The 59,286-nt window shown below is 39.4% G+C and overlaps 6 protein-coding genes across 9 annotated transcripts in view; 3 read left to right on the plus strand and 3 right to left on the minus strand.

Annotated features, from left to right (window-relative positions):
- Positions 1–812, plus strand: part of LOC308371778 (odorant receptor 131-2-like) — a gene marked incomplete at both ends in the record, with an annotated part of 963 nt that extends 151 nt beyond the window's left edge. The window contains one exon of the mRNA XM_080846767.1: positions 1–812. This exon is cut by the window's left edge and continues 151 nt beyond it. Coding sequence (XP_080702893.1) covers positions 1–812 — 812 coding nt within the window.
- An 8,139-nt stretch (positions 813–8,951) lies between these two features.
- LOC308371118 (delayed-rectifier potassium channel regulatory subunit KCNS2) lies at positions 8,952–11,013 on the plus strand (the record flags this gene model as incomplete). The annotated part of the gene is made up of 2 exons (XM_080845906.1): positions 8,952–9,917; positions 10,522–11,013. 2 exons carry the CDS (start codon positions 8,952–8,954, stop codon positions 11,011–11,013), a joined length of 1,458 nt encoding a protein of 485 aa, XP_080702032.1.
- Positions 11,014–14,504: 3,491 nt separating this feature from the next.
- Positions 14,505–30,189, minus strand: LOC308370884 (serine/threonine-protein kinase 4-like). The gene is made up of 11 exons (XM_080845617.1): positions 29,852–30,189; positions 27,612–27,692; positions 26,131–26,259; positions 25,864–25,978; positions 25,401–25,565; positions 25,098–25,265; positions 24,714–24,851; positions 24,100–24,228; positions 23,275–23,461; positions 18,644–18,798; positions 14,505–15,477 (listed from the first exon to the last, which is right to left on the minus strand). The coding sequence occupies exons 1-11, from the start codon at positions 29,893–29,895 to the stop codon at positions 15,322–15,324; spliced, it is 1,467 nt and encodes a 488-aa protein (XP_080701743.1). The 5' UTR covers positions 29,896–30,189; the 3' UTR covers positions 14,505–15,321.
- Positions 30,190–32,260: 2,071 nt separating this feature from the next.
- cox6c (cytochrome c oxidase subunit 6C) lies at positions 32,261–34,886 on the minus strand. 2 transcript variants are annotated; one of them, XM_080845695.1, is made up of 4 exons: positions 34,756–34,886; positions 33,696–33,810; positions 33,350–33,481; positions 32,261–32,393 (listed from the first exon to the last, which is right to left on the minus strand). In XM_080845695.1, exons 2-3 carry the CDS (start codon positions 33,798–33,800, stop codon positions 33,356–33,358), a joined length of 231 nt encoding a protein of 76 aa, XP_080701821.1. In that variant the 5' UTR covers positions 33,801–33,810; positions 34,756–34,886; the 3' UTR covers positions 32,261–32,393; positions 33,350–33,355. The 2 variants fall into 2 exon arrangements, with proteins under 2 accessions (XP_080701821.1, XP_080701822.1); XM_080845696.1 differs by having other exon boundaries at positions 34,763–34,857.
- Positions 34,887–36,032: 1,146 nt separating this feature from the next.
- tomm34 (translocase of outer mitochondrial membrane 34) lies at positions 36,033–42,442 on the plus strand. 3 transcript variants are annotated; one of them, XM_080846333.1, is made up of 8 exons: positions 36,033–36,403; positions 36,642–36,782; positions 37,042–37,141; positions 37,319–37,471; positions 37,555–37,724; positions 37,832–37,952; positions 40,037–40,163; positions 40,979–42,442. In XM_080846333.1, exons 2-8 carry the CDS (start codon positions 36,653–36,655, stop codon positions 41,078–41,080), a joined length of 903 nt encoding a protein of 300 aa, XP_080702459.1. In that variant the 5' UTR covers positions 36,033–36,403; positions 36,642–36,652; the 3' UTR covers positions 41,081–42,442. The 3 variants fall into 3 exon arrangements, with proteins under 3 accessions (XP_080702459.1, XP_080702457.1, XP_080702458.1); XM_080846331.1 differs by having other exon boundaries at positions 36,036–36,403; positions 37,805–37,952; XM_080846332.1 differs by having other exon boundaries at positions 36,055–36,118; positions 37,805–37,952.
- Positions 42,443–44,204: 1,762 nt separating this feature from the next.
- Positions 44,205–48,430, minus strand: ywhaba (tyrosine 3-monooxygenase/tryptophan 5-monooxygenase activation protein, beta polypeptide a). The gene is made up of 6 exons (XM_080846797.1): positions 48,312–48,430; positions 45,953–46,253; positions 45,672–45,795; positions 45,229–45,392; positions 44,874–44,969; positions 44,205–44,669 (listed from the first exon to the last, which is right to left on the minus strand). The coding sequence occupies exons 2-6, from the start codon at positions 46,244–46,246 to the stop codon at positions 44,613–44,615; spliced, it is 735 nt and encodes a 244-aa protein (XP_080702923.1). The 5' UTR covers positions 46,247–46,253; positions 48,312–48,430; the 3' UTR covers positions 44,205–44,612.
- Positions 48,431–59,286: the final 10,856 nt, after the last annotated feature.

A 59,286-nucleotide genomic window follows, 5' to 3' on the forward strand; every position in this document is an offset into this window, starting at 1 on the left:
TGTACATGAATCTAGTAGTGAATGATATGATCCTGATTTGTGTTTCTGTGACATTGTATGTTTTGACTTACGCCTATCCAAATTTTAATGCCGCCGTGTGTTATACTTGGAGTGTGATTGGTTCAACTACACACATGAACACACCAATAATCTTGGCAGGTATGGCTATTGAGCGTTATATTGCCATCTGCAAACCTCTCCATCATGCTCAGATCTGTACTGTACACAGGACTTACATTATCATTGCTCTCACCTGGGGAGTCGGCTTTGTACCTGCACTAGCTGATGTTATTATTGTCATTGCCACTCGGCCTATAGGCTTTTTCTCATCAATAATGTTTTGTATCTACCTTAACTTATACAACACTAAGTACCATGCAGAAAAAGTGAAGGTGGTGCAAGCTCTTTATATGTCATTTGTGTGGCTGACGCTGATCTATACCTACTTTATGATAGTACGAACTGCCAGAGCAGCTAAAGGGGACACTGCTTCAGCCAAAAAGGCACAGAACACTGTTTTATTACACGGAGCTCAGCTGCTTCTCTGTATGTTGTCCTATATCACTCCTTTACTTGATATTGTTTTAATCAGTTTTTTCCCAATCCATCGCTCAAAAATAACATTCCTAAGTTACCTGATCTCAAACATTATGCCAAGGTTGCTCAGTCCTCTAATTTATAGTGTTAGGGATCAGACATTTGCCAAACACATGTTGCAGTACTACTCCTGCAAAGTCATCATTGTTAAAGTCAAACTGAAGAGAAGGAGGCTGAAATGTTCGAGCAAGAGGGTGTGTTCATTTAAGGGTTAAAGTTGCATGTCATGAAACAAAATGCGGATGGAGTTCCGGTATGCGTTCAGAGTGGTATGAAACAAAATGCATATTTTTAATTCTCCAACCTGAAGCCTAAACTTAAACAAGATTATTTTTGTGCTTGTATATTGCATTTGGAATAATGTTGGGATGTGTATGAAAGCACATCGTATTATGAATATGCTTCTAGAAACAGCATGTGTGTGTTTCTACCCAGCTTACTATGCAGGTTTTATAGCATTATATTGTCAACCCAATGTGTTTTGCACCGTTGCAACGTTAAGTAATATCATATGATTGGGTGTAAAATATTGACATTATATCATTTACAAAAATAATATAAAAAACAAATCATATGAAAATGTCATATAATGGTGGTTATTTGATTCTCAATTGACGATATATTTCCAATATTGTGTGGTTGCCTGACAAATCATAGCAAATTCGTTTTTTATTTCAATATATTGGAGGGAGGGGGACATTTTGAGCATATTTTAATATAAGGGGGGCTAGGGGGAACCCCCCCCCCATATATATTAGAATTACGGATCAGCATGCAGACACAAACAATCCCAACAAATCATCACATACAAATGATTACTGTTCTCCATCTCCTCTACTATGGAGGACTGAAAGTGCCAAAATTCAATAAATAAATACACCATCAATAATTATTTAAATGTGTCATTAATTAATTAAAATGGGAATTAAATACATAAATGTGTTATTAAATGTGTCATTAATTAATTCAAATTGGAAATAAATACATAAATGTTTCATTAAATGTGTCATTAATTAATTAAATACAAATTCATTTTATGTCAAAAAAACACATTTAATTATTTCACTATTTAATTAATTATGTCATGGTCCTGTGTTGCAGCGCATCAATAATTTATTTTATCTGTCAAACTCACCCATCAAAGTCAGTGGGCGGATTCCTAAAACCTGATTGGTTACCCTGCACATCAAGTCAAGGCTTACCGATTCAAGATATTTGGATTGACGCAGGCCTCATTCCTAAACGCTGTGTCAAACAAAACTTTTTCTTAAACGCTAAAAATCCAGAGCGTGCGAGATGAAGAAAACGGAAAATCGATCCAGTAGTGGACCATGGATTAAATACCTCGAAAGCAATTTAGCCATCAACAGAAATGCGAAACAAAATTGAAAAGTCAGTAAGGAAAGCTAAAATGTATGGGGAAATACGAGGAGAGTTGGATTCAAAAGGACAGGGTTCAAAAGGACAACAGACCTAATAACAAACACATTACAAATAATAAAGAGGGCTTTCATCCATCAAAATGTGTTGGTTTGTCTGCTTTGTATACATTATCTCTTTCAATCTGGCTTGTTGTTTTTGTGTGATATTACACTTGATATTAACAGTTGACTAAGCAAGTTCTTGTAGCAGCTAGCTGCTAGCTGTCGTGAGGTACTATGCTAGTCAACTCCCATCATGAGCTGCATTGCCTGCTCGTAGAAAACCCGTAGTTGCATCATTAACTGAGACCGTGATGTAGTGCTGGTTTTGTATTGTGTGTACTGTAGAAGACTTGCCACTTGAAAAAAAAGAAGCTCTTGACTAAGCACGTTCGTGTAGTAACTAGCACTAGCTGCTGTAGGTTACTGCTACAGTTGTTAAGTAGCTAGTCAACTCCCGTCATGAACTGCATTGCCACTCGTCTGATCTACGTGAGAAAATATAGAAAGCCATGGCCAAGTAAACAGAACTTTTATATGTCGTGGAAAATTCTAAGAGTTCTCAAGAAACTTCTCAAGGCAAATAGGTGCGAATATGCTGAACGGTTTATTTCAGAACTACTGCTGAGCTGGTCCATGGAGCATCTCAAAAACTCTAGTCTAAAGTGATCAAGTAAACAGAACTTTAACTTTAGGTCGTATGGTACTACATGGTATTAAAAAGTTAAACAAAATTTAAGTTTTATCGAAATGAATTTGCGTTCTCGCTGGAAGAAGACCACTCGTGAATAACTCACAATTTTAACCAAAGTAACATGTCACAAGATTCCATAACGTTAAGTTTTGGTGCTGGAACCGGTGGAAAAATGTCTCTCTCCAGGCACTTCAGACTAAAGCGATGGATCAGACTAAATCAGCGTTAGCCCCGCCCACTGACTTTGATGGGTGAGTTTGACAGATAAAATAAATTATTGATGCGCTGCAACACAGCACCATGACATAATTAATTAAATAGTGAAATAATTAAATGTGTTTTTTTTTTTGTACATAAAATGAATTGGTATTTAATAAATGAATGACACATTTATTGAAACATTTATGTATTTAATTCCAATTTGAATTAATGACACATTTATTGAAACATTTATTTATTTAATTCCAATTTAAATTAATTAATGACACATTTAAATAATTATTGATGGTGTATTTATTTATTGAATTTTGGCACTTTCAGTCCTCCATACTCTCTCCTGAGTCTCAATGCACATAATGATATCATCTGTCACAAGCTTACAACTTCCATGCATAGCACTTGAGACCTTGAGAGCTCTCTCACTCATTAAGCACACTGCCCTCTGGTGGTGATCACGAGTCAGGGAGGCATGGTCAAATTCATAATCAGCATTTCTTTCCTTGGCAGAGTGCCAGACTTCTTATTAAACTTTGCTGGTTTGCATCCTTTCCCAGATCCCAAGATAATCCTCAGTGACAGTCTGCTAATAAAGGTTGTATTTTATTTTAGTCTCAAACTAGGGAGCTACCTAAAGGTGTTCAAAAACCTGGCAAACCCCAGTTTGTGATGATAAACGCTTGCTTGCATTCTAACTGGTATGATGATGGTGATATAGTTGTTATTGACGTGCTGTACATTTTCACATGGTAGTCTGACCCGGACCAGAGAACTACATAGTGCATAGGCTGGGTGGCTAGTAATGACAGGTGTGTTTATCTGTCCTTCACATGACCATATTTGTATGTATATTATACATACTGTTGCTTTGAGCTTCATCCAGTTTGCACATGGAGTTACTGGTCATTCTGGCCCCTTCAGTGTTAGTAACATGGCTTTAACTTGGCTGTAGCCTTCTGAGAGAGCACTGTTAGATGGTATTTCCTGCCTGTAGGGTATTTATAATGTCATTTAGGGATGTGGGTGCAAACCTTCACCATTACCTTTCGATACCCTGTCCAAATACAATTATCGTGAGAATGGTAGGTTTAATACTTATACCTGGAGGTGTTCTGCTCTGTGACCTCAATGCTAATGGAAAGCTGTGGGAACCAAATTGTTGACCCCTTGATTTCAATGCAAATAAACTGGCTAACAGTGAGGCCAACAACTTTATTATAGGAAGATTAAGAAAATCATTAAATCTGCAATTCAGTTTCAGAAGCCCAAATAGATAATACTTAAGTAAGTTATTCGAACTATAATTGAATGGCTATGGTAGACCCATAGCAAGATGTATTTTTCTTTTTCTTCCTCTTTTGCCTTGTTTGCAGAAGGCTAAAGCACAACACATTTTAAATATGTTTGGATAGCTACCTTTTAAAAGAGTGGATAATTATGGTAACTGAGATTTGTTTTCCCTCATGGGTGGTTGTTCAATACCATACCAACTATATCTATTAGAAATGTGCTCAATGTTAACATACATCCCTAAAGGTTTCTGTAGGCAAATTACATTGAACAACCTGGCCAGCATTACTGAGACATCCCCCTATGGTGGTGCTTAACAAGCCTCATCCTTCCACTAATCAGAAGGGTAGAAGCTCAAAAACAGGAATTTAGCCCTCATTTTTCTCCCCAGGTTTTCCAGTCGGGAAGTCCTGCATATTGTAGCTTCAAATTCAGTCACTATGAAGTTACACCAAAGATAGTGTTTCTCCTTCCTCAATGTTCACTCATAATGCCATGTGTTGCCATTATCTTTCCTATACACTAATTTGGGCCTTTAATTGTCTCCACCTGGTGGTAATGTTTAGTTCAAAGATGACAAGAAGGAATGTCTCATGTGAAAGACCACACTAGGGCAGCAGACTGAATGGAAGTGTTTCCCTGCTTTGAACACCAGGAGGCATTATTTACAAAAGGGAAGAGGGGAAGAGCCTGGATACTCTTAAACATCCTCTTATGCCATGAACCCTGCCAACAGAGGCCACGTCATATAAATGGAATCAGAATATCTTATTAATGACAATTTTAGAGCCTATTCACATTTTAGCCAATCAAAGACTTAACGTGTTTTTATAACGTTTATCTAGAGAATTGTAATGTAATATGTCTTTAATGGTTAACCATTCGTTGGCATGCTTTTCACGTTAAGTAGGCCTACCAACAACAGTTGTCCCCTATTCTGCCTCTTTCATCTTTACAAAAGTTTTATTGGAACCAATCAAACTGTTCTCTTACAATACAATCGTGCCCATATAAACTAGTCTGCCAAAAATGAAGAATGTCGAAACGATGACTCATCTTTAAGTTTATCATATGATGTGTAAGTATTTTTTTTCTGCAGTTAAATGCTTTAGCCGGTGTTGTGATACCAAACTATAATTTTCGGTTGAGACACAACTTACACACGATCCCTCGCGGACACGCACGTAAAATTCCGATGAACCCTTATTCTCTGAGCCACTAGTAGCAACTAAAGCGCGCATCCGGCGATATGCCGACCGCAAGCACATTAGTTGCCGTGCAGTGAAGTAATACCCAAAGTCGCTTCGTAGGGGGCAATTTTAAATGAAAAGATACAATGGCTTATAGATTCCTGGAGTCGTAAAAACATAGCCTGTGGGTTCTTACCCAAAACAACGCACGAAATGGCGGTAAACTTAAGGATTTCTTCGGGTCCTACAGCTCTTCTATAATTGAAGAACATTAGAATAGATGGACGTTTGAGAGGAAAAAGAAGTGGATAATTCAAGTTTTGAGAGTAAGTCCTTTCCATATACAATTTATTTTTTTAGTAAATCAATGATAACCGTTCATATAGGATGTAGTCTAAGGTATAGACTACAAACAATTTAGAGTCCATTCTAAGTTTGTTGACACTGAATCTGGGGGAATAAGTGTGTTAGATGTTAGGATATTAGAATAATAGAATATCAGAATAAGTGTGTCGAATATTGTTGGGCTTGGGATACATGCTTACAGATGACATTGCAAATGCATTTCCTAACATCACCCAGAGACACTGTAAATTGTGTGTATTTGATTTTTCAGACACGGTGGACCTGAGAGCTTTCATTCTCTTCAATTATAGATACATCTCGTCTTCTCGAACATATATAGGCAGGTCTCTGGAGAGGAGAGCATTTTGCAACATTTATGTGCGTCAAGGTTAGCAAAAGATAATGAAAGTGACGAAAATTGTACCTCATGTTTGTTAGTAATTCTCAGTGACATCAAAGACAGACATACACAGCCTAAACAAGAGAAAGTGATGTAAAATTGGTGAAAATGAAATACAAAGTGAACAACCTGCTAACTTATTACTTCAGAGTTTGTGTTCAAAATGGATGGTTTGTATGGCAGCAACATAGCACAGTACCAGTAGCTAGCATTTCATAGTTTTTCATTGCAAGGATACAAAGGACTTGCTGTCTATTTTAGGGAGCATCTACTTACAAAGCAGGTGCCCCTCACTGCGTATTTCAACAGCTGTGGCAAGAGTATGTAACCTACATGAAATTATTACTCAATAAGACGGCACTTAGCGTTTGCATCCAGTCTATAGATAGCTTCACTTTCAACATGAGGTTTCTTTTTCCCAGATGTGGTACCATTAGGAGAGTACTCCCCTTTCTGTCTATTATTGGATCCCTAGTTGCATGGGGAAGTTATGTTGCATTCAGAGGTTCGATAAGGCCTTACTAAAATATGAAATGTAATCAAAACTGTTGTGGACTCTCTACATAATGTAGATTGAGGTCTTTTTGATCTTGAGATTTTGTAAAAATACATTACATGTCAAAACTGAAAAGAATACTGTTAAATGTTGACTAAGGCATAATGATAGCCTACTGTGCTTCCCCTTAGGTATGTGATTGCACAAGCAAGCAATCACATATTGGTCTTCCTAAGTGTTATTAGTGTGCTTGCCCGAAGGGAAGCACACTATTGTTCTTCGTTTTTTACTATTTTTTTTATTCTAGTAGTTTTTCTTGCAGCTAACTACTCCTCGCCCGATTGAGATAGAGACGCCGTTCAAACACCAAAACGTCTGGCCCGATCCGGTGCAAGCTGCTATGACTTTTCGTGGCGGTACTCCTTGCCACTCCTTTTTTATTCCTCTTTTTCCATCACCTTTTTTCTCCATAGACTTGCATGGCAGAACTTTGAGGCATTATGACATCATAAAAGGCTCATTAAACTGGCTTGCACCTGTGATTCACTGACAACTCTCACTGACACCTGCGCACGGTTCCTCTTCTCTCTCTGTCCCTCTCCATTCAACTGTATAACTAGGAATATTAAGAGACACCTTCCATACCAGGGCTCTACTCACTCATGCATACTCACTCATGTTTACTCACTCGTGCATACTCACTCATGCATACTCACTCGTGCATACTCACTCATGCATACTTACTCATGCATACTCACTCATGTTTACTCACTCATGTTTACTCACTCATGCGTACTCACTCATGCGTACTCACTCATGTTTACTCACTCATGCATACTCACTCATGCATACTCACTCATGTTTACTCACTCGTGCATACTCACTCATGTTTACTCACTCATGCATACTCACTCATGCATACTCACTCATGCATACTCACTCGTGCATACTCACTCATGTTTACTCACTCATGCATACTCACTCATGCATACTCATTTGTGCATACTCATTTGTGCATGCTCATCCAGCAGGGAGAGCTGGAGAGCTGACACCTGCCCCAATTCCAAGGCACTTGTTCTCTTGGTCATGGCCGCAACAGAGCAAGCACACTCTCGCAGTTCGTTCACGAAACGCATTCTAGTTATTATTATTATGGTCATTTTTGGCACCTTTTCAACTCCTACAGTTTTCACAATGTCGATATCATTGCAGTCAAAACAGGCCCGTCCTAATGCTTTGTAGTGTGCTTGTACTCGGCTTATTGATACATCCACTGATATTGTTTTAGTTTTAATTTTTAATTGATTTAATTTCCATTGAAAATGAATGGGGAGAAGTCCTATCTGTTGGCGGTATAGTGGTTAGCAATCAGAGGGAGGTTGGTACAGCAGAGAAGTATAAAACTGTTGTTTGGAAGTTCTTTGAATTAACAGAAAATGGCAAATTTTCATTCCCTATTTTTATTGTGATAAAATAAACGTGCAACAATTGTGGGTGGTGGATGGATTTCTCAAGGATGTCTCTAACTTTGAGTCATATAATAGATAAGGCTAGTACACCAATGCGGCTAGCCAATTAAATGTTGTTGTTTTTTATTTTTTTTAATAAATGCAAACAAATATGACTAATTTGGTTGGACTTACTATTGATGAACTTTTTTTTATCTTGGGCAACTGTAGAATGCTGCTAACAATACAATTTAAATATGTATCATCGATATCATCCATACTTCACCATTGCATAAGACCAAGTGTTATCTTCATATCATATCAGAGACCAACCCAATCATTGTTCCATAGTCTTATAATTGATGGAAGACACCTGCCGCATGAATATTGAATTTTGAAAATTGACAGATTCATATTTCAATAGCAGTGTCTGTTTTACCAGCCTTTGTGTGACAGAATGTCAGTGGGTCATTGGTATTAGAAAATGATTGCCCTATTTATTGCCCATCCAACAGGTGATAGGAGAGTCAGACCTTTCTTTTGTAGGAAGAATTGTTATGTCATTGCATAGGTTATGGTATGCAAAGGTCGACTATGGTTTCATCGCAACCATTTTCTTACAGAAATACTCCTCTATTTGACTACCGGTAACTTAGATATATAACCATTGATATCTTTGACTTCACACATTTTTGGGAAGTAAGAATGTCCCCTAAAACCTATAACCAATATTTGTGTAGATCTCTTAATTCTGAAGTTCAAAGGGGAATTTCAATGGGTTTATTTTTGGCGACTTTCCTCATAATATTACATTTCATCATTTGAGGTGCTTCTATGTTGTTTTGTAGGGGACCATGGTGAAGGGCAACTTACCTAGCTGGGCTCAGGATCCAGGAGATATGCTGGTGGACATCAACGTTGGAGGACTGAAGCGCAGCATGTTCTCCAGCACGCTGCGCAAGTTCCCCGATACTCGTCTGGGGCGCTTATTGGACTGCGAGTCTGAGGAGGCTATCCTGCAGGTCTGTGACGACTACGACGAGCAGCTGAAGGAGTTCTACTTTGACCGCAACCCGGGTCTCTTCCCTTACATCCTGCACTTTTACCAGACAGGCAAGCTTCACATCATGGAGGGGGTGTGTGTTTTCTCCTTCTGCCAAGAGATTGAGTACTGGGGCATCAATGAGTTCTTCCTGGACACTTGCTGCAGCTACCGTTACCATGATCGCAAGCTGGAGAACCGACACAAGAACTGGGATGAGGACAGTGACGTTAGCAGTGTGGACACATCTGTTGATGAAATCTCAGACCTCAACAAAGACATCTTGCTATTCCAGGACATGAAATGTGGCAATGTCCGTCGGTGCTTATGGCTGACCCTGGAGAACCCTGGCTACTCCATCCCCAGCAAGCTCTTTAGCTTATTGTCCATCTCTGTAGTCCTGACCTCCATTGCAACCATGTGCATTAACAGCATCCCAGAGTACCAGGTCTACGACCAGAATGGGAAGCAAATAGAGGACCCCACCATGCAGACGATAGAGACCTTCAGCATCTGCTGGTTCACTTTCGAAGTGGTGAGCCGCATGCTTCTGGCACCAAACCGGCGGAAGTTCTTTAGGATGCCACTCAATATGATTGACATCATCTCAGTGTTGCCTATCTATGTCACTCTACTCTTTGACTTGGCGGTGGGCAGTGAATCCGAGCTAGGACACCTTGGAAAGGTGATGCAGGTGTTCCGACTTATGAGGATATTCCGAGTGCTGAAACTGGCCAGACACTCAACAGGCCTACGGTCACTGGGAGCAACACTAAGGGTGAGATAAGCTAGTATGTGCAGATGCCTAGCCTACACTGTAATATGTACAACGTTGTATCATATGACATTATTAATGCAATCCAAGCCTGGATCATCCTGAATGTGTAGTCATTTGATCCTGTAGAATTCCTCAGGGAGAAGAGCATTACATCAATCCTTCTCGGTACTCTCCTGCTCTCAGCACCACCACAGTAAGAGATCAGGGCTGCCATGGTGGCAGCCGGAGCTGCTTTGTCATGATACATCCTAGTTCTAATTTTTGCCGAACATCAAAGAATGTGAAATGTGAAGAGAGAAAAAAAACCTACTATAATATGCTTATCACAATTTATTTAATAATCAGTATACAAAACTACATTCTAATACAATTGACTCCACTGTAATCAAATTGTTTGGTATTTAACTATCACTTTCATTAATGTTATTGGGTTGGATGTTGAATGCTTGGTCCAGACTGAAATGCCTAAATATCTCAGGAATATCACCTTGACAATTACTTATTCACCACAAATACACAGTATAGCCTAGAGGGAAATAAAGACTACTAATAGACATTACTGAATTGAACCTTTACATTCGCTTCCCCTTGTCTCTCTGTGCAGCACAGCTACAGAGAGGTTGGCATCCTGCTGCTCTACCTGGGCGTGGGCGTGTCCGTGTTCTCGGGCATGGCCTACACAGCTGAGTATGAGGAGGATGTCGGGCTGGACACCATCCCAGCATGCTGGTGGTGGGGGACCGTTAGCATGACCACTGTGGGCTACGGTGACGTGGTGCCTGTCACGGTAGCGGGCAAGCTGGCCGCCTCCGGCTGCATCCTCGGCGGGACTCTGGTGGTGTCCCTGCCCATCACTCTCATCTTCAACAAGTTCTCCCACTTCTACCGCAAACAGAAAGCCCTGGAAGCGTCAGTGCGCAACAGCAACAAGAAGAAGAAGCTGAAGATGGACGTGGATCCTGGATCCGACGGGGACAGTCAGTATCTAGAGGAGGAAGATGACTACGATGCTGACGATGACGGTGGTGTGGTGAACTATAGTTACATTGAACACTTACCTCCTGTAGACAGAAAGAAAGAACTTTACCAGCTCTGAGTTGCAAATCTTATCTACACACAGCTTTTATCCTCAAATATTCAACACTTAAACATGGCATACAGTATGTTGATAATGAACATTCATTTTTTCAGTATAGCTTCCCTTAAGCATGATAGAATTTTAGGAGAGTATTCTCGCTTTCCCCTGGCTAAATGGCTGAACTACATGTCATGGTCTAGAAAGAATATGTTGATCCTGCATAAATGAAAACATTCAGGCTACAATATAGTTACATTTGGCAGTACCTGCATGCACAGCATGCTCAAAAATAACAGTGCAGGACCTCTGCTTGCTTTTATGACTGTGTCTGCCTTGATCCCTGGTCAATCAGACGTGGCTCTACACTTAAGCTTCACAGTTTGGATATGTCTTGAAGGGATTACTCCTCCTGGGAACAATTTACTCGATTCTTCTCTCTTCACACCCTGCACAAACTGCCCACCTCTAACACACAGAGTCCTCTGAGTCAATAACACAGTGCAGCGTTGCAATGTACATCCCACCACTAATGCTTTCAAACTGCACTCCAAGCTCACTTTCCGTAAGGTGTGCCTTTTGTGGATGCGCATTATATGTAATATAAGCTTCTTTTTCACAACATATTGTCCGTTAGGCCTATATCTACATGTCTTCCATCAACCATATTATGAATCGGAAGAAAGATTTTGTGAAGGTTACAGCTAAGTGTAAAAACAGAATCAAGGCTGCATTCTTTACTGAGGCATTAAAATGCCATTAAAAATAGAAGGCAAAATACATTCTGTAATAACTTATTGTAATGTTTTCACAGTAAAACATGTCAAATATTTTGAGCAGAATTGCATCATATGTTGCACATCGAGAGGTTTTAGTAAGATCTGAAATTCTGGTCACAGAGATTTGGCACTTAGAATTGTAGAACTCTCAAATTGTCTGCTAGTGCCAATCATTTTACTGTTATGTCAGACAGTTTGAAAACTGTCACAGTTTTTAAGAGATCCATGAAACAAGTCTAGTCTTAAGTGTAAGCACTAATAGATAACGCACATGATGAATGTTTTTATTGCAACTTTAAACGCCTCCATATGTCGGTAACATTCACTATTGTATAGCTTGCCCACCCCTAGCTAATAGTTTCTCAAAAAACATAAAAGAAAACCCAAACCTTTCTTCATGTCCGTGCTCAGGTTGGAATTTTCCATTAGACTAAGGGCACGTTTAAATTGATATCATCCTCCTATTTATACTGGACTTGACCCCACCCTTGGGTGCATAGTGCATGCAAACAAAAATAGCAACTGCTGTCGGCCAGACCTTTTACCTTGCAATAAGTCATTGTGATTGCATGGGCACCTTTCTCTATTAAAATAGGGCCAATGGTCTTTTGCATCACTGAACAGATAATGCATAAAGATCAATGTGTTTGTCGCTTATGCTAGATTCCACATGGTTTTTCTTCCTCCATACAACAGGTACTGTTTTCCAAAACAACCATTCACATTGCTACATGTCATAACAGTCCACACAATTCAGAATGCATGACATGGTTTACTGTATTTATGCTAGGTTAGAAATAGTGTAGCAACTGTGCTTGCTACCTGTGCCATTAACCCCTTATAGACTGCAGAAAGTGGTTTATATGAAATACTCTCCAAATTGTTCAGTTACGATATACCTTGCATAAAGCATCACAATGCTGTGTAGTGCCTACTTAAGGGATACAAGAAATGGTTGTAAACTGCTCCTCGACAACCCAACAGAAATAAAAAAATATTTCTTGCAACAACTTCAGTCTACATCTCTCCAGAGGCGGTGCAAATAACATTAATGGTTGTATAGAAATGCAACACTCTAGTCAAAGACAAGAAGTGCTGGGTTGCAACTGTTCAAACTGCATGGGACACCAATGAATTGGCAGAAGAAAAAAAAACATTTTCAATTTGCTTTTGCCATTCATTTATTATACGTTTGTCCCTAAATGGCCTAAGCAAACTTAAGTGTAATGTGAGAGTGGATCATTAGTTTGTTACATGGTCTGACAGGCTAGAAGAGCAATGGTTTCACTGGCAAGACCTAGGCTACTCATCGGTGTGTTCATTTCGAGGAAAACAAATTGTTTCATCGGAAAGTAGTCTGTACTGCAACATAAGAGGACAATAAAGAGGACTTGTGACTTTATGTCCCTTTTATTTTGGTAGCTATGTGCACTGCCCGCATTTAGAGTAGTGATCCTAATCTGTATCTGACAAGACGAGATTGGTGTGGGATGGGACAAAAGGCAGGATGAGGGGGGTTGAGGTGAAGGGAGTCTATGAAACAAACACCACTGCACCAGACAGTTCATTGGAGTCCAGCTCAAAGTCAGATATTGACCTTATTAAATATTCATCTGGGCTATTTGGATATAAGACGAAATCAAACCCCTGGGGGAACAAACTTTTTTTCCACTTTAAGAAATGCAACTGGAGACCAAGGCGATATTGGAGAGGGCTCCGGGAAAACACGTTCTTTCCCCATTCAGTTTTAACACAATTAAACATTCCACGGATAAACTGGGATCTGTTTAATTTTACAGACATTTTAAAACAGGCAAACTAAATGCAAAACAATGACCATTTCTTAAGATATTTTCTTTTGTAATTTAAGGCAGGATCAGTCAGAACTTAATTCCACAACCAAGGAAACTAATGATAGCAACAGCACATCATTCACATTATATGAAAAAAATAAATCTTTCCAGTGATGGCTACCTCAATCTACCAGCCAGGACTTGTATCAGGGGAAAACAACAGCCTATTTTCAGAGTCAAATCCTCAAATTACACAACCAGTGTGATGGGCCACGAATATATAGGGCTGGTTTCAAATAGTTCTCCACAAGGTCCTTATGGCAGTCGCATGGGGTACATTGGGAGGTAATCATTTCATAACATGTAACAATTCAATAGATACCAAACCCAATGCTTTAAGAGGTCAAAAACAGCACATAATAAGGCAATTGAAAATAAATACATGAATCTTCCCTTTAGAATCAGCAGGACATAATAATCGTGGATAGAATTGTACTCATTTGTTGTACATATGTATTCATATAACTATGAAATATCTATAAAATCACCTGAGACAATACAACCTGAGAGGCTATGTGCCAAACATGCAAATCCTGTTTGAAAATAAATGCCAGATATGTATTCCGTTCTCAAAGTGGAACGATATACAATTTCAGTATAAAAAAAATAAGTTCCTAAGGCTTTCAAAATCTTTTCTTGGTAGAAAAATAGCAAACTTTCAACTGTGCTGTTACTCCACTAGACATATATTTAAAATATGCACAGTGCAAAAAAATCAATGAAGTGCACTATTATTCACTGGTTCACACAGACCAAGAAGCAATATTGTATTAAGATTTGTTCCCTTGTAATGTATACAAAATTATTGTTTCCCTCACTTTTCAACACTGGCTTTGTAACTGATGTGTGATTCCTCTATTTGGGCTGCTATGTTCACAGGCTCTGACTTGGCAGATATACACTCCATAGGTTTGTGATGAGCGTACATGATATTGTTCTGAACTTCTTTGTAACTTGTAACTTGTGAATAACTGTTTAAGCTTTGGGCACAGCTCTTTACATCATTTGACCACAAGCATATGCACTTCACCAGAAAATCCATATGAATGCAACGTTTTTAGTCAGCCCTTTAACCAGGATGAGGCATGAACATGTCTGTTTTGTGAAGACTGCTTTCAAACCCTTCAAGAATCTAGCTTTTTTACAGTCAAGGAAAAGACATGGAAAAGCAGTGTCTCCAGCATAGTACAATCCATTTGCAATCCATCAGTCTAATTTGCTGCTACAGTGCTTGACTTATATAAGGTTTCAGTGCTCTGGACAGTTTCTCTGTGGTCAACTATGTATGCCTGAACAAAGCACTGAGATAGAATGGCTGCCAGGATACTACACAGAAAAATAAATGAAGCTGAAAAAAGACCTGCTCTATAATGGCAGATTACGGTAAAGGGATGCTTAGAACCATCAGTTCGTACCAGTCATTATGACAGAACTAGAAATAAACCTGACAAAACTAAGAAAATAAGTACAATTCAAGACAGTGTATGGCAGACAAAAATGCAACTTTGACCCTCCTGCTAGTGAAATAATACAGTACCATCCACAGACGCAATCTAGCAGTACCTACAGAGAATAAAAACATGAATTTCAAGTGCACTGAAATAACTTAACGAGCAAGTCTGCATGCCAGGCAGCGTGGAATGTGTTCGATCAAACTTCAGAAGTAATCACGGCCTTGAGTGGCTGGCTGTGGCAGCTCAGTTCTTCTGCCGCCGTTTCTTGGCCTCGATGGCATCCAAGATGGGCTGGCGCTTGGTCTGGTAGCGCTGCCGGATTTCCTCGATCTCCTGCTCCATCTGAGGGTCCAGAGATGCCAGCCTCCTCCTCAGCTCCTCAACGCTCCACGAGCGCATCTGCAGAAACACACACGACCACCATCAGGGCCAGAGTCCACTGCACACAATCCTAAAATGTCATGGTAGTTCTTCTGCACCACATTCAACAGCAAGTCATTTAACACAGCAACTGCATACACTGTGGCAGTAAGGATGCATTCTAGGCAGTGGATGCAAAAGACAACATTGTTTTGAATTGTCGACACAAGACTATGTAGACTTGATGGACCAAAACAGCTTGACCCAGGGCATAGGTCTCAGAACAGCTGTGTCACCAATCAACAATGTCACAGCAATTTCACACCATCAGCAACGACGAGCTCAGTAAACCTGGTTCATGGCCTTGTGTTTCATTGCATTTCCCTCTGTGGATTCCTTGCGGCTCCGACAAGCACAGTTTGTGGCTATTTATTGCCCTGATCGATGGGAGGAAAAAATAACAGTGGCCTTTGTATCCTTGTGCTAAGTGACGAGTCTTGACCCTTCAGGCTAAGAAGAAGGAGATTGAACAGTCATTCAGCAAGGGTGAGCGGAAAAAGGCATAGCCTGCACTAACCAGAGAAGTCAGGGAATTGATGCCAGGGAAGTGATGTCTGATATGGCCAAGAAAAACTTCAGGTCCAAGTTGAAAGGAACGGTTCCATTAAAGGGAAAAAAAAAGAACAGGTGCTTTTGGCATGGCTAGCTGTAATTTAGGACTTTCAATGGAATTCTTACCGACACTACTGGATTGCAGACACACAACTACCTCTACTGGGTTACATTTCCTTTATTGTTATACTATTTTCTTTGTCACAAATAAAGACAGGAGAGGAGAAATAGCAGACAACGTGCTAATAAGGATGTTGAGTTATATATAAATATAATTATACACGTCACAATTTATGGCCACTGTGATCAATGATCTGTGAGGTCATTTCTATGTTACACACCGTGTCCAGAAAAAAAGATAAGGCAAATGGTCTTACAAACCATGGATCATCTTACAGGGTCGTTGGAGGAGACAAAAATATATCAGGGAAGCCAATCTCATCTTCTATGCATTAAGGTTGTCTCAGCACACTACACATTCCCTGTAGAGATCATACTGTTATGCACTTTCAGAATAGTTTAACTGCTATAGTACGGTGAATTACTAAATGTTAATGTAGCTTTATTGCACAAAAAATAAAAAAGGCACTTACATTTCTGCAATAAGTTAAAAATTATAATTTGTGTGAATATTTACAAATGTGAAATGTTGTAATTTCACATAAACATTAATTATACTTTAAAAGACTCATAACTCATTTAAAAAACAAGCATATTCCATTTAAGAGTAAAATTATCTGTGAGTTTTGGTGTTGATGGTGAGTTTTAAATTAACTACACCATATTAAAATGAATAAATCTGAAATTATGTTATTGTCTGGAAAGAGGAGTTAGGACTGAAATAGGAACAAACTGAGTCAAGAGCAAGGGAAGTATACTCTAAAGACTCTCCACAGCTTTAAAGGCACTCGTCAGCAATGTCTGAATACTCTGTTTTACATCCACTCTGATCTATTAAAAAAATTATACATACAACTTGTTTGATGTTTGAAGATCAAACACTGTAGTAAGATTCAGTTCTTGGCACAGCTGAAAACCCTACAGTGAGTGCATTCATACTCCAGGCAGTCAATAAACCGTGTCAAGGGATTAGCTGTAGGAAATGGCTGCACCAGTTTTAAGCGTTACTAGGCTATTGCCACATAACTAAGTCAATCCATTAGTTGAACTAGTTAATTGAATGGCAAGGCATTGCAAAGGCTCACCGTACACGCCAAGAGGAGAAGCACTCGAAGAACTAAAACCACAAGCCCACCCTGCATAAACTAAATTCTATCAACTGTAAGGGCTCTTAAGCACTGCACTGTATATTCCCAAAGCAGTACATTTTATTTGTGGCTGAGGAGAGGCTTGTGGGCTACTGACGAGCGTTGCTTCTCAAAGCTCTTTCAGACAGACATCTAAAGATGTCAATACAGTTTGGAGACATTGCTTCACAAAGAGTGTCAAGTCGGGCTAGAAATAAAAGCAAATGACTGCTTGAAAGGGGCCTAAAAATAGGACACGCCACCATTCCCTTTCAGCAAGTCAGCAGACCAATTCTAACAACTGACACTTCAAATACTAAACATGTTCGCACCTCGGAAGATTCACTCCTGGCTCAGCCTTCGTGAAGTGGGATGCAGTTTATTCCTGCAATAATACGCTACTACATTTCTACAACAGGCTGTTTGCATAGCACCACAGATAGGAACTTTTGCAGAACTTCTTTCACCTTCGTAAAAAAACAGAATGAACAGAACGGAACAGAAAAACTCCCGGAGCCTGTGTGTTCATCTGATGTGGCAACTGTGCCTTCTTCAGTACTCTGTCACTGTGTATCATTGTTACGGTGAGCTTGAAAACAAACCTCTGTGACAAGACCACAGAAGAGAACAAAGTCACTGTCCTCAGGATGCCACAGACCATCACTCATTCACCTCCAAAAAGGCGGCGTATGTGTTACAAATATATAGTCTCCGCGCAAATACAGGTGATGTGGAATGACACAGGAATGTATTTCTTTCCTGAGGCATGCGGAAATCTGAAAGCCTGTCTGAATGAAAGGCCTTTTCTTTACAACCGATGGTAAGGTTACCACACCGTGACAAAGATAGAATTCTTTAGAAGTCTTTTGGTGGCTTATCCGAAGGCCATTCCGATATGACTTGATTAAACTCAGAGATAGTCAACTCACACTTACCTGGGTCTCTTACTTACTTTAATATTTTATGTTAATTTACTATAAATAAAAATGTTGGGTTTTTACACAATGCGATGTCAGGGCTATTACAAATCCAAAACACATGTAACTCCATGCCATCATTACATTCCCTCAACTTAAGTTTCATCTGTTTGCTGATTTTCCAGGACATAAAGAACTACGCTGACATGGCAGTGACTCAGACAACAGCACTAAAAGTAGTCTTCTCCTTGACATACTCATCTGCTCTGTACTCATGGGCATGTTTTTAAGGTGTGGCTTCAAGGGAAAGGTAAAAAAAGGGGGTTTGTGTGTCAGCCATGTTCCAGGTAAGTCTTGCTGAAATGAATGACTTGTCTGAGACTGGCCTTTAACGTAACTGGGACTGTTTGCAATGAACATTTCACTTACCACCTCCATGTCTACTTCTGCGGGGAGCTTGCTTTTATCTGCATTGTTGGCCACGTTTTGAGACTCCCCGTGGTTGTTGGACTCCTTCTCCTTCTCCTGCTTCTCAAAGTACTCCAGGAACGACGGCTTGGCTGGCTGCATGGTCTCCTCTCTCCCTGAATAACAAGCACACAAGGCAGAGATGTCATTACAGAAGAACAACTCCACAAAAACATTCACAAGTCTGATGATACCCTCGAACAGCCACGTGTGTGTATTCACCAACAGTTCTTGACATCTGCATTAAGCAGTTCCCTGACTGAAGCTTGACATAAGTGCTGTCTAAGAAGCACAGGCCTAAGATGTCTGACCACTTTTTATCGGTATTCTGCAGGTATAACCACAGGACGCATGATATGAATCATTGTATTTTTATGAGACAACACTTAATTTCTGTGGTCATTACAGTGCTCCATTAGGCAGGCCATGGCCTGAGTAATAGGTTTATGTGGCCTTTCTAATGGTTTCACTCTATAGCCGGATTAAATGGGCTTTGGCTTTGACGTTCCACTGCAGTAACCTTGACAGTTGGGAGGAACCTTAAGAACATGAACATGCATCTTGGAAGGTCAATCATACGTGTACCCACTTCATGCGCATGATCCATATGTGCAAAAAGACCCCATGTTGACACAAATAACACCTTAAACCCCCACTGAGCTAAGACCCTCTGCTTATTATTTATTCAAAGGCTCTTAAATTATTCAGAGACTTCTTTATTGTCTTGCCCACTCTTCCCTCTTTAGAGCAGATTTAGTGCACAACTAAGCAATGCACAAGAGGTTGGTTTTGCACTGTAACTACATAACATCAGTCTTCAAGTTATGAAACTATTAATACAACTTCACAAAAGAACAGATCAGGAGACTCCTGAGACATCTGTAATGCTGGCAAGAATAATGATTTCTATGGATTCTATACATCTCTATTCACCCCCTGTTTGACATGCTCTGTTAGAGCCCAGAGACTCTGATTGGTCAGCTTCGACAGCTGGTTGTGTTACGACTTGTGTCATCTTGTAACAAAGGAAAAGGGTTGAAATTCAAAGGAGCAGCTGAGAAAAGTTGTTTCTCTGAGAAAAGTTGTTTCTCTGGGTGAGAGTTACCTCTGCAAGACATTTTACATGCACAAAAAAGCTAAATAACACTCTAATGCAGGGGTCCCCAACCTTTTTTGCACCACGGACCGGTTTAATGTAGGACATTTTTTCACGGACCGGCTTCAAGGTGTCATTTTCCACCACTTGTTAGTCATGTCATCCATTCATATATTCATACCTGTGAGGCAAGCGCGAGTTCGATAGAATGGAGTCTACTCATATACAAAAGCTAACAGTAACGTGAAGTGGCGTTAACTTGCGACCAACACCATTGTATTACGAATGTTAATGCATGACAAATACAACTCACCATAACGCTGAATCAGTGTTTGGTCTCCATGTGCTGAAGCAGTTTTGAAGGCTTCATTAGCTTATTTGCTATCTTGTCGCCACAAATTATACAGAGCGGACTTGGTGCGTGAGAATCAACTGTTGCGATAAACCCGTAATTTAAGTATGACTCCTGGTATTGTCTGTTAAAATAAGCTTTCAGACGCTAATAATGAATACAGCGGACATTATATAAATTATTTATTCTTTCTGCGCGGCCCGGTAACAGATGCCTCACGGACCGGTACTGGGCCGCGGCCCGGTGGTTGGGGACCACTGCTCTAATGGAACGGGAATAACTGAAAAAGAATAATAGGTCCTCTTTAAATGTTGTCATGCTACATGTAGCCTATAGTCTCCGCCAGACGGCCAGACTATTTGCTTACCTCTGCAAAAGAAGAGAAGGTAGGGGTACACAACTGTAGTAATATACATGTACATGTTCTCCCTATGTGTATGTGATTTATGTATGTTTGTCTGTGAGTTGCACAAGTATATGTATAAGCTACTGAATGACCTAGATTTCCCTTGGGATTTATAAAGTATCCATCCATCTATCTATCTCTCTATTCATCTCTCTATCTATCTATCTATCTAATATAATGCCTCCAATCTGCTTGGCAATGAAATCCTTACTATACTACTACTACTATACTACCTTATACTACCTTTAAGTTTTGTGAAATGCATAGATTTCTCATTATCATGTTGTAATACATTTTAATTAACTTCTCATGCATTTCAATTTCCTGAAATTCTGATCAGCCTATGACTCATCATTATTTCCTGGCATCACACATTATTTTATAAGTTTAAATCCAACGCCTCAACTCTCCTTCTACTACCATGGATTCCACCCTGAGAGGACACCTTGTGGCAGACCAATTCGAGGAATAGTGCATTATTCACCAAAAACACAATTAAATCTGAAACTTAAGCAAGGCCAACCTCCCCACCACCTCCAGCACACATTACATAGGGGTACTTGGAAACTAGTAGGCTAAGTAATGCATGTTAAGTTTAAATGTCGAGCCAATGTTAAGTGCCAGTCTGGTGTGAGGCATACGAGAGGTGGTGAACCGAATCCATACAGATCTTAGCTTAATGACTTTGGTATGCTTCACAGTGGCCAGTATACGAGAGTGGATGGAATACCTTGTTGAGGTTATAGAGAAGGTTGACTATAATTCAAAGCCATTTAATATTCATTTATATTCTTATCGTTTTGAGAAGTACTTAAGGTACTGGACTTCCAGTAAGTATTAAAACATTAGTGATGTCATTGGGGTGGATATGACTAGGCTAATACCACTGGCTACCATTTCTATCCTGAGTGTCTCTTTCCGGAACCTGCCAATTCTAACTAACTGCCATTTAATTCTCCAAGTGCCATTAGTGAAAATCAATAACTTATTTTGGGCCACAGTCTGATGGACTGAATGCAGATCTGTCACCAAGAGGATGTGACTGGGAGGGAAATTTAATTTTAGAGGGGAAATGTGGTTCCAGGTGCAGGTTTCTTAAGAAACGTCAGCTTTACAGCAATTTGATGATCCATACAAATCTGATTCTCCCACCACATGGTATCTGAGGGCAAACCCAGCTTCTGTTTTGATTCTGATAGATAGGTTTCATTTAGGCTAGCCGACACCAAGGTGTCTGTGCTGCAACTGCAGAAGAACCCACTGAGGAGCACTAAACTGATTTACGATTGTGAATATGTGAAAATGCTATTTATCCATATAGTATATGCCACGTATATCAACATTAACAGTAACCACAAAATGACGCTCACAATCTGCAGGTGCAGATTCATCACGCAGATTTGCCTAGATACAAAAATGTATATGTTTACATAAAGCCCTAAAATGGAAGTAAAACAGTAACAGCAAAGCAATGAGATGGCTATTTTGCTGAATCAATACCTTTAAAATGGAAGAGCAACAGAGAATATAATGTTCTCATCAGGAAGGAAGGGTATATAAGAGCACCATTAATGCAGGAAGGAGCAAGCATGTAATTAAAAATCAATCTGAAGATAAAACTGCTCCTCAGAGTGGGCCTCCATTGATATCTTGATCTCACCATAATTTACACACTCTTAATGCTGCCTTAAAGATACTTTGTATAACGGTAGTTGGCTACAACAATGAGGTAATGTCAGCCATGTTTGGCATTCTGTAGGGCCAATACAGCTTCCTCTGCTAAGGCAATCACTGCACATTTTGATTTGGTGACTGATGATGACTGATTAGCATTATGATGTCAGCGACCCTAACCCTAGAACAATGGATGGGAGTGTGTAAATAAGCCAAACATGTTAACATTTAGGCTACTCCATTTTACAAATTTCTCCAGGGAGTGCTCTTCAATAAAGTAAAAGTTAGTAAAGAAAACGGAGGAAGGACCTACATGATTTTCCACTTAAAGGAAACTTTTTCTTAAGATTAAACATTACTAAGAGAGTCCCATCATAATTCTCCCTAAGAAAAGTCTAGATAGTGAGCAGAGCTTAGATGCAAATGCATAAAGCCACTTAATAGCATCACTATATTTTCAAAACACCAACAGTTCATTTGCATGTAAAATATAAAATGTATTACCATAAACTAGTTTTACAAGGGGAGAGAAAACCCACCACATTCTCTCACACCAAAACACCTTCCCCATGTAATGAAACAGTACTGACATCTAGTGGTTAACCCATGAACTGACCTATGTGCGCTGCACCACAACCTGGTCCAGTGGGGCCACAGGGCATGCTGGCACTCAATTTCAAAACTATTTCAACACATCATTTGTCCAAAAATGTCAATGGCGATATTCATATAAATAGGACAAAACTTGTTCATTCAAAAATACAGTTCATGCTACAGTATATGCAGGTAAGATTGTTGTCTGAACTCTCTGGATGTTCAAAGAATTAACTTTAATTATATGATATTAATTCACCCCTGGATATACTGCAGCATTTTATTCTTTCTCTCAAGTGTCACCAACTACAACAATTAAAAGACAGCCAAGCAAGAAAGGACTCAAATAACTTCAACCTCAATAGCCTTCAACATGACAATCACAAACCCCTCCAAAATGACTGTGAATGTTTCTCATAACACAGACATATTAAGTGTGGAGGCAACCTGATAATGTAAATTGCACTTACTTTTCATCGTTCCTGCATCTTCATCTTCATCATCAGAGTTGATGACCATTGTGCCCATTTGAGATACCATGGTGCCGCTGTCAATCATGGTGCCCGCCGAACTGCCCAGAGATCCAGCTGCCCGGATGGTGCCCAAGTCATTGGTGCCCGCTCGAACCATGGTGCCCTGGTCCACCTCGTCTTCGTCCTGGTTTGAAATATAACCACATGCAAACACAGTGAATTTTAAATGTATCAAAAAGACAGCAAGTGATAAAAGACACAAATATAAATGACAATGAAAAGATATCTGCCCAAATGACTGAGAACATTTGATGTCCTACCCATAACTAATGCTGGACACTCTGAACTTTAAAATTATATTCCATAATTGGGCATTATATATTAGATAATAGATATTGGCAAACTGTTTGGTTCCGTTTAAAAATAACTTGCATGGAGAAATTGTGAGGGGCTGATGTCGCATAGGTCTTTAATGGGGACCACCAAAGCATGATCTTTGAGTCTGGTTGTGATTTGATTTCAATACATATAATTTGGATTATTGCTCATTGGCTATGCTCCTAGTCCAGTTTTAATCCAATTACCAAAGGCTCAGGCCACAATGAAGGCAGTAAGAGTGGAAAGTATTAGCCAGGCAGAGACTACAAACCTACACAGCTGGGTGTGTGAAGCTCCTAACGAAGAAAATGAATGCAAACTCAGGGCTTACATTTAGGGAGCAGACGGCAGAGCACTGCTGTGATGAATCTCTCCCTAGCTTACAAGGTTCCTAAACTTTGTGCTCTTCCCTTTAAGTGGGGAGTGTGCGGCTGAACCCCATACCGAATTTTCCTCCTCTTCCTGATCCTGCTCCCTCTGCTGAGCCTCCTGTTTCTTCAGTTTAACCTCCACGGCGTCTGCGATCAGGGCTCGCAGGATGCTGCTGGGCTTAGGGCTCTTAACGAACGGGTGCTAGGGGATGGAGGAGGGAGAATATTAACACCATAAATACGCAGAGCCAAGACAAGCTGAAATACTGAGGGAAATTAGAGGTAGCAGAGAAAAATAAAAAGACAAACAAGTGGTGTTGAGGGAATCACTACCATGTAATATGAAAGCAATATAAAACAGACCCAATAGAGACATAAAAGAAATGATAAGAGAGTAAATTAAAGTGAAAGACAGGCTGCACAACTGTGTGGGTGTGTGTGTGTGTCTGTGTGTTCGGTGTCCGTGTGTGTCCGTGTGTGTCCTATGTGTCCTATGTGTCCTATGTGTCCGTGTGTGTCCGTGAGTGTACGTGAGTGTACGTGAGTGTACGTGAGTGTGTGTGTGTGTGTGTGTGTGTGTGTGTCCATTTCCGTGTGTGCGTGAGAGAGAGAGAGAGAGAGAGAGAGAGAGAGAGAGAGAGAGAGAGAGAGAGAGAGAAGAGAAAGAGCAAAGTGTGATTGATGTACCTGCAGAAGTTGGGTGGCCGTGGCTCTGTTTTCAGGGTTCTTCACCAGACACTGTGACACAAAGTCTTTGAAAGGTTCAGACCACTGGTCAGGGTTTCTGAATGTAGGGGGAGGATTGCTTGGGATCATAAAAATTGCCTTGAGAAAAAAAAAAAAAAAAGACATATTAGAGAGGTCTATCCACAGCGAGAAGGTCATCAAACCTTTTGTTTTAGGAAACAAAAGTAAAAGCTTCGACTTTTGAAACGAAAGGGCCTGACCAGAGTTGTCTCTATGCAAGACTGTGTTGCATTACAGTTAACAGAATACAGCAATGGATACTTCAGAATCAGGCCCCCTCCTAAAGCTGTTCTCCTTCGCATGTTTACAACGAAAAATTCTCACCCTCATCGGATGGATGTCTGCGTAGGGAGGCTTGCCCTCAGCCATCTCTATGGCTGTGATGCCCAGAGACCAGATGTCTGCCACACAGTTGTACCCTATCTCCTGGATCACCTCAGGAGCCATCCAGAATGGTGTGCCGATAACCGTGTTGCGTTTTGCCATGGTGTCCTGGCAGACAAAGAAAAATGGCACAAGGTGAAGATCGTTAAGACCTAGGACATCTGGTATGAAAGCATAAATACAAAAAAAAACATTTAATAGTGTGATAAACGTTACTTTCGGGATACTGTGAGACAATCTTACCGTTAGCTGTCCGGCCACTCCAAAGTCAGCAAGCTTTGCCTGTCCTTCAGCATTGAGCAGAATGTTCCCAGCTTTGATGTCCCTGTGGATCTTCCTCATGAAGTGAAGGTACTCCAGTCCCTTCAAAGTGGCATACAGGATAGCGGCAATCTCATCTTCCGTCAACTGCAGAGCACAATAATGGTTAGCTCTCACCATGCCATTCTCACCTCTAAAATAGATGCCACTGAATACATAAAATTCACTGAAAGAACTAAATCTTAGGTCCAACAATCAAGGGTCTCTGGGCAAGGATGATGATCTTGTGACAGAAGTCATGTTAAAGATTTTGGAATGCGCTCACTTCATCTTTAAAGCAACTATTGTTTGTGAGCGAGACCCTTTAATGGCTTATCCAGGAGGAACAACAGCAGCGAAACCACTTCTCTGTAAGGACAGTGGAAGTGGTTAACTTTTATCTCACCGTTTTGTTGCGTAGCCGGATGATGTCAGATACAGAGCCAGCTCCGCAGTACTCCATGACGATCCACAGATCACTGTTCTTGAAATAACTCCCATAATACTTCACAACATATGGACTGCACAGACACAAACAAAATGAAAAATGTTATGACTTGTTTTCAAAGTACCAGAGTCGATCTGAAGTTCAAGGACAATATCAGAAGAATACTAATTAAAATGCTGCATTTGTTACATCAAGGTGCACACAGAAGGTACTCAGAGCAATCACCTATTGCACTGTTGCATGATTGAGATCTCCTTGATGATCTCCTGCAGGTCTGACTCTACAGGGACCTGCTTAATGGCCACAATCTCCCCCGTCTCCTTGAAATGGGCTTTAAACACACTGCCATAGGACCTGTTGAGGAAACATAAACACCCGCGCAAGCACACAATATCTGATTACTCTGGCCAAGACTGAATTTATTGCTACAATACGCTTTCACCAAGGGGGAAACGTTGCATCTCGCAATGTTAGCGAAAGCAAAATTACATTTGTGCAGGCGCCATATATTATGAAATGTTGACACTGAATTCATGCAGGCACCAGGGAGACTGATCCACTCCAAAATGTAATGGGTTACACTAATTATTTGCAATGTACCTCAGGGGCAGTACTAATCCATAACACTTCACGTGGTTCTACTCTAAATCTTTTTAGTTTATTGTATTGTTGTGTTGTTATATGTTGTCCCTTGTGGCACCAACAGGAGCAGCGCTCCAAATTTCATTGTATGCAAATACAAAGACTATAAAGGCTTTCAGTTAAATTCTTGCAATAGGCATATTCTACACTACACCTACCAGTTTCATGCCAGTAACATTTTGGCTGCTAAATAACAAACAAACCAAACAACCAATCAACAAATACATGGACATGGGTGAAAACATAACCTCCTTGGTGAAGTTAATCATGCAGAACCTTTCTTCTGGTCCAGCTAACTATAGTCACAGTGTCTCTTTGAAGTTATGATGTAACTGGTGTAACTGACCTATTTCAGTTGCAGGCCATAGTAATGCTGGGGGTTGCATCATGCAGCAATAACAATTATGATGACGCACACAGAGATTTTTGTATGGCTACTTCTGGTGAGACAGGGGTAGTAGTGGCCTTTACAAAGTTAAAGGAAGTTCCATTCACAAGGGAAAAGGCAACACCCTGCAAAACGTCCCTTTACTGCGCATTGGGTGAAGAAAAACTAAACATATTGCTATGGGCCGAAGTGCTTAAAAGAAGTTATATTTCCACTGGCTTAATGAATTTTGGAACCTGACGTTTGATTTGTGGCATTTCAGTCCGAAAATGAGTTTATTTGCAAAAAAGACAACCACCAAATGGATTCATACCAACAGAGCAAAAAGGGTTTAAATGTAATGATGTAAGCTTCTATCCAACTTTGATTCTGGGAATTAACCATGATTGAGAGAGAACAAAAAAAAAGACATGCATCATGTAGAGAAAACAAAGACACACCTATAGGAAGTTGAGTAAGAGGAAGTGAAGAGGCATAATCAGTGATGGGTAAAGGAGGTAACTTGATGTCAGCTGTTACTCTAACGGTCTATTTATATTTAGCAAAAACAGCAGAGTACCAGGATTAGATGGAGAACAATATAGCCTATATAGTTCACCTGCAACTCTCACTACACAATGTGTTTTCAATTCGTAAATCTTTCTGTAGAGCTTATACAAATACCACCAGGACTCACCCTTCACCAAGTTTCTCCAATACATCGAAGACTTCCTCTGGCTGCTTTGTCAAACTGTCTTCGCTCAACTTTTTAAGTTGTCTTTAGGAGAAAAAGAGAGCAAAGGCTTGTAACATCAAAGTACACATTTCTCTAACAAGGAAAACATTTTTTTTTTTTTTACTTTTTATGCATGAATTGGCACAGCCATGAGAATATCCTTTGCCAATCCAACTCTCACTCATGTCATATCGCTTAATTATGCAGTCAAGTTTTAGTTTCTCCTCAATGTCCATCCTGAACACATCCTGAACCTGACAACTCAGAAGGTTTCGAGGGTGGGATGGTGCAACATTAAAACCTTGTCTGAGATAACATGACTTAGGAACCAAATTTGTGCTTAACAAAGTATTGTAATTTTCTCTCACTTTAATGCACAATTATAGCATAAACAAATACTGCATCGCCATGAAAAAAATATTATTAGATATAATATGACACATGATTTTTCCAGAGGTAGAGGTACAAGAGTGTTCTGTTGTCTAAGTGGCCATGGAAGAGGTAAGTGTTCATTGTAGTGACAAAGAGGAAGTAAACAGGTCAGGTGGAGTTGAGCCAATCCACCACTATGGTACCCTGAAAACAAAGGATCTACTTCAATACTTCTTTCCAGACAGTGGAACTATTGTGAAAAATTATCTGATGCTCACTCTTTGGCTGTTTAAAAAACAAACATGACTAAACTACAGAGGCCTGTCACAGGAAATGACTCCTTATGTTCTTCTCTTCTGCTGAGTGTTCCAGATAAGGCCTCTTCATAAGGGGAAACAACCAGATTAGACCCCACGCTTACACTATTTCAACACCACATGTTCAAAGGATCAGACCAGAAATGTCATACCAGTCAACAACATGTGCAATACGTTCTCAGACAATTTGACTTTACTTAAAACAATTCACAAAAAATGTACTTAAACCAATGCAATGTGCATGTAAGCTGCTCCATGAAAACATCATCTGTCTAGGCGATAAGCCTACCAGTTCACAGCAGAGGCACTGCCAGTGGCAAGAGTCAGTGAAAAACTGTCAATGGAGATCAACACAAGTTCATAACCTACATACAGCCAAAGCAATTTACCAAACTACCCAGGGGTGAACACCTTCATCTGGTGACAGGAGAAGGTCTAAACCATACAAGACTCAGCACATAGACTAATCCCACAGTTATGGCCTAAAATGAGTACTCCACTATATTGATTGCTATTGACACCCATTGCTATTAGGATCTTAACAGAGAGACCAGTTGCAAAACACACACGAAACGAATTACCTACACTTACCCACCTAATTATCTACACTTACCCACCTAACCCTACTTAAACACAGATAGCCCAGGATTCACCAAGACCAAATGCAAAGGCAAGAGCTTGTAATTAGTTTACCCTTATCAAACCATCCTCTACTGGCCGATAAGGCTTGAGAACTTAACAGGTCCCTGTAACAGGTTAGCCTATATAGTATACCAACCAAAAAGCTAATTCAGAGCTATAGGTCAAAGCATGTACCGGCAGGCCTGGTTGACGGAATTACACTTGTTTCTCTACACGAGTAGTAACACCCTTTTCCGTCATCCAACAACTACTATCAGTGCTAAGAAGTGTACTGGCAGTATGCAAGTTCTTTGTCAATCCTATGCCTTTGCCTTAACATAATGAAAGCTGGTTGCCTGACAAGACAGAGTATGCTGATTAAAAATACAGGAGGCATACTAAATGGCCAACATAGCTGTCAAGAGTCAAAACCATCATCAACAGTTTTCTGTTCTTCTCTGCTTTTGAACTCTAACCTTAGTTAAAATAACCTAAAAGTCACTACAAAGATAGGTCTATAACGGTGTTGTGAACTTTACCAAATCTGACTGTAGCAACGTGATAACCTGGTAACGTTAGCTCAAGTGGTCGAGCTCAAGTGGTCGAGCTCAAGTGGTTTAACGTTAACGTTAGCGGTTGACTCATCTAAGTTACCGTCACCTGTCATGACAACAGAAGATAATAACCATTACTGAAATAGTCTATCAGCTCGCTTGCTTACGTAACTTAAGCATGGAAATTATTGCAATCCTGTGCAATTAGTTATTGTTAGCCGATCAGCTAAGGGTTATAAAGTTCAAGCTAAGTAACGTTAGGTTGCGGGCACGCAAACTGCTAGTTAGTTTGGTGGCTAACACAGCTAGATAGAAAACTAACAGTTGTATCTCTTACCTGCGTGGATGGCTCCTTAGCTGTACCTTTTCCGTGTTCTCCATGGTTTATTTTGACATTTGAGAAAGATTTCAACTATTTCCTTCTCCAGACAACAAACCGGGTAAAGTTATCTAGCTAGATAGTAAGCTAGGTAAGGCGGCGGAGACAAGGGACCAGATAGCAAGCCCACTCAGCTATATGACTGCGCTTACTCGAATGGCTAGGCAGGTGTAGCTAGCTAGCTAGATATATAGCTGGTGTGGAATATACAACTTTACGTTTTCCCCGTATTCGAAACGGTCTTCGCCATATTCAATTAGCTACAACAGTGTACCAGTGGACTGAGTTAGGATAGCTAACAAACGTTAGTTTATAGAGAAGGGTACCAAGACGGCAACTACAGATAATCAGGAAGCAAGTCAAGAGGCAAGGCACGGAAGTGCTCGACAAAGACTGGCGTCTATAGGAAAATCATAATATCTAATGTGGAACTCGGACGACAGAGGGCGTCCTGTGGTTGTAAGTGCATTACTGTTCAAACTACAAAACTTTATTTACAATAACAAGGTGCAATTTAATATCTTCCAATGACATCATCCAAATGATTTGTATTATTTCACATTATTGTATCTTCATCGACTGTCAAAAACTTGCCTCGGCCTTCACTGCACAGGCTTAATTTGCCATCAGGGTATCAGCATGTCTAATATACAATCACTGTTGTTTTTGACAGGACACATCTATGTTAGCCATGCAGTTACAAACTTCAATGGCAAAATGAATGTATTTCTTTATGGCAATTACACAGATTACCTCCTCTCTGGGCCCAGAAGTAATGAAACCATATTTCAGATATGGGTTGTTCAAAAGAAAAAAGGATAACATTACGATTTACACAACACATGAGTTTTGTTTTTTGATCTGGATCAAACCTTCAGTATGTGTTGTAGAAAACATTTTAGTAGGACTGGGATACCTTTGATCCAAAAAAAATCAGGACAATGCTGACCATCCAAATTTAACAAATTGTATTTGTATCATGTAGTATATTGACATATATTTATATTTGGCATTTGTTTAACCATTACAGTGATAAAGTTAACATTAAGCTCCCAAACAGCTTTCTCAAACAAATATATTAAATTTGAAATGTTTATCACTGTATTTTAAATACAATGACACAGTCCTCACAGATTAACCAATCAAATGTTATCGCGCCCTTCATTGCACGTCCAGTCAGAGAGAATGCTGGAGGTTGGTCTGGGTCTTCACATGCTCAGGTGCATCATAAACGTCATCACAGAGAGGGAGAATCTGGATTTGGTCATTTTGAAAAGTTTGGGATTGGATCACCCTGGTCCAGACACAATGTTGCTTTGAAAAACTGGCACAAAAGTAAGATGGAGTACCTGATCCTGAATAGCAAAACATGACATTTCCAAATCCAAATTATTGTTATTCAGATTAAACATTTTGAACAACTGTGCTCTGGTGACATTGCTTGGAGGCAAAATATCAGACCTTCACCAAGAATCCTATGCATTCGTCCAGGAATCTTCCCTGTTTTGTTGTTGGCCTTCAGTTGAAAAACGTTTTTACAAGCCAATAGTCTTCCACTGTCATGTTTACACAGAACACCCAAATGATAAAACATGTTTAACTGCATTTGAGCGTCTTAATTATTGTGTTGAGCCTCACGCTGCACCATGCCCTGCCTATAACATCCACACGGCCCCAACATCCACCTCTTCTGGCTAAATACTGTTACCCTCTAAAACTTACCTGGTTGTGGCAACCAAAGCATTAGCCCACCTAATTTTGAGAAACACTTCTTTTTCCAAGTAATTGTCGTATTACAAGATGCCTCAGAATTGATCAATCATTAGCTCATCTAGCACCTTTTAAATACACTAGGTGCCAAGTTATATTCCTGGGAATATCTTTAAAGGTGGCTTAAAAAGAGTGGCTTCACATATTGACAGAGATTAATCATTTCAATTTAGTAATTTGACAGGACTTTTATCCAAACTGATTTGCAAGTGAAATAACTGATCAAACAAGAACACTGAAAGCAATGAAAAGAGAAGATAAATTGCGTGCCGTAGGACAAGTGCCAGAAAGAGCGTGAGGATTTTTCATGCTAAATTCAAGTGCATAAGCAGTTGTAGAGTTCCACTCAGGGGAATTTGTAACTTTAATCCTTGTCCAAAAGGTATTTAAGTTGAAGACAAATTATAAACTTACTTCTTACAGGTGTACCATTTTACAATTAACATAGTTTATAATTAATGTAATTACATTCATCTAATGTAACCGTCTTTGAGGATTGTGAAAAGCGCTATACAAATGTAATGAATTATTATTATGAATCTGGAATAACCATCAAACAGATTTGGTATGGTAACTCACTCATACAAAAACACAACATTCACAAGAAAACACAATGCACTACTGCACAGTAGTAGAGCATGTTTGTTTTATTCATACCATCACATAAAAGGTTCTAGTCCAGTATGAAGACCAAATAAAGTTAAATTGGGAATGGACAGTGGGACAGCACCTGTAGAAAGCAGAGAGGGTATAACTGTTTCAATAAATCATACAACAGCCTTAAAAACAATAAGACTAAGCTAAACCTATAAACTAAAACTAGACTAAACATATACCTTCAAACAAATTACTGGACTCCATTTAGGTAAAAAACAATTTTGAAACAGACAGCAAAGGTTTTCTTCAAAGATCATTCAGCCAAAATGTTGTATTGGTTTTGCAAATCACGGACTTTGGCCACTGTTGAATAGTCTCTTTTGCTTCTGAATGAAGGTTTCTAACTGAGTGAAATGACCCAGAAGTATGCAACTAGCAATCATGATAGACCTGATTTAATTTTCTATGTTTGCCCTAATGACATTTTCCATCAAGGTCAAGGGAAAGTAGTTAGGAAAGGACAGCAACTATATAACTATTTGAACCACAACCTTTGTTTCAGTCAGTCTGCTCTTCATTACTTACATTTGGTCATTAAACATATGTTAGATGAGTGGTTGTCATTTCAATTCATAGATTTCCATCTCACACTTCAACAATGAATAAACTATTTAATAGTTGCGTCACATTCTGGCTGCCATCAATATAGCAAATACTCAAAAAGGCAGACTCTGACACACATAACACACTTGGCAGTAAACCCTAGGATTGGGATCAACTCCATTTGTATGCTAGCATATGCCTGTGATGTGCAGGCAGTTCAAGGATGCACACCATATAAAGCTTTCTCCATGTAAGCGATCGGTCCTTTCTGGCTTATTGTAGCATCTTATTGAAGATTAACAAGGAGTTGCGCCACTGAAGATTGGTTTTACTACAAAGGTTCCACCTAAATACACCCCATTTAAATCGCTAATTATAACCTTTAACGTGACATCTTAACCCATTCTGGCAAGGTACAAAAGGTAACCATGTCAAGTGTTTATTAAAAATATCAAATGAATCATTGTGCCGATTGAGGAAACTCACATTTGTTTATTCTCCAGAAGGTCGAACACTTTCAAAAATACCAGCTTCCTTCATGCCATTGAACTCCTTCATGGCATCATACTGTTTGTAGAACTCGGCATATGCCTGTTTCCTTGGCTCTGTGACACCATACTAAAAGAGACAAAATTCAATATACCTTGGTTGGGTCTTAACAGTCATAACCACTTGGAGAACATTCAGGTACAACGAATACAATTTGAATTGTGAACTGTGTTGCTTGCATTTAACATATTTCTGATCAAAAGATAATGCCTCTGTTCAGGATCTGTGCCTTGACATATGTGAGCCAATGAAATGAAATATGCTATTCATAAAACAGACTGACCTTGAAGGCTGCTGCTGCCACCAAAGACAGGGCGAAAGCGATGGGCAAGTGGAACCTCAATCGCTTAGCGAGGAGCCCTCGCATGATTGGCTTTTGCAGGGACATTTTCAAATGTCTAAAAGAGTGGGGGGAAAAAACAAACTGGCAATGAACAAACACAGACATTATAAATTGGACAGTAACTACACTAGAACCAGCCACTCTGGCGCACGCTTAGGAAAAGACAATGACAGATTACACATAAAATCACACCAAACCAGACACTGAGAAGTCTATAATGCCCTCTTGTCATTAAAGGTGAAACAAGCATTCTTTAGTGCGCAGGGCGGTGACAACAGAAACTGCGCCCTGGATCACACCATATTATCTAGCTTCGGTGTGGTTTATAGAGGACAATAAAAATACGACATTCCAATATATTCACAAACTTGTTCATATTTAAATTAGACCACTTATCCAGCCTTGGGTATATTACTTTGGGCATTAGTCCAATACCTAATGCTAGCTAACCGTTAACTGGCAATAAACTAGCATCACATGCAGTAGAAAGGGACAATTCGTTTTACGTGGTGGTCGTTGAATATAATCATTTCAAAAATAGTTAATGTAAAATAGTTAGTCATATCTACATAATTGTTAGATATGTTTGTCAGCAAAACTAACGTTATTTCATACCTACAATGTATGTTAAGGTTACTGAACTAGACTAGCGTTGGCTAACTGGCTACATAGGACAAAAGCTTAAAATTAGATCACATAAGAGCTGACTCAACTTAGCGACATGGTGAAGAAAGAAAAATGCAAGAGAATCAAAAGTCGGCTAACTAAATGCCCTAGTCAGTAAGGTTATATTAGGGTGCGACAAAACCATTAGATACTTAGCTAGCTATGATAGCTAACAGGATGTATGGTATCAAGATATAGCGTGCTAGCAAATAGGTTAAAAGAAAAACCAAACGTTTAATTCATTTAAAATACGTCAAGTATTGACAATACCTAAAGTTATGGTGTATTTAACGGTATATGTAAACCCAACAAACTTCATAATCAACAAACTTACCACTTACTGTAACGACCTTCACTAGTATCGGTGAGAAGCACGTAGTCGAATATGTTCTGGGTCTACGTGAAATTAAGAGGGACAATCAGAACTACAAACAGGACCCAACTCAGGACACGAGAAAGTCGTTGTGGAAAACCACCGTCTTCAAGCCAAGCAACGTTGTGAATCTGGACATATTTATTTGTATAGGACTTTGATCTGCCGCACTAAACACCTAACCCATACATTTGATCAAGTTTTCTGCTGCGTTCTTCTAGTCCATATGTTGTTTTTATAAGATGCTAAATGTAAGGTGACGTGTGATTAAATTAAAAAAAACGTCTGATGTCAAAAAGGGAACATTCTTAACCATGCATGCCGAATCGATAATAAGCACAACTAACTGTATGTGTAACGTATAAGGATTGGAAGTATCCTTTTAAAATGAACAACCTGTTAAAGACACAGTTTTTTTATGTGTAATGTTTTCTCTTTAAAACCAACCTTAAACAGACTCGAACAGATATTTAGCAAATACATTAACCTTATTATTATCATTCTTTTTATGAAAATGACTTAATGAAAGTATTGCCAAACACACATTTTGTACACGTATTCAACAAAGGTTGATGTATTGATGTCATGCCTTGCTAGTATTTTGTATTGGTAGTAACACGCCCTTTCTCGACGTCACAACTCGGGAATAATAATAATTAAAAAATGATTTTACCACTAGTAATTACAATTTTTTATACAAGTTTGATCATAAATGAGCTCGGAACTCGTAATTAGGATATTTTCGATAGCACCCAAAGGCCACATATGCTAACGTTATGTCTATTGATTATACATACATTTCAGATGTTCTTTGTTTAGCTAACATGCTGAATAGAGATAACCTAACCTTAAATATAACACTACGGGGTTAATGTGTTTCCTTCTAGAAATGAAAGACAGCTCACTAACGTCCACATGTTTCCTGGTTTTCACGTGTTTCCATTCCCAACCAACGTCAAAAATATAAAAATCTACAAAAGTGCGTGACGGTATGCTTTGTCAAATGCGCATGCATATATGGGGTACAAGGGCGATTGTTGCGTTGAGAAAGAGAATCAGTATCAGTAGTAGTCGTGTCTTTGGAGCTAACTGATAAAGGAAATGATGTGCATTTGGAAGTTACTTATCAGCTACGTTGCTGATCGTTCATAGTAACGTTACCTTTACTTCAAATAGCAACGCAAGTTGGTGCTCTCCGTACTTAGAGTTGAAACTGAAACTTAACACCGCTTGGAGCCGACGGAATAGAACCGGCAAAAGGATCAGCTTGGTCCGTGAGGCAGCACGCGTTTGAGATATTCTCCGCGTCTTTTGTAGTGTGATTGTATGTTTTTCGCTGTATATATTATCTTTTTAACTTGGTAGGATACATGAACGTTTGCCAGTGTCATTTGGCGTAAGATACCTATTTAGCTCACTAGCAACGTCACTGAAATAAGTTAAAGTACAGTGAGATACCATTACTGAAAGCTAGCAATTACTGTCACGCTAGCAAGCTAGTGGATCATTGACGGGACTTGAAAGAAGTTTGCAAGCGTTTCGCCTACCTTTCGTCTGACGCATAACTTAACGTTATATTTCAAATTTGGTCTAGCAGCAGATATTTAAGGTGGGTATTCGTAGCTACATAGCCACGCTGACTAATGTTAGCTAGCTTAGCTGGCTAAAGTTAGCTTCCCATTATATTAGCAGCTAGTAGCTAACATTATTAAACTCATAGCGTGAACGTTAGCCAGCTGACTAGCTAAAGTGGCCACCCGGGAAAGCGCTCAAGTGTTTGTTGGTTCGCTCACCTAACAATTGTTTTGGATTGTGTTCTATGTAACATCTTATCTTTTCTGTATTAGACTGGGCAGTCATGCCTCATAAGCGGCGTTCACAGGGATGGTCTGAGCTGAAGCAGACGGGCAACGAATATTTTAAAAACGGCCAATATGGAGATGCTGCATCATTTTACAGCCAGGCTATTCAGCTATTGGAGAAAGCAGGTGAATTCTAAAGAAATACTTAAGTGCTATTCAGATCATTAATTTTGGTCGGAAATATTAGAGACAGTCCATATATATATTACATAACATTAAACATAATATGGCTGTACATGTACCCTTGACAAACGGCACACTGCAGTTTGGAAATGCTTGGAATAAGAGCTCCAGGCCATTCTTAAATAAATAGTAACTTGCTTGTAGAACGTTGTCAATGTTCACAATAATGGCTAAAAAAAAACTGCACAATTCAACTTCACAGGTCCGACTAAATACCAGGATCTTAGCATCCTGTATTCAAACCGAGCAGCCAGTTATTTGAAGGACGGTAACTGTGGAGAGTGTGTGAAGGATTGCACTGTGTAAGTTCACCCAAGGGAATGAGTATGGGAGTATTGCACGTTATGTGCTAATATTCAAATTGGACATACACTTCACATACCATACTATGATTTATTTGTACACTGTTGCAAACTACAGATTTCTTTCAAGTACACTCACACACTTAGGGAGACTTATTTGAGTTTGTCTTCCAACAGATCTCTTGACTTGGTTCCCTTTGCTATGAAGTCTCTCATGCGTCGTGCTGCAGCTTATGAAGCTCTGGAAAGATACAGACTGGCATATGTGGACTACAAAACAGTCTTACAGATAGACTGTAATGTTCCATCAGCTCATGATGGAACAAACAGGTAAAAGTGTGAATTGTTTTATGGATATGCTCTATGTAATTAGTCAGTTTTAATATTGATAAAAATGATTTGGTTTTCCCCAGAATGACAAAGGTTCTGACTGAAATGGATGGTCTGTCTTGGCGAGAGAAGCTCCCTCCTATCCCAACTGTGCCGATGGAAGTGAAAGAAAAGCTTTTACAGGCGACAGCCCAAGCCCCAGCTCCAGCCCCAAACACACAACAAAATGGTATCAAAGAAAACGACAAACCAGGTATTTACTCGTTCACTCATAAGGATTATCTCATGTCAAGTATGCATTGTTTGTTTTCATTGTACTTTGTACATGTTCAGTTCTAAGTGATGTGGCTATCAAAAAAGGCAAGACATTGAAAGAAGAGGGAAATGCACTGGTGAAGAAAGGAGAGCATAAGAAGGCAGTGGAGAAGTACACACAGAGCCTCAAACAAGACCCTGCAGAAGTCACAACTTACACTAACAGGTATGCACCACCGAAAAGACTGGGGGAGCATCTTTTGATTTTAAGGCTCTTTTACTGTATATTTTTGTACTCAATAGACACTCCAGTAAAATGTTATGAGCTTTTAAATGCTGTCCAAAGCTTGAACAGTGGATGCTGTTAGCTCAGCTCTTGTCAGGCCTTCTCATGTTTTCAGACAGTGTTTGCCATTGCATCCTACGCTGCCAGCTGGAATTGTAATGATGTATTATATACATATTAACTTGTGTAGGTTTTCTTGTTGAGGTAGGCTTATCTTTCGGCCTTTATGTCCATTCATTTGGGCTCTCAAGTAGCTGGGCTATATGGAAGGAGAAAAGTATTTGAATACAATATCCCATTGTAAGCAGTGCTAATGCTAACTTGGATTATCTGGTTCTAAGTTAAGGCCGAGATATACTCAGTTAAGGAGCATGAATTGCTACGTGCTTACGCGTTGCGTTGGGGGTGTTGCCAAGCAATTCACCGCCAGAACAATAGGCTTGCGTAAAATGGCGCAAGTCTAGAAAAATCGCCCGAGACGTGAAAAGTCACGCAAGGGGCTTGCAGGGCCTCTTGCGCTTAGGCCTCTGACCATAAATCGGCCTTTATAAGCTACAGTGCCGCTTGAAAGTATGTGAACCCCTTGAGCAGTTGAGTTTTCTGTTTTACCATGATTTTTCAATTTTTTCATCACCAATTTTCCATAGATGAAATGTCAGGTTTATGTTTATCAATTGCATGTACCTGTTTAGAGGGAATTGTGTGAGTAGCCAAAAAACTACATGAAACATGGTATTAGTGTACAGTGTTTCCCCTAGGTTTACAGCTTGGGGGGGGGGGGGGGGTCGGGGGTCGGCGGCAGGGGCGTGATGCGCCGCGGCGGAGGGCACGGACACAAACACTGAAATGAATTATGATGTTCATGTGTTTCTTTTATTGACAGCAGTCAATATAACATCTTACAGTAACAGTATGCAACAATTATACTTCAGGATTAGGGGTTAGGATAAGCAGTTTTACTTAAAAAATAAGTATAATTTTACATGTTTTATGGTAAAGGTAACCTTAAATGACTTATTTTGTGATCTGGCGGTATATTTATTAACTTGAGCTTCCGGGGGGGGGGCGTTGGGGGGGCGGGCCGCCACCCTAATATCATTGTAGGGGAAACACTGGTGTATGTGCAAAAGTAAGTGAACCCACACCTGCATTGGTCAAGTCAAGCAGGTAACAGATTCGGTGAAACATATTTGGGTGCTTAATTAGTCAATTAAGCAAACCAATCAAATGAAACATCCTTAAGAAAAGGGTTGGGCAACACAGATTAAAAGAGGGGAAACCAACCAAACTACTGTAGTGCCAAGGTGCACCCACACAGATCAACAATGCCGATGGATCTTTCCTTTCGGCATTGTTGATCTGTGTGGGTACACATTTGAAAAAATGTAAAAATCATGGTAAAACTCTTAACTGCTCAAGGGGTCACATACTTTCAAACGCCACTGAATAACTGGACTATCTACAGAAGCCTCCAATTTGATAATTGAGACATTTGTCACCCTGCAGTGTGCATTGTACAGTATCTCTGTATCAGTTGAGTGAAATTCCTTGAGTTTACATGGATTGCACTGTGTTCCAAAGTATCGTAGCCTATGTGCAGTCGATGGGACCCAAAAACAAATGGGATGAGTCCGTGAACCCTTGTTTAGTTTCCTGTAAGCTGGCAGATGAGAATAGGAATAGTCATGTGAATGACCCCAAAGGCTATATCTGTGTACATGCTACAAAGCACAATGATTGGTCAGAAGACCTAAGTGAGGTTTAAAATGTTCTGGATACAAACCGGAATTCACACAATGTCTTACATTACCAGCACAGAACTGTCATTTTGAAAGCTCACTCTTTGAAGAGATGCACTTCCAAAGTTTGCACCTATGGATCTTAGTCTCCTTCCTAAAATGCCCCCTACCAGAGGTTGCCGGTGCAGCACGCAAACAAAACATAGTTGCCCACAGTTAATGTTGAAAAGTTGCACATGAAGCTAGTATACCTAATAGGAATGCCATTTTGTCTCCCAAATCCAGGGCACTGTGTTATCTCTCTTTGAAGAAGTACAAAGAAGCAGTAAAAGATTGCTCAGATGCTTTGAATTTGGATGCAGCCAATATTAAAGCGCTGTACAGACGTGCACAAGCAAACAAGGAGATGAAGGTGAGTGTAAACGTATGCAACTATTTGCCACATTTTTAGGTATGTTTTTAGTCTTTTAGATATAATGTGGAGGACCGCTAAGCACAATATAGTTCTGTAGTTCAGTTTGGACCACCCCATGAAAATACAAGAAAAGCTCTCACAACACATCCCCCTTTAACACCAGTTAAGCATGCTAGCAAGTGCCAGCTGTGCTGCTTTTGGTGTTTGCAGGGTTTTTGCAAGCCTTTCATTTAGATAGCTCACTAGTTTTAGTCTAAAACTACTTATTGCTGCTTTGACATGTGATGTGGATTACTTGTATGCCTTTGTATGAAAGCACAAGTGTTACCTGATAAGAGATCTAAAGCACATCCTTGCTCAAAAACAGGAAATTACAATGGCTAAAATCAGTTTCAAGCATTATTCGTCTACAATCATTTATGAATAAATTGACAGATATGGAAAGATATCCTCTGCAAATAACAAAGTTAAGGATGCACAGATCCTCTGCAAAACCATAAGGTTATGCTCCACCAAGGAATTCAAGTGGTCAACTGAATCTTTGCATGTGGTGTGGTCCATCCTTCTTAATTGTGTCATGGAGGTTATGTGGAATTAGCACTTGACTGAAATTGAAGGGAAGGAGGAGATTCCATTATGGGAACATTTACTGTCTGCTTTATTTATATTAACAAGTTGCTTGTGGATGGAATAAAGCTATAATTCCAAAAGTAATTACCTGAGTAAAAGCAAATTTATAATTTGTGTATACCTGTTAAACATCCAATGCAACTGATTTACTCATATATTATGGAATATGTCTGTCCTTTCAGGAAAACAAAGCATGCATTGAGGATCTGAACACCTTGCTTAGAATTGATCCAAAGAACGTCTCTGCAGAGAAATTATTGCTTGAAGTGCAGAAGACGAAGTGATCTTGTGGTGCAACAGCCCATTGAAATTAGGGACCCTACCCTGACCTGCTGTTTATGTTCCAAGTGCCTACAAGACAGCCTAAGCTCGATTTCTCCTCCTATATATCAATCTTCAGACTTCGCATTACGCACATTTCCTCACAAGTGTGGCCATTGTCAGTTGAATTATCCTCTGCTTTGAAGTTGTGCATGACATAGGAACCAAATGTGGTGAATAGATATTTTTTAATCTGCGCAGTTGCAGAAGGTATTATGAATCTGCGTCACTCACAAAATGTTTGGTTTTCTTTTGAATATCTTTGGGTCAAGAAGATATAAATATGAACATTCACTTGGATATTACGCTGTAACCTTTTTCCTTTGTTAATCCATTGATACTGTCTGAAATGCAAAATACTGACCATGTCGTGTAGGTAATTATGTTAACTGACGTAGATAATTGTTAAGTAATAATACTGAGGTTTAGTTAAGTCTAGTCTAGTCAGATGTACAGGGCCAAGTTTATCAGAGTCACTCATGAATTCCGTCCTAAATCAGAGGATCAGAGGATAGCATATACACAAGTCACACACACCCTGAATTTGGCTCACATAACTCAATAAAAAATATAGGATGTTATACTTAATACCATGTCTGTTTTATTCATACAAAGCATGATGGCCCTTGTTCGCAGGTAAAGATTGGTATTGTTTATATATGCTTTCGTAATGACTACTTGCCGTATTCAAAATGTTTTGGGGCCCTATTTTATCATTAAACACAGCCATGTTAATGTTATAACCAGTTGTTGAGACATATTTAGTTAAGACTGCTGTAAGTACTTTTTTGAGTAATTTAAGATGTATTTCTTACATTCTGAAAGCCATTGCATAAAGGGGGATTATCTCTTGAACTCCTCTGGCCTGTGTAGTCAACAACTAAAATGTCAGTACTATTCAGCTGTATTTATCGATTAGGAAACTTCCAGAGACCTACCTACCAACCAATTATTTTAAACCGTCTACTGGAAATGCTATAAACATGACCTACAGGGTTTTAAATTGACCTTCAGAAAACAAGTTATTAATTCAGTTTTGGATTCCTCCAGTTTAAGCTTACATTTTGTAATGGCTCAGAATTAACTGTAGGGCATTGTTGCATTTGATGACAGCCTTGAAATGTTCACATCTCAGGTCTCACTTGCTTTAAGCAAGAAAATGTTAACTTCATGTTTACATTATTGAGCAAACTGCATATCCAAGTAACTATATAAAATCTCTTGTGTATTTTGATTCTGTCTGATGTTGAACCTTTATGGAATGTGTATTATCTCTACAACTTGAGTTGTGGATCTTTGTGAGAAAGTTCAGCACTGGCCCACTTTTTTCATCCAATAAAAACATTGCATTCATGATTATGTGCTCTTTGTCAGTATGTTATATTGACCTGTTCCTTAAATTATTTTGTACTGAGTTTAAAACAGTACGTTTTAAGTTTCTTTGGAGCGTCATTATAATATGGTAATTTACAAAAATGTGTGGTTTAGATTTAGTCGTAGTAATAACACTTCTGGTCATTCTAATACCAAATAATTAAAAATGATATCATTTTCATACATATTTTACTTCAGTGATTTAATGTCTGACCATATTGTTATGCATTACAAGGAGATTGCCACTTTACATGCACCAAGCCTACTTATGCTAGCTTAAAGAAAGAATGTGTGTGTGCCTGAGTAAATTGTAGAGTTAAATGTTATAGGTAAGCATGCAATTAAAGCCACACTTTGATTTCAAAAATAAAACAGGGAAATTTGGAACTGATAAAACTTTTATTTCACTTTAAATTGTCTTTTACACTTTCCTGATTATAACATGTAAGGTGAAACTAGAACTGTTTTAAAAGACATACACAAATCTAGTATTACGTCAATAACCAGGTTTCTTTTTTTTTTTGTCATTTTGTATTTTTTAAGCTATTCTAAATTTTCACAACCACGTGCGCGCTAAGCAATAAAACCGTCACAGAAGCAAACTTTAGGCAGAATACTGGTCAGTAAAAACAAAGCAATTGGAGATACCAGATATACAGACAGGCTCGGTTCCACATTCACTACTGCATTTTTATCAAGCGTAGAGTAACTGCCATTTGTTCAGCTAAGGGGGAGATTTTTCTTCAGTGCATGAAACATTGTCTTCAGCAAGACAGTCTGAGACAGATGAATTCTACACCTAAGTGGAATGTTATGGTGATGACAAGGTATTGTGACACTGAGTGATATTCAGCTACGTCTTCAAATCTGTCTGCAAAAAGTCTACTCATCCTGACTAACCAAAACCTCTCTCAAAGTCTTCTACACGGTGGTCCACTTCTGAAAGAAATCAGGCCATCAACTCCTGCATACACACACCGGCCCTCTGCACTCAAACCACTTTCAGGCTCTTCGAGACCATTGCTGTTCATCTACTATAGTCATTCCTTATAGATGTTATCATTTAGAGAAGGAAACTTGAAGCATCTCGATTGATCAGTGTGGACTGTCAACTTAAGGCCCGCAGGACAAGCTTAAACCAAGAAAAAAAAAATTGAAAGTAACGGCTTTAAGGTGTTTCTTTGCAAGCAAGTTTTACAACATTACATTTTAAGACAAATTTATATTTACTTCTAAAATTGTTTACAATTTTACAGTTTTTTAATATTTTGTTTTACTGAAGTGTGAGTCTGCGTTATGCAAGGAAAAGGGGGGAAAGTTAACATTTAAGAACAAACAGGGAACATCGTACTGATGTCAAACAGCACCTTTATGTTAACTGTTCATAAACAGCACATTAGGATAATGGTCCAGTTTGTTCGAAAAAGGTCTAGTCTTCAATGTTACACTCTGATGGAATGTCTTTCTTTTCTTTCAACTGAGCAGATGTGGAATGGCAAAACCTAGGGTCCCTTTTCTCTTTTGTTTCATATGCAAAATAAAATGGTGTGCATTACACAGCAAAATGCATGTTAGTCAGTGTCACAATACAGCCTGTTCTACCATTCTGTATGAGGCCACAGCAGAATTGTACTGCCACTCAATCCATACAGTCCTGAATTTTAGCAATCACAATTTATTCATGAAAATGTAGAGAAAAACTAAGCGTCACAGTGTTTGTTAAATTAAACTGACAGTTTAATAACCTTTGAATAAAACCAGCAAATGCCAGTACACTAAGAAAGCAAAAGGAGGTACTATAATGCATAACTTGCAAGGTGAAAGAACATATACCTTTTAAAAATGTTATGAGGGATAAGGGGGGGACAAAAATGGCCTTACTACTCAACTGGGTAAATTATTATTTTCTTTTTCTTCACACACAAGACTTGGCTTGCCAACAACTGAACGTCACCCTGTCACCTCGGAAACTTCTCTGAGAAGGGCACCACTGGTAGGTCAGGTACAATTCATGCTGCTCGTCATACAGAAAGGGATGGTGGGGCAGATGGAGCAGGGATGTATGGGCTGTATATGTGTAAGATAGAGTGTGGGTGGATTAACAGTGAAGTGCAACGCCTTTTAGTTCTCCCCTTCGCCAGCATCGCCCTCGTCACCCTGGTTTTCCGATGTCCACAACTGCAGAGAAAAGTTTGGATGAAGAAACATAGATAGTAAGTTAACCGTACATAGATAATCATTTATAGATCCATAAACAAACAAGGACGTGTCATTTTAGATAAAAACATGGCTTATTTCTTGTCAGCACAACCTGTAAACTGGACCCAAAAAAAAAAAGGAAAAAGACATCTGTACAAAAGCACAGCGGGTTAGAGTGCTTACAGTGAGGTTGTCCCTTAGTAGCTGCATGATCAGAGTGCTGTCTTTGTAGGAGTCCTCATTCAAAGTATCGAGCTCAGCAATCGCCTCATCAAAAGCCTGTAGAAACCAAGTATGGAGGAAATTAGGTACAACTCAACAGCTTCATTTTAATGACTGCATTACCCATGTGAATTATGCACAGCTCACTCCATAGAAACAAATAATATAACACAATACAACAGATCTAGAGTGTATAGTTGGGCACAAACACACTTCCTGTCTAACCATGTTCAACCATGCCGCGTTTTATTATATTGGGAACTGAGTGTCTGCAGCTCACAGGGAGACTAATATGGGCTTTGTTGTTGGCTCTTACCGTCTTTGCCAAACTGCAAGCCTGCTCCGGGGAATTGAGGATTTCATAGTAGAAGACGGAGAAGTTGAGAGCTAAACCCAGCCTGATGGGGTGTGTTGGCTGCATCTCCTTCTTGCTGATCTCAAAAGCTTCCTGGTAGGCCTGCTGGGAGTTCTCCACTGTGGCTGTGATGAGAGAAGGATTTTTTTTGTTTCAGGAGGAGAACTATGGCAAACCATTAACAGTGTCTTGCTAAATTTAAGTTACTTTGGTTACACACAAAAGTTTTGTGACAAAACTTAAAAGCTTTGTGATGGAAAATGCTGTGGATTATCCGTTGTAATGTATTTAATTAACCCGTGCTGAATGTACACGTCAAGCTTTGGGATCAAATGACAAGCCTTTTCCTGCGGATGCACAGGGTTGACTCATTGCCCTTGCCCAGTACATTTCAATCTACTTACTCTTCTTTGCGTCTCCAGCTGCCACCTCAGACAGATATCTGTAGTAATCGCCTTTCATTTTCAGGTAAAAGACTTTGCTTTCTGCCTGGCTAGCGTTGGCAATGAGGTAACTGTCGAGGAGTCCCTGTGTTTCAAAGAGAGGTCAACATCAGTTTTATGACTAACAATTTTACCAGTGGTGCAAATTCTTAAAATTAATTTCCATTTTTAATTAAGGGAGACCGCATACACCCACATACAACCACTTTTTCGAAACACATGTTAAGGCAAGTCTTGCTCACCAGCACATCGTTGCAGATGTCTTGCAGCTCAGTCTCGATCTTCTCGCGGTACTCGCGGGCCATCTGCTGCTTCTTCTCGTTGCCCTCTGTCTTTTGCTCAATGCTGGAGATGACACGCCAGGAGGAGCGACGAGCACCAACTACGTTCTTGTAGGCCACGGACAGCAGGTTGCGCTCCTCATTGGACAGCTCGTGACCCTGCTCCGTTACGGCCTTCATCGCCGCGGCCATGTCATCATAGCGCTCAGCCTGCTCGGCCAACTTTGCCTTCTGTACCAGGTCGCTCTTGTCCATGTCGAATCTGCCGGAGGATAAAGGTAGGTGGGTCAATACATCTTTACACTATTTCCTACATATTTCCTTATATTCCAACTTGGTTTCAGAGTTTAAGTCTTTTTCCATTTTATCTGATAACAGTTTATTCATGACCAAGGCTCACAGAGGGATCGGTCCACAAGAGGGGCTAAGTGGATCTGATTTCTGATGACTGTTCAAAAGTAAAATTAATAGTGATCCTGAATTATATAGTAAAATAAACGTAATAACCACTGCCATAGAATTGTATTATTTATAACTAAAGATGAAATAGAGATTACATTTAAACAAAATAGATCAGTTGAAGAATTAAATGAAATTTCTTCGACAATACAAATGCATTATTTGTGTATTGTGTAACTGCACCCAAACATTCCTGCCTTTAAATTAACGCGAGATGAATCAATAATAACGTCAAACAACCACTGACCAACACAGATCACAACAACCTGCCGTTGACGTTGGGTAACTAAGTTGCGAACTAAAGACCCGTTTGCAGCAAACTGATATGAATGGTAATTTATGTTCGTGTTTAACATTCTTAATTAAAGTGTCCACCATTTAAAAGGTGTATTATGCTAATAATATTTTGCGCAACAAAGCATCGGCATCTGCAAGGTGGCTTTTTCTTTAAGTGTTTGACAAGCTAATCGTCACGTTAGCTGGCTGGAACGGTAAGCTAGGTGTTCACACCACTGCGACAACGCCCAGGGGAGGGTGTTAGCGTAGCTTGGGAACTACGTTACAATTAAGCATGACCAAATCGATGTGTCTGATCGATAAACAGCAACCAGGTGCGAATGTTCTGTCGGTTAATGCTGCTTGTCACATTGCTATAACGTAAACGTTAGCCCGCAATCCCATAAAAGACACCGATTAACCAAAAATAGCTAACATTAGGTAGCTAGCTAGCGTTCTAAACTCAGCTAACATTACGAAGCGTTTAGACGTCAACATAATTGTATGAACATGAGTCTATCGAGATGATTATAGTTATATACAATTTTACATGATTGTAAAAGTGTACCGATAGCGTCAAGTAAGTACGTTACGATGGCCGTCGCCATAACGGCTTTATAGTCTAAGGTTGGAAACCAGCTATAACAACCCTATCGCTAACGTATTATTGGGTTGCACTGATAGCCATCGAGACACGGCCTGACAAGTCCCAACCCTTAGCAAACAAAATTACACAACCGTCAGGTACCTTACAGTATCTATACTTAGGCTACATATCGACACGCCAAATTGGAGATTAACCCTTCTATATCTATGCCGCAAGACCAAAAGCTAGCTGGCTTGAAGAGTGAAACATTAGCAATATGCACACTGCAAAATACTGCACTGCAGTGCGTTCAAAAATCGGTAGTTCGCTAGCAAGCTACATGATTAGCTGTATTTCAAGCGATGGCTAGCGAATTGCTAGCTCATATTAGCCTTCCGACTCTAGGTAGCGTACCTTACCGTTACTCGCTAACGTTACGCCCTCTCAGTCACATTCCCTTGTGGAATTTAGCTAGCTCATCAGATAGAAGTATAGCTATTGCTCTAACAAATTAATCGCACACATTCAATTCACCCGAGTGACCGAAAAAGGCAAAAACTATCAATGACATTTTATTGTTCTCGCATGGCAAAGGCCCGTGCACAGCTAGCTAGCAATACCGTCACCACCTAATTTTGCTGGATAGCGTAACTAACTGGCTAGCCTACTATCACGACGGCCAGCTAAATGAAATCAGAGTAGCTGTAGCATAGCGACATGCTACGTGTTTTGTGTTTGGAGTAACACTGCGAGATTTTGTCAAGGGTGTATACATGACATGACAAACCTAAAAAATAGCATGCTGCAACTACATTTGAGAGGTCTAGCTCGCTATACATCACACGCCTCGGCCTAAGTCCTTGTACCCAGCCCCAAACCACAATAGGCACCTTCCGCCATTGACAACGGTGGGTGCCATCACTGCAATATTACGAACATAAGTGAAGGCTTATCGATTAGCTTGGGATATTATAATCGTATCTCTTAAAGGGAACTCACATTTAAAATGTATTTTGAATCCTTTTTTTCTCTGAACAATTGCAGTATCAAGCTGTCCTCCGTTTCGTTGCTCGGGATATTCAGGGCAGTACCACTTCCGCTCTCCCTGACACTTCCGCTTCCTCTAAACCGCACCCCTCCCCCCGCCAGTATCTATGGTAACCTCTATCCGGGGTTTCCTAGGCATTTTACAGGGCGGTTGACGTCATGTGGACCATGGTAACCATCGATGGGTGACGTCTGTAATCACCATAGTAACAGTTTCCAGGAGGCATTTGACAGCTACAAAATGACAGGTGGAGATCACCTCAAATTAAAACATAGGCCAACTTGGTCTTGGTAAGAAGTTTGCAGTATCAAGAATGAAGGCTACTTTTTATAATTTGTTTAAGTGCAGTTATTGATTAGCTTACTAGTTCAAGACATAAACAAGAAGAATGCAATCCTAGAAAGCTTAAGGTGGGATGGCCGTCTTGATCCTTTTAAGGTTTATGAGTAGCCTACCTAGTTAGCTTTCAACCTGTGGCAGAGTAATTAATAACGGCTTGATAAGAAAGTTTTCTGAAATCACAATGCACTTGTGCCCATCTGTATAGTGCAAAACCATCACTATTTTGATTAGTAGTATACATTTAGCCACTATTATGCACTGCAGGCCGCATATGGACTATTAACAATTTCACATTAGATAAACATCCACATCATACACATGACAATATGTCACAAACTCAAACATGTAGAAACTATAACTGTTATTTGTAATAAAATAATTAATGTTTCAAAATTCCACTTAAAAAGGGGTAAATGTACAGAATGATTTGAATGATGTTTTGTAAATTCCTTAAAACTTAACTGTGTGCTAAATACCTAAACTATAACTATAATAATAATGTGCTCCACAAGAAACTGGTTAAGGTTATTTAGCACTTCACAGACCTTTGATTGGGAACAGTTTTATAATACATTTTACTCAAAAGACAAATAAATGTATGCATGTCCTGCTCCCTTTGATTAAGACAAATAACAGTAATGCCAACAATAAAAATACATTTAGATGCGAATAGGCATAGACCTGAAACTATTCACTAGTAGCACAAGGCCTTTATTTCACCAGCACATGTAGTACTATCAAATGGCCAGTAGAGTGTAGTAAAATATTCTGGATGAAATGCATATCCTGTATCAGGATCAGCAAAGCACTTACACAGCCCTTTTCAAGGTATGTTTTGTTTGTTGAAGCGGGCAGTGAAAATGCTTTTGATCAGTCAGTTGTGGTGCAAAGTAGAGCTTAGCGTCATCCTCTTAGTATTAGTGTACTTTTGGGTTCATGTTCCCCAAACAGTGATATAAAGAAATGGAAAAATGTATTATACTACACCTCCAATTTGTTCTAAATGAAATGTTGATGAGGGTTTCATATTGAAACAAACCGTAACAGATGTGGACGGGACAAATTGGAACATTTATCTGATGTGGAAATGTGCAAAAATATATTTGAAGTTAAATTTATACCCTTTTTTTTGTTTCATCATAGATTATATTAAAACGAATTGGAAGGAAAATACATATATTATTCATGAATTCTTCTTTTAAATGACCGGTAGATAGCAGGGAAGTCATATTTAAACAAATGCCTGTGTAAAAAAAGAGAAGTTCCTATGGTGGCAAATCATGGAAGCTTCACATGCAATTTTCTGCCATTACTATTGTTAGTTAGTTTCATGTTGGAAAATGCTGTCATTTTATTGCTATAGCATGCCAAACGAGTTTTCATCCATTTTCAGACTATCTTCCAGACCATTCATCAAATAGGGACAGTTTTAATACAATATACAAAGCATACATAGGATAATATATAGGATAGTGTATAATATCAAGTCTCTAACTTTAACATTGAGCTTTCCACAGGCCTTCAAAGATGCTGCAATAGAGCATAGAGTAACATTTTCAAGCAAATTCAAGAGTACATATTCTTCTAGTAATGGTATCAGATTTTAAGCCTAGAAAGTTCGATATAAAAATGGCTCTTTCGAAAACGCTGCTAAAAAAAAAGCATCTGAAAATGCACATATCATAGTTGCTAAAACATTTTTTGTGACAAAACTATTGGGAGTAGAGAGCTAATATCTGAGACTATACCTATTAAGAAGTGTATGAACAACCTTGAAGTTTTTCAACCAAATCTGAGATGGTCGAGTGGGGAGATTGTCTTAAATTGGTACATTTGGCATTGAATTCCTCTCATGTCTCTTTACAAACGGGCTCTCAAAATACTTGACAAAAAACCTAAATCACACCATCCCTGTTCAGTCCTCCATAAGTACAGACTTTTTAGTTGGGACAACCTGATCACATTTAAGAACTGCTGTTTAATGTTCAAAATCCGGTTTGACCTGGCCCCCCCACCACTATGCAGCCTAGTCAAGTTTAGAACAGCAGCAACCAGTGCTACTTGAGGGGCAGCAAGAGGAGACCGTGACATTTCTTTAAAAAAAAACACTGTCCCTCTTGATCAAATAAAGATAACTTACTAACTTACTTAGAAAGCAACACTGACTCAACTCTCTGCTTTCAATATCCCTTCTCACATTTGAATTTGCTCACTTATGACATGTGACAATAAAGCACTAGCATACAGACAGCATACATTTCTAGGTTCAGTGAAATAACATTGCCATCTTTATACCAACAGGTATGCCACAGATGAGGACAAAGGAAAAGGAGATACATATGTATTCCATGATGTTTACTGGGCAAACCCTTTTTGAATAAAATAACTTTATCCAACCTCTTCAGATGGAGTGATCATGACTGTGTAATGCAGTTCCTGCCATGAACCCAGAGAAGGGTCATTACATCTGTCATGCACTGACCATCTTACACACGATTAATCTCTATTACACTCTTGCTTTGGTTCAGCACTAGGCGTGCCTCCTCGGACCTAAGAATACTGCACTGCTCTGCACAGTTGTGCACAGATGCCAGTCATTGAGGATGGACAAGCAGTATATCCAGAGACATGTTTACCACAAGCAGCTCTACTGGCCCTCAGCAGAGATAATCACAACTACAACAACAGAGCAAAGGACACCAGGCTCAACAGGTCCATATATTATAGCCCTTCACTGGTCACAGACCTTTCACTTTTCATGCATTTCCACCATTCTGGCAGCTGCGAGCTTGTGTCTAGATGACATAGCCTAGCTTTGACTATTAATAGCCATGTGCTGACTGAACACATGTGGTTTATTTACTCAGACATTAAGTGAAGAGCAGTGTGAATCCATTTCTTGTAAAAACCCAATTTACTGTGGCAAATAGAAGGCAGACAATGGCGCAGTCTCCAAGACATATTCAGTGAAATACAAGCTACCTGGAATGCTCACAGTATCCTACTCAATCTGTGTGCATGAGCTCTCTGTTATAATGGCTGGAGGTAGGCTAGTCCTTAAATGATCTGATTACTTGGAGTGCAATATTTAATTTAAATATATTTAATATCAAGCATTATGTCATTTTATTTCACCTCATTTGTTGTTAATATAATGTTCTTGCCTTGGTCAGTTTTAAAAAACACTTAGCTCTAGCAGACGCTTATTAGCTAGTCCTTGGTCAAGCCCATAATCAGCTACCTAGATAGCAATCATCGGTCCACGGGAGAATTTTGGTCGACACCCCTCTGGTGGTGTGCCACTTCTGGTCTGCTCTCGGACCACTATCATCTTTAGTTTAGTGGATGTTAGAAAAATTTTATCAATCCAGGGGCGTATTTAGAGGCGGGGCCAGGGGGGCCGAGGCCCCTCCTCTAATTTGATTGGCCCCTGATTGGCCCCTGTTCTGCCAATCACCTGGCGAGAAAACCAAGCGGAGAATTAAATGATCACTGCTGCAGTTCCACCCCTAAACTGTTGGTGGCAGTGCGCCGGTTGCGTCAATACAAGTGAATAGAAGAAGAAGCCTTCTGTTCTGAATCTCAAATGGTGCACTTGTGTACACAGAGCGGGAAATCTACTGTATGGAGATATTTCTGATTAGTAGACTATGCAGATTCTAATTAGGCTGTTGGATATGTCCAATGTAAGAAGTGTGATGTTTTAATGAAATATGATTCATGCAACTCTCGTTCTCCACAAAAACTTGGATTAAACCTCGATGGTTGGATGTAGCCTAGATGGTTTCAGAACGACCGTCGCCTTGCAAAAAGATCTTCAAGGGTAAGACCTATCTGTTGTGCCTCCGCTGGGGTATCATAAAAAGTGAGTTTTATTAAAGCATAGCGTGTGTAATGTGTAGCTATTTCATTCCGTTTGTTAACCTTTCCTGCTGTCTGTCTCAGAACGTAGTTGGAGATTGCAGGGGAGTAAAATGCTCCACGGCCGAAGTAGATTAGCCTACATGTTTTTGACTTCGGGGTTAATTCCCTGTCCTTTACGTCTGCTGCTGGTTAGTAAATACAGACAGCAGGAAATGTTAACAAACGGAATGAAAAAGCCACACATTACACACGCTATGCTTTAATAAAACTCACTACTGGTTAACACTGTTACAGCACATAAATGTTTGTCGCTACTGTCCAAACTATGCGTCACCGTTGTCACTTCCCGTACGTGCTCTTCTTAAAGGAGCCACATTATTACAGTGCATGAAATGCCCTGTATTGTTATTCCTAGGCTTCTTCTTCTTCTTATTCTTGTTACCTTTTTCTGCGATTAATTCAGCCCGAACCGCTTAACGTAGAAACTTCATTCAAACTTTGTCGCGTAGGTCTTGTAAAGGACACTTATGCTATGTATTTTTCACTTTTCTAAACTTTATACTTTTTAAGTTATTAAAAAAAAACGAATCTAAATTTTCCCATTGACTTACATTGGGCCATTATGACATCATAATAGGGTAATTAAACTGGCTTGCACCTGTGCTTCACTGACACCTGCGGCAAGCCTCCAAGGGTCCTCTTCTCTCTGTACCTCTCCATTCAACTGTATAACTAGGAATATTAATAGACACCTTCCATACTCTACTTTTTTTTCTCTCTATCACTCTCACTCTACTTTCTCTCACACTCCATCTCTCTGCTTCACTCTTTTTTTCTCCTTCTTTCAATATTTTCACTCTCTCTTTACTGTCTTTATCCAGAGCCACTCTTGTTCACTCTTCTTTCCTTACTTTGTTTCTCCCTCTCTTCTTTCCTTTCTTCTTACCTTCTTTCTACTCTTCTTTACTTTCTTCTTTCCTTCATCCACTCTTCTTTCCTTTCTTCTTCCCTTCTTCCACTCTTCTTACCTTTTTCTTTTCTTCTTTCCTTCTTTCACTCTTCTTTCTTTTCTTCTTATCTTCTTCGGCTCTTCTTCCCTTCTTCCACTTTTCTTTCCTTCTTCCACTCTTCTTTCCTTCTTCCACTCTTCTTTCCTTCTTCCACTCTAATTTCCTTTCTTCACTCTTCTTTCCTTTCTTCTTCCCTTCTTCCACTCTTCTTTCTTCCACTCTTCTTTCCTTTCTTCACTCTTCTTTCCTTTCTTCTTTCCTTCTTCAACTCTTCTTTCCTTCTTTTACTGTTCTTTCCTTTCTTCCTTCCTTCTTTCACTTTTCTTTTATTCGTTCTTTCTTAATTTTTGCATTTCATGCACTGGTATTTCCTTCAGGAAATGCATTTTCTAGTTTTACTAAACGTTCTTGCAATGTGAATCATTACAGTGCATGAAATGCCCTGTATTGTTATTCCTAGGCTTCTTCTTCTTCTTCTTATTCTTGTTAGCTTTTTCTGCGATTAATTCAGCCCGAACCGCTTAACTTAGAAACTTCATTCAAACTTTGTCGCGTAGGTCTTGTAAAGGACACTTATGCTATGTATTTTTCACTTTTCTAAACTTTATACTTTTTAAGATATTAAATAAAAACGAATCTAAATTTTCCCATTGACTTACATTGGGCCATTATGACATCATAATAGGGTCTTTAAACTGGCTTGCACCTGTGCTTCACTGACAGCTGCACCTAATCAAAGGAACCTCTTCTCTGTCCCTCTCAATTTAACTGTAACTAAGAACATTAAGACACCTTCCATTCTCTACTTTTTTTTCTCTCCATCTCTCCATCTTTCTCTCTATCCCTCTCAGTCTACTTTCTCTCACACTCAATCTCTCTTCTTCACTCCATTTTTATCTCCTTTTTTCAATATTTTCACTCTATTTTTCTCTTCCACTCTTCTTTCCTTCTTCCACTCTTCTTTCCTTCTTTCACTTTTCTTTCCTTTCTTCACTCTCCTTTCTTCTTTCCTTTTTCTTTCCTTTCTTCTTTCCTTCTTCAACTATTATTTCCTTCTTTCACTCTTCTTTCCTTTCTTCACTCTTGTTTCTTTTCTTCTTCCACTCTTCTTTCCTTTCTTCACTCTTCTTTCTTTTCTTCTTTCCTTCTTTCACTCTTCTTTCCTTTCTTCACTCTTGTTTCTTTTCTTCTTCCACTCTTCTTTCCTTTCTTCACTCTTCTTTCCTTTCTTCTTTCCTTCTCCAACTCTTCTTTCCTTTCTTATTTCCTTCTTTCACTCTTCTTTCTTTTCTTCTTCCTTTCCTAACTTTTGCATTTCATGCACTGGTATTTCCTTCAGGAAATGCATTTTCTAGTTTAATTTTAATATGCTTATTTGCCTTATTGTGCACGCTTGTGCGTTTAACAACACTTGTTTGTGTGAGAGAGCATTTAGCTGTTGATGCCCCCGTTTAACAAAGCCAGGCTATTCATAAAAAACGTCAATGTGGCATTAGTACTATGAACAGTTGAGAAATTGATTCCGTCGGGCTCGGTTCGTATTCGAAAAAACATTTTTGAATGGCTGTCGGACTCGTTCCGGGCTCGGTTACTATTCTGTCGGACCGGGCCGGGCTCGGACAGAAAAATTCGTCCCGAATCCATGCTCTTGTGTGTGTGTGTGTGTGTGAGAGTGAGAGAGAGAGAATATGTTGTTGTATATAGGCCTACAGTTAAAAGCTGTTGCTATCTTTTATGTTTTGTGTGTTTTATGTGCCCTTTATGCACACTGAATTAAAACATATATATATATATATATATATATATATATATATATATATTACAATTACTGATTTTTTATTTCAGTTTCAAAAGGGATACTGAGTTACTCATTGTTGCTTTTGGATAGTTGACTAGAAGTAGATGTTCTTTACTGTCAGTATGTGTGTATTGCCTTGTCGCAAATTGATGTTTATTCAAGCAGCGTCATCACTGGATATCAGATGGTGATGACACTGTTGGCCCCTGAAGGTTACATTTGGCCCCATTGTGGCCCCTGCTTCAGAAAAATCCTAGAATCGCCACTGTATCAATCACAGTAATTTCTCAATCATATCCTTAGCTTAGTTTATTTAAAACATCAGCCGCTAAACAGTAGAGGGCTCTCAAGGTGAAAAATTACTTTGTCAATAAAAACACACTAGTAACATATATAAAATGTTTAGGGTTGGTAAAAATGAATGAGGAAGTATAAATTAATAAAGAATAAAATGTTTTTAAAGCAAGACGCAAAATGGTGGGAAGTTTGCCTGTAACTCACCAGTGGACTGCCTGAAAAGTAGTGAGTATTGAGCAAAAGTATATTGGGGATCGCCAGCATTAGTACTTCCTCAGCTCAGGTCTACTAGCTTTTCTGCGATCTGGGTATGAGGTCACCGAGGTTTGGAAATCTGTAATTTTTCCCAAAAAAATTCAGATTCAGATTTTTCTTCCAAGTGTCTGATGTGTGTGACATCACGTAAGCAGCAGGTGGATTGCTCATAAAATGGCAGCATACAGCATCCGGTAAGACGAAAGCAATGATTGACATTATAAGAGATGTTCAAAAACAGTTTCCTGGTACCACATCAGGAGTAGGCTATCTGCAGACTACATTATGAAAGATGGTAAATATGGAACACTGGTCATGATGAAGGGTAGGCTATGTCACACATAGTAGCATTTCACACATTGTGTGTACAAATACATACATAAATAACCTACACAGTATGTTGTACAAAATATTTTAAACCAAATTAGCAAATTAAACCCCTATTTCATGCAGTAACGTGAGCCTTGAGCAGTGTTTGTATCAAACAAGTTTATTTGTATAGCCTAGTTAGCAAACAAATATGTTGACTAACCTTATTAATGATCATGATTCATACTTATAGACTTTTAAGGCTAAATAATATCCTTACAACCTATTATTCAGGTAGCAATGTATATTAATATGAAAACTATTAGGCTTAAGTATTGTTGCTAAATAATAGAAAATAAATAAACATAGCACAAAAAGTAAGGACATTTGTGTTATTATTATTTCTTTGTTAAAAACAATGCTTCTTGGCGATACATTTTATACCGTTGGAAAGCCTGTTTATTTCCCTTTTAAATGGTGCCACAATTGTAAGGAACATGCATTTGTGGGAGGAGCAGCACAGCTGAGTATGTGGGTAGCGCCAAGGCAAAATGTGCCAAAATTCTCCTATACTCCTGTTGGTATTCACTTTTGTTTTGAGTTGTTTGGTGGATTAAATGGTCCATTGGATCTGGACTCCCGATCAGTAACAAGGTAAAAACCAGACGTATTGGCAATTTTACACTTTATTAATTTAATACACCATCAGGGAGAGAATGGAATGGCCTGCCATGAGTCCAGACCTCAACCATATTGAACACTTTAGGGATCAGCTTGGGCGTGCTGAACGTGTAAGTGACCAACACAACCACGATGGCTGACCTGCAATGAATCCTGGTTGAGGAATGGAATGCCATCCCATAGCAACGTGTGACCAGGTTGGTGACCAGCATGAGGAGGAGGGGCCAGACTGTTGTGGCTGCGTATGGATCTTCCGACCGCTCCTGAGGCTCCTGATGGTGTATTAAATGAATAAAGTGTAAAATTGCCAATATGTCTTGTTTGTTCCTTGTTACTGATGCTAAATGGTTTTCATTGTTATAAAGCTAGTGAATTTATGTTGGACTTACTAAACCTAGTTATGTCAACAATTTCCACACAGTGTAGTTAAGTAAATTCAAATCACAATACAAACAAACATGGCTGACTTCAGTCAGTTGATTGTTGCACAATGACACACAGCAACGCACATGTGCATATATTAGGTAGACACACACACACACACACACACACACACACTTTGACTTCTGCATTTTCCCATCCTTGTCCTTCTTCCAGGACCCCAGGGCAGCTTTTAAGCGCCCAGGGACCAAGTGAAGTGAACCGTCCATCTTCGGTTAGGGATTTACAGGAGAGTGTTCTGTTGCATGTTTTTTAGTTGGGGTCCTTGTGAAAATGGGGAGAACATGCCAACTCCACACAGAAAGGCCCGGGAGATAGCCCACCATAGCACTGAAGGTCTGGGGAGGACCTGCCCCCCAGAGCCAACAGTGCCCCATGCGGGAATCAAACTCATCTTCTTGCTGTGAGGCGGCAGTGCAAGCACCTGAGCCACCATGCCATACCTTGGTTCTGTAATATTATTTATTACCAATGGAAAACAACAACCATCACGTGATATCATTCAACACATACCAAACTCTGGGTGTGGTAAAGAAAGCATTATTAGTTTTATATATTTATGTATTAGTAATTGAGCATTTACATGCATCTTCAAGGACTGCCAGGCAAATCATCATCAAGTAATCAAATATTGACAGTACAAACATTCTGATTGGCCTATGCCTAGTCATGCCACCCGCATATTGCCCTATTCACCGGTTAATACAGATTCTTATTGCTCTCTGACGAAAAATTCAAAATCATAAGTAGCTAGTATTGCCCACACCATGAACTGTAACAAATCACACAAAAAAACATAAAACAAAACCAATGTAATGTTGCATTTGCTGAGATCGCCAAAACGACAATTCTAGAATTAAATCGCTATTTTAATGTATGTCTTTCAGGTGGCATGTTGTTAATTGGCTAGCTCATTAGCTAGCTAACATGTGCTCATATATGCCTGATTTTCGCAAGTCAAAGACCAGCAATATCACTCTTAAACCCTGCACTTATGTTTCAACATCACAGAATAAAATATGCTAGCTGGGTAGGACCTTGACCTGGAGCACATTAATTTGAACACAGCATCACACTCAAAGTGGAGTCAACTTCTGAGCATGTGCAATGTAAGACCTACAGAAACCCATCTAGGACATTCTTGTATAGAGGTGATTGTGCCATTCACTCAACAGTGTTATGTTGAATTAACTTAGCTGGCTTCTTTTGCTTTAACAAGTTTTCATTTTAAGTTAGACTTACTAAAGTGGAATAGATTTTAGAGGTGATTGTGCCATTCACTCTACAGTGTTATGTTGAATTAACTTAGCTGGCTTCTTTTGCTTTAACAAGTTTTCATTTTAAGTTAGACTTACTAAAGTGGACTAGAATTTAAAAACAAACACAGAAATGTTAATTAAATTGAATATAAGAAAATGTATTTTATCAGCAACTCACAGAGTTCACTTTTTTGAGTGTGTACAGCCTAGTCTATCACACTACTCTATGCTCCACTTTAAAAGATGTATCTGATGAGATGCTTAAGCTGTTTGACCACTCCAACCAAGGGAAGGGAGGTGGCAAGAGAATTCATGGGTCTGATGCAGGGAAGTCGCTCAATGTATTATTTTCCTATTATTGCTGCGGCTGTCGACTGGCATTCCAGTGAACTTATTGATGCATTTCTTTCACCAGATGGCCTTGAGGAGGGCCTTATTAAGCTGGCTGGAAATCTCACCCCTTCATCACTGGGTCTTTGAATCTTGAACCCATGCAGGTCAACAGAACTTGAGGTGACCCTCGAGGAGGGAAGATGTCCCTGAGAGACACTCTTGTTTTTACTGTGGCAGATCAGGTAATATTTCTTCCCGTAAAGAATACACTCACCCGTAACTGCAGGGATAGGGGTGGGCAAAATGGGAAGTATGATTTTTGTTAGACTGCTGGTTT

This window comes from Sprattus sprattus (assembly GCF_963457725.1).
Source record: "Sprattus sprattus genome assembly, chromosome: 10".
In the NCBI taxonomy this organism is placed as follows: Eukaryota; Metazoa; Chordata; class Actinopteri; order Clupeiformes; family Clupeidae; genus Sprattus; species Sprattus sprattus.

What these genes read in the sequence shown, in the direction of transcription:
- tomm34 (XM_080846331.1), top strand. Translation starts at nt 36,653, where the DNA reads ATGCCTCATAAGCGGCGTTCACAGGGATGGTCTGAGCTGAAGCAGACG. An exon ending in TGTGTGAAGGATTGCACTGT is followed by an intron (nt 37,142 to 37,318) that starts GTAAGTTCACCC and finishes GTCTTCCAACAG; the next exon opens with ATCTCTTGACTTGGTTCCCT. An exon ending in CAAAGAAAACGACAAACCAG is followed by an intron (nt 37,725 to 37,804) that starts GTATTTACTCGT and finishes GTACATGTTCAG; the next exon opens with TTCTAAGTGATGTGGCTATC.
- ywhaba (XM_080846797.1), bottom strand. Translation starts at nt 46,246, where the DNA reads ATGGACAAGAGCGACCTGGTACAGAAGGCAAAGTTGGCCGAGCAGGCT. An exon ending in ACATCTGCAACGATGTGCTG is followed by an intron (nt 45,796 to 45,952) that starts GTGAGCAAGACT and finishes TTTGAAACACAG; the next exon opens with GGACTCCTCGACAGTTACCT. An exon ending in TACTAAGGGACAACCTCACT is followed by an intron (nt 44,670 to 44,873) that starts GTAAGCACTCTA and finishes TTTTCTCTGCAG; the next exon opens with TTGTGGACATCGGAAAACCA.
- LOC308370884 (XM_080845617.1), bottom strand. Translation starts at nt 29,895, where the DNA reads ATGGAGAACACGGAAAAGGTACAGCTAAGGAGCCATCCACGCAG. An exon ending in TTGGAGAAACTTGGTGAAGG is followed by an intron (nt 26,260 to 27,611) that starts GTGAGTCCTGGT and finishes TTTCCTCAACAG; the next exon opens with GTCCTATGGCAGTGTGTTTA. An exon ending in AGGAAGAGGAGGAAAATTCG is followed by an intron (nt 23,462 to 24,099) that starts GTATGGGGTTCA and finishes ATTTCAAACCAG; the next exon opens with GACGAAGACGAGGTGGACCA.
- cox6c (XM_080845695.1), bottom strand. Translation starts at nt 33,800, where the DNA reads ATGTCCCTGCAAAAGCCAATCATGCGAGGGCTCCTCGCTAAGCGATTG. An exon ending in TGGCAGCAGCAGCCTTCAAG is followed by an intron (nt 33,482 to 33,695) that starts GTCAGTCTGTTT and finishes TGTCTCTTTTAG; the next exon opens with TATGGTGTCACAGAGCCAAG.